General features: G+C 34.6%; 1 long non-coding RNA gene across 1 annotated transcript; it reads left to right on the forward strand.

Moving 5' to 3' along the window:
• Nucleotides 1–2788: 2788 nt before the first annotated feature.
• Nucleotides 2789–39880, forward strand: LOC136040305 (uncharacterized). The gene is made up of 3 exons (XR_010620685.1): nucleotides 2789–2949; nucleotides 25864–26116; nucleotides 37907–39880. It is a non-coding gene; the product is annotated as an uncharacterized LOC136040305 (long non-coding RNA).
• The last annotated feature ends 24221 nt before the right edge of the window (nucleotides 39881–64101 follow it).

The raw sequence follows: 64101 nt of genomic DNA on the forward strand, positions 1-64101 counted from the left end.
CCGGTAATAAGCCGGGTAATAAGCCGGTCAATAATATTCACAATTTTTCAATGAGAATACCAAGGACAAGGTATTTGGGGTATGGGAAATCTTCTAATTAATGTCCGTAGTCAGGGGGGGATATTTTCATTTTGATTTCCTCGGTGCTTTAAAAACAGGGGTCAGACCCATTGGTGAAAAAAGGCATGGTCCTTATTAGGAGTTAAGCCTTTTTCTTTGGGGGTCATAAGTCAGGAACTGCCCTCTTAGGCCATTATTTTTCAGTTTGCTCAGGGCTGGTGACTTCGAATCACTCTCATCGGGGTAGGTATATTTGAGGATGTTTCGCTGGGTTGATGGTGTCTTTAAAAAAAGACCCTCCATTAGCGATGTTTTATAGCTAAATATTACTATTGAACAAGGGCACATCCAGTACTTTTTCAGTGGATGGGAGTGGTAAAGAAAACCCTTCTAAAAACGCATTAAAATCTGTTTATATTCAATTTTGTTACGTTTTTACGAGTCGAACATATTTCGGGGGCTCAAACTCAGGTTTGATCCCTCCCCTAGAAATCTCCTTGCTAGTGGAAGAACCTCTAATTCTGTGCTAATCCAAGTAATCAAACTAAAACACAAAATTAGAAACCACGCAAAGTAGAGCAAAACTAATTACATTCCGCCTCATTTAGAGTCCTTGACAACTAAGCTATAATAGACACATGTGTCTAACCATAATCAAATGTATGGTTAATACTTCCGGCCAAATATTGTACAAAAACAGTTGTCCCGATTTCTTGTTTTAAATTGCGCGTGCAAAAACACATGAACCAATTAACAATAGTGAAACGGAAAATATCACTAGAATCGTGCACTTCAGGCAAAAGGCGCATAGATTAGTGGAGATACAGCACGGGGAATCCAATGGCAACAGAAAGCAAGTGGAGCGGACGCTTAAAAGCACCTTTACGAGCACCAGAAGTGCAAAAAAAGCGCAAGTTTACCAGTCTCTCTACTGACGCATCAAAACTTCTGACAAAACGATTCCATTGGTGGTTAAATAAAAGCAAAGGATTGCTCTGAAGCCTCTAAAGTGCAGATTGGAAGCGCCTATTCTCTGAAATACAAAAACATAGTACTAGAAGTTCGACTATTACACGTTGAATGGTTAGACTATTTCTCTGGCGGTAATCAATCGCTAAACATGTACCATTAATTTAGTCCTTTCTCCTGCCCATATTCACCGCTTAAAGCACGAATGCCTTCAAGCCGTGGCTAGTTACAAATATATTTGCAACTAGCAAATATATTTGCAACTAACAAATATATTTCCTAATTTGCTCCCCTAGCTTGAATGAGCCGGCTATAACCTCAACAGCTTGACTCTAGTTCGGCGTTCTGGAGTGACATGCATGAGAGGAAAATTTTCAAGTATAGTCGAAAATTTTCAAGTATACTACTGTCAACCAGCGTGTATTCCCCGGGGAGACCCTCCAACACAGGTTTACTCGAGTTCGGCATTGTAGAGTGACAGGCTTGAGAGGTGTAGCATAAGTGGGAGATGGTAACGATGGCAATGAAGGGGAGAAAATTAGCCATGACTTGATGCCCACTTAATTGGACTATCTGTCTTGGCTTCTTCTACAATTAGCCATGACTTGACTTGCCCACAACTATTCCATTTTTAATTCAATCCGTTTTAGGTAACTTGCATTACCTTCATTATGTTGGAAGCGTAATTAACGTATCAGTTATGTGCTTTTAACAGAGATCTTTTTGACGTATCTGTACATTGGCCTGTACCTTATAGAAGAAAAGGCTTAGAAAACGTAAACAAAAATGCAATAGCTTTGGCAGCTATTCTCGATAAAAAGTTTCAGACATTCCCCGACATTAGGAAGTTAGTAACATAGTCAGATGCATGTGTTCCGAAAAATAAAAACGCCATCATGAGTTACAATATGGAGAATATCCTGTTTAAGAATCCACAAGTTGAGAGAACGACTATAAAATATTGTGAGCCAGGACACTCCCATATTCAAGAAATAGATGCAAAAACCACCGTTATTGAGAGGGCACTTAAGAACCAGGAAGTGCACTTGCCTTTAGACTTAGTCAAAGAAATTGGTCAAAGTAAAGTGTCAAAATCCATACGCAATCATTCAGTTGCAACCATCACATTTTTTTTTTAATTTCCAGGCATGCTCGAAAACCTATAAGACATATTCAGCTGCGATAAAGGTCAAAGGTGAAATGACTCGAATTCCCCCAAAGTTTCTGTAAAAGAGTATGGTACAAAAAGTGTTTTGCAGATAATAATTGTAAAGTTGTCCAAATTTTACCAGAGAAAACCTTTCAGGGAGTGAAGGGGAAAGCCATCCCAGAGGTAAGGGAAGATGAGAACCTCGAGGTTCCAAAAGGTGTCACAGATCAAGACAGGGGAAAAAACGAAAGGCATAATTATGACATTTAACTGTACCCATTTCTTACACATTCTTTTTTATCCAATTGTTACTATATTATATCTTTCTTTAAAGGTTTTACTCAATTTGTACTCACACCTTACAGGTCAGTTCTATCTTAAGTCACATGTCTGGTGTTTAACACGCTTGAACCAGATTTGACGTATCTGACAAGTTGACCAATTGTTAAAACATAATTGACGTAATAGTATTTTGGCAATTTATTGTACCGAAACTATTTGATATTTTGCTTGGAAATCCTCGCCATTCTTTTATAATACCATGCGTTTTAGCGTGTAATTTTTTCACGTTTTTACTCTAACAATTTCCATTCTGCAAGGTTGCAAACATTCAACCGCGTATTTTTTTCGAAATTTTGTGTTCTTCACTTATGCCAGTTCCATTTCCAGGTGACATTCTGTTAACAAAAAAAGAATCATCCATGGACAGACTTACGCTAACTCAGGATGCACTAAACCAGCACATTCGGCGCTCTTTAATTAAAGCCCAGGTATGGTCCAGTTCTCATCTTGCCAATATTCCCGAAAGGAAACCCAACGATTACGGATGGGAAAAGACTAGCAATGGGCTTTGGGCTCCCCGATGGACAACCCTGCCCCTAGCTTCTGTTCTCCATACTTTGTACTAAATTAACACTATTTCCGGAGTTTCTTTAACTTTTCATCAGTTTTGCGATTTTTGTGCGCATTTTGGCGCGCAAATTTGGGCTTTGACGCGCAGAATCGAGCTGCTGCTTGTAATCTTCGGACTTCTAGTACTGTAAACTATGTTTTTGCCTGTTTTGTTCTTACATGGGATAGCTGCTCCTATTTTGCGCTTTTCGGCGCTATTTTGCGCTATTGCGTGCTTCAGAGCGATCCCTAACTTTTTATAAAGCTACCATTGGAATCACTATGTCTTAAAATGTATATTCAGAGGTTTTGATGCTTCTGTGGGGATGCTGGTAAACCTGTACATTTTTTGTAGCACTTTGGGCGTTCGTAAAGATGCTTCAGAGCTCCCGCTCGATTTGATTCCAGTCGCCATTTGATATCCTGTGCTTTAACTTATATTTTCACCAATTTTGGTGCTTTTTGCCAGAAGTGCACGAATATTTTGCTTAAAGGCCACACTACAAGAGTAATTCATCGATTCAAACATGCTTCCAGAATACTAGCCTGAAGGGGAAAGAGACAAATTTCGTGACTCACTTTCAGGCAGGACATGACTAAGACCCAGGAAATGTTTACTTTCAGTGCCTAACTTTACATTCGCAAAAAAAGAGGGTTCAGAGTAGACACGTACGCATGGATTTTCTTGGGGACTGATGTGCACGGCATTTTGAGGGGAAATTTGAAAATGCTAAAAAGAAGATGAAATTTACTACAAATATAGGACACAGAGATTATTGAATTACTTGAAGGATTCTGAATTACCTTGAAATTTTCTTAAAGATTATTGAACAATTTACTGAAAACACAAAACCGATGTAACAAAACAGGATTTGAAGCAGAAAATCCTAAAGTGACTTGAAGATAATACAATAGCAATTCGTAAGGTTTTCAGTACTCTTTTACCGGCCATGACACCAATATTTGGCACTTCACAATTTTAACTGTCTAAAAAAAACTCAAGAAAGCTTAGTTTTAAGGTTTCACTAGTTTTCAAAATTCTATCAATATAGGGCAGTATCAAGAACTAGTTTATTTGACACAGTTTGTCAAAAATATGTCACATAAACTGGGAAGCAGTAATTGTCGTTCTTTTAAGTTTCAACTTCGCTCTTCACTTTCATCAGAAAAACTTCGTTTTTTTACATCAATTATTTGGATAATTCTGGATTACTGTGAAAGATTCTGAGGAATTATTGAATCCAAATTTCGCCCCTTCCAGTGCTTTTTCTCGGCCTGCATCTATTTTTCAGCTTCCCCTTCTCTCCCGTACTTCAAGATTGAAAAATTATATTTTCCCCATTGCTACTGAAAAAAATTATAAACTGTTCCCACAATTCTTCCCCGCGTTGTTGTTTATACCGCTTTCCTTGTTTACCTCATATATGAAATTTTATTAGACCTTTCTATCATCCAATAAATTATGCTAGCCTTTTTCTGCTTTTAGTGTTCTTGACGTATAAGTCAGCCAAATAGTCAACCAAATGGGCAAAGATTTGAGTTCGGCAACTCCATCTTTTCTTAAAAAACAAAAAACTTCATTTTTGCCTGCTTCTCCTTGAAAAGATTATCTTCACTGTGTTCAAAGAAAAACCCCGTCTTCAATACAGCCTTTACAGTTGATTGCACAGCTTAGATATACAATACAGTTATGAAAACTCCTATCTTGCCCATGAGAAGCTTTTGGTACAGAGCTCTGGACTTGACGCCTCCTAAATCGTACTACAACACCATAGGTGGGAACTTAATTCTGTTTTGTCTGTCCAATTGTCTCGATCTTTTAGATTTAGACTGCCAGTTTCCTGTCTCCAGCTGCTAGTATCGCTAATGCGCACTGTGTCCCAAAAATAAATCGAGTTTTCATAACTGCATTGTGTATCTAAGCTGTGGTCGAGTGAAAGCAGCTTTACGATAACTAGATTTATTATTTCTTGAAAAAAAATTTATAGCCTTTTAATTCCCAGACTGTTAGCAAGTAACTCTAACTAATGATAATGGAAGTGAGTCTTCAATATGGCTTTTTCAGATCGAGTTGGTCAAACAAGAACCGATTTTATTCACCAAACGTGCCTATTTCTGAAAGCAAAAACAGCTCCAAATATGCTTGATTTGCCTTTTGCGTCTTAACTAACATCACAGTAAACGTAATATAAAGTAGTAAAAAGTTCTATACTCTCCATTGAAGATTTTAGGAACACATCTAAAACCAAGCAAGCTAAATTACTCTTCATGACCTCGCCTTCGCACACGCACAATGACAAATGTTTAGCGTTAATCTGATTGAATGCCAAGTAGCAACTGAACCTATCGCACTAATGGTCCGGAAACTTTCCGAATTACGCACTATGGAATGTGTGTCTTATTTGGAGAAACATTTCGCTACTGTGTATTACCTCTACTATGACTAGCATCAATAGAGACTGGAACTGTCAGAAAAAGGAAAAAAATATGGCCAAAACCGCGTCCAGGGGGGTACCTTGTTTGAAACCCCCCACCCCCGAAATTTTTGGCTGACTCGTGAAAGAGTAACAGAAAAAAATCGGTAGAATAATTGGATAAAGACTCCTCCCCAAGAATGGACCCCCTCCCCCATGCAAAAAAGAAGGGCAACGAGGGAATTTAAAGTACTTTTTGATTAAAATCCAGAACCTTCTTATACATGATTTAAGCAAAGGTGAAATCTACTTTTCCGCGATTTGTGTATTTGAATCTGTGTATTTGTGTATTCACGATTTGTGGATTTGTAGCTTCGTAAAGTGTGGAGCCCTTATGACAAATTTTCAAAAAACGTAAATGATGCATGAAATATGTGTATATAATTTTGCCTTTTACCTAATGCAAACTAGCTAATACTTGCTATACAATATGTTTTGTATTTTTCTGAGTTTCCCAAACCTGGAAAAAAAGCTCTTCCCCCGAAATTAATTCCTGCTTGTGTCATCCTAGGTTGTTTCTGGTATTAAAACCTTCAAGTTTTTTCTTTCTGGATCCAAATGCCAGAAGATACGTCATTAAAAAGTGAACTTTGTTACTCGAAGCAAATGAGCCGAGTGCTTGAGAACCGGGACACATTCAACGATCATTTTCAAGAGATATCCCACATTTTGGCAAATCATTAAAGGGCTGGAAATTATTCTATGTTATTGAGTTCTTCAATGTTCTTCTTTGCATCTTACAGCAGAAGCGTTTTTAGGGGGACAGAGGGAGCACTTGACCTAGGCACAGAAATTTTAGGGGCGCAAGATTTTAAATAAATAATCTAACTGTTATAATCATTTTGTAATTTTTGAACATTAATTTTTAATAACATGAAGTAGAGGGTGCAGTTAATAAATAAAAACGATAAATAGATTATTCATTAATTAATAAGATAAAAAAATTAAATAATAACAATCATAGTAATTGAAAATGTATTAAAAATAATAAGTAATTAATTGATAAACAGAGAATAATTTCATGGAAAAATAAAAATGTCGCCTTAAAACTTTGTTGGAGACAAGGCAATAATTAAGGTTTTACCCTGGACGCAAGAGAGACCAGAGCCACCAAATATCTTACAGTAAAGCAATAAAAGAAGCAATTCTTTTCTATGTTATTAAGCATAAAGAAACGGTCGTTATGTGAATGATTGATTAAATAAAAACGGTCAGCAAAAATGACCAGAACGTTAATATAATTTACTGTCTTCATCCCCAAAGGTTTTTGCTCGTTTCACATTGCATAGTACCAACTGGCTGTTACCAGCTGTTACCAGCTGGCATGTTGCCAACACAGTGCCTACAGTGGTGATGATTTTCTTACCCTCTATGTCCCCCTCCCCCTCGAATGACAGTACTCTAACAACACTAACACTAACTAACACTATCCAAGGTAATAACGTCACAGTCATCAACAAGCACGTCTACTTTTGGTCCCCAGAGGAGCCAGTTGGGGGAAGCATGGGCTCGCCTACATTTTGAATGATACTTTTCTTATTTTCTATTTTCAATTAAAAGTGCCTATTTCGCATATCCAATGAAAAATTTTTTAACAAAAGAAATTGTCCGCCCTTGAAATTTGAAAAACTGCATTTTGCCCCATTCCAAAGTTTCCATGAATTGACACCACGTCTGGTCTCCAGTAAAAATAGTTCCTATTACCTTGGAAATACTCACTTAAACTTTTCCTAAAGACGTAGATAACAAAAAACCTACAGCTTGTAACGTATTAGCGACATCGTAGAAGAAGTTGCGCTAATATTGAGAAAATTCGCACATTTGGGATTAGGAGGGGGGCTTAAAGCTCATTTTTGACTTAAATTAATGTTAAATTTAGATTCTAGATGAAATTCTGATTCTAAAGGTATGTCTTTTTCTCAACTATCTCAATTTGCGGCAAATCAGAAATTTACTGGTAGTTCTAAGTCCTAGGCTGTATTCAGGGGGGGGGGGTTACCGTTTTGAAATCCCTCTCCCTCTTTTTTACATACTTTTGGATTTTAAATCTCTTTTTCATTTAAATTATATCTATTTCTCAACCAGGCACGTACGCAGGAATTTATTTCGGGGGGGGGGTAGCAAAACCTTCGAAACAGCAGATATAAAGTAGTACTTGTTTATAGTAACTGAATAAATGCAAAAAGCACGTATATTGGAAAATACAGATTAACTTTAATCAATAGTATAGTAGCGGATGGGGGAAGGAGACTGAGGCCTCAAAAGTACGTTTTAGACTCAGGTTATGTTCATAGCGATTTAGAATCAGTGATTAATCTATTATATCCCACTGAAAGGGAAATTTTAGGGTTAATAGTGCAATATAGGTGCTGTGGGGGTAGTTCTTCTATTGCAAAAACGTCGATTTTAATGAAAAATGATAGTTTCCAAAATTGATCCATTAAAAGCTGTACTTTATCCTGAAAACGCCATAATATCAAGGATAATTCTATTTTCCTGTGGAAAGCAAACTCTTTTTACAAAACAAAATAACAGTACAATCGCTAATTACTTCAAAGAGGGTAAAAAGTTAGACAGAAAATGGGCTAATAATTGGGCAGTGACTTGATCAGATAATTGCATGCTGTAAAATCCCCAAAAAAAGCTTCATACATGTATCTAGATTCTTAAAAAATGTCCTACTTTTGCCAGAAATCCCAAGAAACCGTGGGGAAATTTAACATTTCGAAAATTTTTTGGGGGACCGGGTCCGAAGGCCCCCCCCCCTGCGCACCTGCCAGTTCTCACCTATCCCAATATTTGCAAACTTCTCATGCGGTGGCGTTAATGCGTAAGTACTCTAACAAATTCAAGAAGAAAGCAGTCAAATTTACTATTTTTGGATTTTTTGCTCATTTAGTGATTTTTTTCAGAAAATTTTAAGGATTTTACCTTTGGTCTGGTGGCAACCCTGTGAGTGTGTCAAGCTTGTAGTGCATACAAAATATAATATAAATAAAGCATGGTATATCATGATTTATTGAAGTTACTTACTGCGCCCCCTTATAGATACCGTTGGTAATACAGCTAAAAAAAAACTTTTTTGAATATTTAATTACTTTATAGGTTGGGGAAAATTACTTAAATGGCCGAGACAATCCTGTCATCATTTTCACTCTTGCAAAAGAAATACGATCCTTATCTTCTGAGCTTAGACAATATCAAATTACAGATTACTTTTGACTAAGCCGAGCGTTCCGGAAATGAACAATTAACATATTTTGTTGAAATAACTTTCAAAGACTCTATTTGCTGATGCTTGAAACTGAATTGATTGCGTTACATTCTTTCAACTTTCATATTCATCGGGGATTCGTGTTTCGAAGAGTCAGAGGTTAAAACAAAAAAGATAAATCTAAGAATATCAAACTCAAAAGAGGTCATAAACAAAATTGAAGATCGTTGCTGCTACACATGAATTCCGGCATGAAGAAAATAATTGAGGGGGGGGGCGTCCCTTGAATGCAAAATTGCCGTAATAGCCAGATCCGTAATTAATTAGGAACATCCCCTGCTTTCAAATTGAAAGTTAAGCTTTGGATGCTTTCAAATTTCATATTCATGTCCTCTGTTAAAAACAGAAAAGGCCCTTTTAAAAAGTTTAGACTCAAAATAAGCACAAAAGAATTAAACATCTTTGCTGATATATGCCTTGTATATCCCGTATAACCAAATGGGAATGATTGTCCTTGTAACTATTAGCCTTTTTTACTTTTAATTTTTCCCGTTACCAGAGACCCCCTTCCCTAAAGACAAAATTCCTTGTATGTGGTTAAGAGCCCCTCTTTTATTCTGTCCCACATAGAATCCCTATTTATTATGAATCTTGTTTAGAATACCGGAAACACAATATCTCTTAAATTTCCTTTCTAATAAACTTATCAAAAGCACTTGGCTGGGAATAACTAATCCAATCTCGGAATTAACGATAATGACAGTTTCTAAGTCTTCCCATTCTGTCCCCCTTGTATCCTATTTACTCCCTGGGAAATTAATTGTTTAATCTGTCATCTTTTTTTCGAAGGACCCTTCAATTGACAAGTGGGAATTTTAGAGAAATTTAATTACGTGCACGGTGTGATTTTCCCACGGGATTGAGTGATGTAAAATGTAAACGTAATTTGCAGTGATTTATTATCAAATATCTGGTAGGTATTTCTAACTAACCAAAAACCCTGTTAGCCAACAGGTAAAAAACCTTTCTTATAAGTTTCAAGTCGATCTTTGAACCGTTAGACAAAAATGGGTATATACTTACCGAAATCTTGTAGGGTGGAATGCAGTGATCTCGGCTTGGGGAGGGGGGATTCCAGAAGAATCTTAAACAAGAGGAGGGAATTCTTGGAATGATTTAAGAAATGGCAATTAACTAATTAAAAAAACACATTTTTTCTACTGAAAGTAAGGAGCAACCTTAAACTTAAGACAAACAGAAATTATTTCTCATATGAGAGGGACTCCCCCTTCCTCAGCCCTTGTTCTTTACGCTAAAGTTTGAGTCTTTGTCCCGGTTTTTTAAGGAAGACTTTTCTAACACAAGGGTAGGAGTGGTTTTTGGCCACATAATCGAGGGGGGACAAGGTATACCACAGGAGTCTATTTAAAAATATAAAATAGAAGGAATTTAATATTGGATGTCAGAAAATATGGGGGGGGGAGCACCCGCCACTGTTCAGACCTAGAGCCACCTCTTCAAAAGGGCTGGTGAATTTGAATGAGAGGTAATCTTAAAGAACCTTAAAATTTTAGCGTAAAGAGCAAGGGTTGAGGAACAAGTAGCCCCATTAATATTGGGAATCATTTCTTGTCACTTTAATTTCTAATTTTGCTCCTTACTTTTAGTTGAAAAAGCTTGTTATTGTTCAATTATTAAGTCGGTAAAAACCAACAGTTAGTCTGTAAGAGTCTGAGTCAGTTAGAGTAAGTGTAAGAGTAAGAGTCAGTTAGTCTGTAAATACTTATTCCCGACGTTTATCCATGCTATTTATCCAAACACTTAAAAAACTATAGGTTTCATCGTTCACTTGCGAGTCCCGAGGACTTGTTGGCTATGTGTCAATCCTATGACAGGGTATTCCACCTTTAGAATACAAGCGTCCAAGCCTATTAGGCTTAGGTTTCACTTGTTTGCCTGTGAGTCCAGGCAAATTCAGTCCCAGATTTTGCATACAAGTCCAGTGGACATTGTCCGTCACGTATCAAATCAAAATCAATCCAATCTTTAATGCCTTTGTTTTATGACTATCTACCTTAGTTCTACCCTAGGAATGACGTATGGACGGATGATAGATAGACTTATCTATCAACAAATGAAATGAAATCATTTCTATACATTCCTAAAAAAAAAGGCTTATCCCAGATTTGCCTTTTACATATCTCCTTCTAAAGAGCTTTTTCCACAAAACAAGTTTTTAAAAGAAAAGTAAAGAGCTCCATTATGTCGAGAATGAGCAGAAATAAAGTCAAATAATTTTCCAAGTGTAAAACTACCACAAACCATTATCAGTAAACAAATGAAACTCAAAACGAACAGAAATTACAGTAAATTCCCGAGTCAGACTCGAAACGAGCAAAAAATAACATGAGTAGGACTGATCACCAACATGCCTTCTCAAAACCAGAACATAATTTGCGCTTTACTAAAAAAATACGTTTTAAATGTTTTCACTTTTCTTACTTTCTTAAATAGAAAAGATCAAAACTTTAAGGAATAAATATCAGTATATCTCAATTAAGCTCACAATCCACAGTCATTTGTTTTTTTCGTTTTTGTTTCGTTTTGAGTTTCATTTTTTCGTTGATAATGATTTGTGGTAATTTTGCGCTTGGAAGATTATTTGACTTTATTTATGCTCATTCGTGGCTTAATGGAGCTCTATTTTTCCTTAAAAAACTTGTTTCGTGGGAATTTTTTTATATTAATTTCTGTTCGTTTTTGATGGTCTTTTTCATGGAAAAAAAACTTTTTGCATCTTTTCTTTTTTTTTCATCAGAATCCAGAGTATGGGTTGCTATTTGTATCTTGGAGAAACTTTTTCAAAAATTTTAATCCTGACTGAAACAGTATTTTTATTTTAATTTTATAGCCTTTGAAGTCACTCGTCCTGGCCGAGTGGATTGGTGCGCTGGATTCAGGATCCTTTGTCTGAGAGGGCGAGGGCTCGAACCCAGTGTACCCAATTATTTAGTTTGGGACGGGGGTCAGTGGCGTGACTCTATAAGCTTAGCCAGAGTCGACCCATCTCTAAATGGGTACCTGGAGAAATCTGGGGAAGGTAAATAGGAAGGGTGTGCGAAAGCACAGGATGATTGGCCCCCAATCCCCCATTGCACTTCCTGGATGAAGGGCCAAGAAGTCTAATGCCATATTCTTTACCTTACCTTCTGAAGTTGACCTGATAAATAAGACTTTATATCATTTCCAAAAGATTCTATTTATGCTCTCTGACAAGCTGGATACATTTACACTTTTTTGTTTATTTAAATTGTAAGAGCCGAAGTAGTAATAGTAGTGTCCCCAAAAGTTTCAATTTAATACTCCCAGTCGTTCTTGAGATGTTGCTGAAGTGTCTTATTGGCAACCATAAACACAATGCCTTTTGATTTATTTTAAAGCAACATTTAGTTTTAAAGCATAATGGGCCAATTGCATAATTGTGGGGGATTGACATGCCTTATATACCTAAAGACATAGTTGCTGGACCTTTTTACTATGCTGAACAAAACGGCTGTCTCAAAATTTTGACTAGATGTGTTGGGAAAACGAATTCCTTCCAATCTCTTTTTAATGTTAAAAAGGGCACTTTCAATTTTGAATCGAAGTAGCTCCTAATAAGTTTCAATGATGTTTCTATATTTACAGAAGGGAGAATAATGAGGTCTTTTTTTCCAAGACAGTGAATGAACAAAACCTATTTGAATATTTTGGCCCTATATCTAAGGGTCGTCTTCAGCAAAGAAAATAATAAAAATAACACAAAAACACTTACAATAAAAGCTCTTGGTTAAAAATCCATTTTTAAAAAAATACCAAATATTCAAATAGGTTTTGTTCATTCAATGTCTTGGAAAAAAAGTCCTCATTGTTCTCTCTTCTGTATATGTATTATGGTAAGGCAGTGTGGTCTTCGTCATTATTTAATGATGTTTCTAGCTATTATAGGGTGGTCCTGCCTATGATATTGCTTATATGCCCCTTTGAAAACATGCAAGCATATAATTTTTTCGTTTAATTGAAACTTCCAAAAGGTCCCTATAAATTTCATCTTAATACCCTTAGCGTCAATAGTTACTGTAACTGTAGTGGTAGCATTAAAAGTGTACATATAGTTCCTTCTGGCTAGTTCGAAGTCCCCCCACAACTTACCCTTAAAGGATAAAAAATAATAGTGTAGGTTACTGTTCAGATATTGCTTTGCTACCTTTTTGAAAGTACACATGCAGATAGTTTGTTTTGATTTAGTTCAACATCTACCTAAATATTCCTTATAATATTCACCTTAATGCCCTTAGCTTGCGCAGTAGCAATAGCTGCGGCATTAATAGCAGTATACGCATCAGAACTTTGGTTTCTTCATCACACGCTGAAAGTTTCAGCTTAATACATACCATTAACCGTTTCTGAAGCATTTCCGATGCATCCGCTTAACAACCTGTGCGGATACCCCGCTCCAAAAAAAAAAACTCGTATTTTACTCAAATGGATCTGACAGAAATTATAAGTAGTGATAATAATAATAGTAGCAGTAGTATGAGTAGAGGCAGTAGCAATAGGATGCAAATATTTTCTTTTGGCTAGTTCAAGATCCCCACAACAAGCATTGTTAGTTTCAACTTCACTAACCAGACTGTTCCTAAATATTGCTGTTACACCCTTTTGACAACCTGTATATAGATGGTGTGTTCTAATTCAGCTCATCTTCCCTCTCCCTCAAATTTTCTTGAAAATTTCTACTTCATGCCCTTAGGCATTGTTGTAATAGTAGTCAAAGTAGTAGTATTGATATTACTAGAAATAGTATGAATAGCGGTAGGACTACTTGCAGCAATAGTATTAACCTATTGCCTTTTGTTCAGTAGAACATTTCTCTCATTAAGTCCTGGAAGTCTCAACTTAATACAATTAGCCATCGCTATGACATAGTTAATATGTCTTTTTGATAACCCGTATGTTTATACGCTTCTTTGAATTTTCATCTCAATGCTCTTAGAACTAAAATTAGTTGCAATGCAATAGAAGTAGTAGAAGTAGAAGTAAATTTAGTAGTAAATAGTAGTATTAGCATCTGTGTGCAAATATTGCCTTTTGGCGAGATGATCCTCCCCTTTAATTATTCTTTGAAAGTTCCAGTTTATTGCCCAAATCAGTTTTGAGATACGCTATTTAGACAATGTGCATACACATAACGTCTTTTGATTTAGTTCAAGTTTCCCTTAACACTGTAAATGGAGTAGTGTGATAGTAGTAGCGGCAGTAGTTCTGGTGGTAATGGTAGAATGCAACTATTTCCATTTTCGAACATATCCATTATTATTTCCAGAATTTTCCAAATTAACATACTCAACTATTCCTTTGTTGCACCCTTTTGACAATGCGTATACCCATTAAGTGTTTTGATTTAGTTCAATGCTCCCCACAACATTTTCTGAAAGTCTCAACTGAATACCCTTCGTCTTTCTTAGAAAGTAAAGTTCAAATATACATACCTTTTTAAAGAAAATATACTAGGTGTAAACAATGAACGAATTGCCTAACTTAGAGCCCTTGTCCTGAGAACTGTAGGTAGGCTGACATCCCCAAAGACGTAACTACCGGACCTTTCAACAAGACTGAACAAAATGGCTCTCTTAAAATTTCGATGGATATATTTTGGAAAACGATAGGCTTAGGGGAGGGGGCTGATTACCCTCAATTTACTTTTGACTCTTAAAACGGGCACTAAAACTTCTAACTTCAAATCAAATGAGCTCCCTCCGATCCAAAGTTTATGCGCTGTTCCATAAAATCCTTATACGCCCCAGGCATAACTTACAACCTAAGCCAATGGGCTCTGAGGGATTGTGTCCACCCTAAAGACATTGTTATATGATTTTTTGACTATTGGTAACAAAATGGCTATCTCAAAATTTCAATTGAATATGTTTTGGGAAAAGAGGATGTCAGGGAGGGGGGCTATTTGCTTTCCATCATGTTTGACTCTTAAGATGGAGCTAGAACCATACATTTCAAACCAAATGATTCTTTTCGAAAGCTCACACGACCACCCCTTCAATAAAAACCTTAGATGCCCCTCGGACATAACTTAAAAAGCGCACCCCAGATTCTAGAGGATTCTGTCCACCTCAAAGGTCTTATTATATGAACTTTTGACTATTTTTGAACAAGTGGCTATCTCAAAACTTTTGTCAGATGTATTTGTGGAAAATACAACGGGGAGGGGGCGGGAAGTGAATGTGCCAAATCACTCTCACTCTTAAAAAAAGAACTACTACATCTTTTCAATGCAATAAGCCCCCCTTGGAGTTTATGCGACCATTATTTCCATAAGAAACTTACATACCCTCGGGCTTAACTTAATACCCTTGTGCTGAGGGCTGGGGGGTTGCCATCATCAAAGACATAATTTCCAGATCCTCTCACTACGCTGAATAAATGGCTATTTAAAATTTTTATTAGATGTATTTTAAGAATTGATAGGAGAAGGGGGAGGGGGTGGCAGGTTGTTGCCCTCCAACTGCTTTTCACTATCAAAAAAGGTCCTTTAGATTTCCACTCAAACGAGCCTTTTTTGAAGTTTCTACGACAACAAATAGCCATTAAAAATTTCTGTCAGATCCATTTCAGTAAAATACGAGTTTTTTTTTGGGGGGGGGGTATCCGCCACCCGGCCCTTTGAAAGGGTACTAGAACTTCTGATTACCGATCCAATGAGCCCCTCCCAAAATTTATGCGACCACCCTTTCTATAAATATTTATGTACCCCAGGGCATAACTTACAACAGTGGCGCCATTTGGGGGGGGCAGGGGGGCCATGGCCCCCCCCCCCCCTGATTTCTGGAGGGGCCCAATTTCAGCCACGTAATTCTTTGTTTATTCGTCCTTGTTCTACTTTTTTTTCTTTTTTTTTACCGTATTTCTACTGTGAATTATTACTAAATAGCAAATTCAAGATACTCGACGATTATTGCATTTCAAGAAAGTATCCTGTTTTTGCCGTTCTCCCTAATTAATTTATGGTCACCCTTTTGGCAGGGGTTTGTAAAGTCCTTTCTGGGCTCGGAGTACATATGTGACATTGGAATCTCTCCAGTGATTAATGAATCCCGTCAGTCGGCACATTTATGTGTAGGCTAACATCTGGAAAAGAGGGTATCCAGACCAGGGTGTCATTCCAGTTTTGTATTTAGTTTCTCGTTACCCTTCATCAAATAAAGAACCGTGAAACAGTGTTGAGTTGTGTTCAAGTTCAAATCGGATTATTGAAACATGAGTTCATCCGGTGCGAGTGGTGCAAAAAAAAGGAAAATAAAAGCCCAAAGGAAAGAAGAAGAAATAAAGATGCAACGACGATTGGCTTCGTTTTTCAAACCGACTGTAAGTAAATCTACCACATTTTAAATTTTGTTTCGTCGACTAATCTTACTGAACGAACCAGAACAAGAGCTACGAGCTCATATGGCACTTGTTACGAGTAGGCAGTACAACAAAGGAGATGAGCCCTTCACAAACCACACCCGCCACCCCAAAAATGCGGTTCGGAGCTAGAAATAGAATATGCAGTTTCACTCAAGTCGGTGCATTTCTGGCATCGCCTCGGATCATCTGGAGCAGATGACTGTTGTAACTTCCAAGTTTCAGCACAATAAACCTATTCGTTTAATCCCTAGACGTGCAACACGGTTTCCGGTACCTCCTTCCAGCTGCCCCTTTCGCGGCCGAATCTGGCTCGGACACTCGTGAACGGATCATCTAGAGCATCTTGTCTCACCACCTATCAAGTTTCACTCGAATCTCAGCATTTTTCAATAAATCCCCCCCCCTCCCCGACCGTGGTCGGATCTGGTTCGGACAGTAAAATATGTCATCTAGGGCATATGCTTACTTTACATTCCAAGTCTCATTTAAATCGCTGCACTCATTTGACCCATATGCGAGCCACACAATTTCCCGGCCCCCTACTGTGGCCGAACACGACTTGAAAAAATAAAAGTCACATCTTTGACATCTTCGGTTCCCGTCCATCAAGTTCGACTGGAATCGGAGCGTACCCTATCCAATCCCTCGACTACAAGTATTTCACGAGTTTCCCAGTGGGCGCCTCCACCCCCCCACAAATATCGGATCAGATCCAGACTTGACATGGAACATCTGAGACGATATTTCTTTCCACTTGCCAAGTTTCATTGAAATCCGATCACCCATTTAAAAGTTATGCATGCCACTAGTTTCCGGATTCCCATCCCTCCACTCCCCCCACGATGGTCGGATCGGGGAAACGACTAATCTCAAGTTAGTCTGTTCGAGTCCCTGATATGCCTGCCAAGTTTCATCGTCCTATTGCATCAGGAAGTACCGATCTCGCGGAATTGCCAGAAATCCGGACCCCCCCCCCCAAGTCCCCCACAGTGCCCCCATAGAGGAGGGGGTATTCCCCCTCCTCTACACCCCGCTCTTCATGCTAAAGTTTTTCAGCATTTGTAAAAAAGTTACTTACTGTTTTAATAAAACGCCCTTTGTGTTTGAGGAGTCGTTTTTAAAGAATTGGGACAAAATTTAAACTTTAGGATAAAGAGCGCAGTGTTGAGGAGGAGGCAACCCCCCTCGTATATGTAATAATTCTTGTTATTTTTAAGTTTTAATAATCCTCCTTAATTTCAGTTGAAAAAACTTGTTTTTCTATTTAATTTCTGATCATTTTTTAAATAAAGCCAGGAAATCTGGCTTCACCTCCACGGAGAAATCCCCCTTGGAAACATCCTCTGAACATCCTCTATTGTCATTGGCGATTGTATGCAGAAAATACAAAGAATTTCATCAGTATTTTCAGTTTTGCAAACAGTTTACAGTTTCGTCTCCAACAGCAACACTCGATACCAGTTGTTCGTCGAAGCCCAGAAAACTGCCAATGTGCCTGTGCTAACGCTTGAAAGGACAGTAGTGACACGTTGGTCTTACTGGTATAGATCAGTGGCTAAGATCCTGGTTAGATATGACTGCATACTCGCAGTTCTGTCAGTAGTTCAAGAATCTTCTGACAGGGAGGCAGCAGCAGAAGCTACGGGCCTTAAGAACCAGCTAGAGTCGTTTCCCTTCATATTCAGTTTGCATGTCATTCACGAAGTTCTTGCAGTGATAAACCCTCTTTCTGAACAACTACAGGCAGCAGATCTGGTCATCTCAGAAGCTTGCACTTTAATCAGTGCAACAAAGAACTAACTGAGGAAAATGCGTGATGACGAGTATTTTCGTGTCCTATACGGCAAGTCTAAAGAGATGGCCATTAATGTCGGAGCCTATCTGTCGGAAACAAGTGCTCTCTCTTCAGCCATACCTGTTAAATCAAAACGAGTTCAGAAGATATCCGGAAGACTAAGAGACTATTTGACGACAACAACAATTGGAAAGCACAACATTGACTCCGAAAGCACAACAACGGAAGACAAAATGCGGAGAGAGTTCTACGAGGTTTTGGACAGAGTGTTAAATGAGTTTGAAGAGCGTTTTTCTGTCCAGCTGCCAGTGCTAGAAGCCACACGTTGCCTTAACCCCAAATCCAAAGATTTTATGGACTTAGATTTACTTCTTGTGATCGCGACATACTTCGATCAGGCGGGAATCGATACTATGCAGCTGAAGTGTCAAGCTTTAATAGCTCGTGCATTTTTGTCGCAGCTTCCACAGAAACCGGCAAAAGCTTTAGATGTCTTCGAGCGCCTCGGAGGATTGAAAGAAGCTTATTCTGAGCTTCTTAAGGTCGTCAGGGTAGTCCTCACACTCCCGCTCACAACGTGCTCAAATGAACGTTTTTTCTCTGTGTTGACGTTTGTGAAGGACTACCTCCGGACAACGATGGAAAACGAGCGACTTTCGCATTTGCTGCTTATATTCTCTGAGAAAGCTGCAGTGAAGGAGCTCAATTTTGAGAAGCTTGTCGACGACTTCGCAAAAGTGAAGCAAAGGAGATATCCATTGCTGATGTAACTGTACGTAAGTTTCTGATTTATACAGTAAATGTTCTATTTTGGTACTGTTTTTGGTCCCTAAATAAGCTGCAAAATGCGAACCCCAAAGGTAGTACGGTACCTAAAGGCATGTTCGAAAATTTAAAAATTTTTAAGGCTGGATGGGGGCCCAAAATCGATTTTTGGCCCCCCCCTAAGGTTTTCTGAAATGGCGCCACTGACTTACAAGCCTTATCCTGAGGGTTGTAGGGAGTTCTCATCCTCAAAGACATAATTTCTCGACCTTTTAACTACGCTGAACAAAATGAATATTTAAAAGTTTTTGATTGGATGCCTGGGAGAGGGGTTAGTTGCAATCAATTTTGACTATTAAATGAGGCCCTAGACCCTTCAATTTCTAATCGAATTGCCTTATAAGAAGTTTCTACGACAACAAGAGGCCATCTCAAAATTTCAATCAGATGCATTTCAGGAAAATACGAGTTGTGTGGGGGGTATCCACCCTCCGATTTGAATCTTAAAAAACATACTAGAACTTCTGATTACCAATCTAATGAGCCCCCTCTGAAGTTAATACAACCACCACTTCTATAAAAACTTTATATGCCCCCAGGGCATAACTTAAAACCCTTGCTCTGAGGGCTGCGGGGGATGTCATGCTCAAAGACATAATTTCTAAACCTTCTACCTACGCTAAACGAAATGGCTATCTCAAAATCTTGATTGGATGCGTTTGGGTAAATGGTGGGCATGGGAGGGGGCTAGTTGCCCTCTAATCACTTTTGACTAAAAAACGGCACTAGCCTCTTCAATTTCCAATTGAATGAGCCTTTTTATAAGTTTATATGACAACAAGTGGCCATCTCAAAATTTCAATCAGATGCATTTCAGGAAAATACGAGTTAGGGGGGGGGGGTATTCACCCTCCGACTTGAATCTTAATAAGGTACTAGAACTTCTCATTATCAATTCAATAAACCCACTTCTGAAATTTATAGGACCACTTTTCTGTATAAAAACTGTATATGCCCCCAGGCATAACTTACAACCATCGTGCCAATCTCAATTTTTGATTGGGTGTGTTTGGGGTAATGGTGGGCGTGGGAAGGGGGCTATTTAGCCTCCTGTCACTTTCGACTATTTAAAGAGGTACAAGCCCCTTCAATTCCCAATAGAAAGAGCTCTTTTTGAAGTTTCTACGACAGCTCCTTCGATAGATAGATAGATAGATAAGTGTATTTCAAAAACCCGTGGGCCATATACACACAAAATATAAATAAATAACAGACAAGCAAGGAAATTAACAACAGTACGAACACGCACAAAAAAAAAACAGAATTCAACGCAAAAAGTACCTAATCTAACTACAAAAGAAATTAATCATATAAAACTTTTTCTTCTTATTAAAGATTTTTCTATATATACTCCCACTCGAAATATTGTGGTTGGGTTACTATTTTGTAGAATACCCGGAAGCATCAAATTAATCCCATGCAAATAAATTTCCCGTAAATCCAAGAGCACCGGGCATTTCCGGAGAAAATGATCCAAGTCTTCATCATCATCTTTACAAAGAGGACAAAGATACCGCCTATCAGGACCAACTATCATTTTATTTTTGTCGAACGTTTTTTGCCTGTTCTGGATTGGAAGACAATTTGCCCTAAGCTGAATCCAACGACGTAGAATCATAGCCGGTAAATTAAGTTTAAAATAAACTTCCTCCCCAAAACTAGGTTTTGCCTGATTATAATGTTGTAGGGTTGTAGAATCAAGAACCACCCCTTGCCAATGCTGAATTTCCTGACTCTCTAATATAAATCGTACCTGGCTTTCTAAATTTGCTGGTACATCGCGAGAGCAAAGACCATTATTCCATAAATAAGGCATTCCTACTTTTTCTAGTAATGATTTAATTTGGGATGGCCACGAGGTTTTTAAACCACATTTCAACATCTCTTCATATGCCACTCTTACTAGTCTATCTTCATTACTCTTAGTTAACTTCAACCAGAATCTAAGCATTAATATGAAGTGCCCTGGTCTAAAACCAAAAATATAAATAAATAAATAACAAACTGTGTCCACATCGCTCTTTACTTAGACAGCGCTATTGCGCTGCCTATGAAACACAATAAAACAGATCTGGCTTCACTTCTAAAAAAAAACATAATATGGTTCGCTGTTTTTGGGTGTATTTGCCCATTCTTTTCTATTGGGTTCAGCCACTGCATGCAATGTCTTGGATCCCAAAATCGTTCAGTTTGCCCATGATGTTTACAATTTTGTTGCCTCTAGCCCCAAAAGAGTGCTAGAAATTCGATAAGGGCATTTTTCTTCTTGGACAGACTGGTTGGCAATGGAGTAAGTAGTCAAAAGATTGCTGGAACAGGGGGGAGGGTGCCCTGAAAATTTATTTCCAAAGTACGCCGATTTACTATATTCTCACTACGAGTATTCATGAGGGACTTCAAGTTTTTAAACTTCGCCAGCATCTCTTTTTGGGATAAACATTACGGGTAGTGAACGAGCTAAACGTAGAATTCCAGCAAAATTTGTTAGATATCACTTCATTTTTACGAAAGTGTGTGAAACTCAAAATGAAATTATGCAGGTTTTTGTCAAAAAGGGAGTTGTAAACAAAAATGACCCCTTTAAGAATAATGTATGATCTCATAACAATTTTAGATCGGTTCTAGGTGTTTACCCCCCCCCCCTTCCCGGGGATTACCCCCCAGATACCCCCTAGAAATAGAAAATACCCCCTAGAAAATATCCCCAAAGAAAATACCCCCTGTGGAAAATACCCACCACCAGGGAAGTACTCCCCCGTGCAAAATACCAACCTCCCCCCCACGAGAAACACCCCTTTGTAACCTCCTCCAGAAAATACCCCCCTCCCTCGTGGAAAATAAGGCTTTCAAATTTGAGAATTTAATTTGAGTTTTGCTTTTCTAATTTCCGTAGTAAGAAGGGATTTTGGTACTTGTGTATTATGCGCCACTCACTCAAGCTTACGCTGTGTAAAAGTCGAGAACAAACCGGTTTCTTTGTTAGTTTTTTCAGCTAGGCGAGATACCAGAGAAAGACAAGTGACAGAATAGATGGGAAGTGTATAATATGGGCTATATATTTGTACATAAGGGGAGGGGGGTAAAGTATTTGGACAGTTTGAAGTAAAAAAAAAACAATTACTTCTTTATAACATGCAGAATAATTGTTCCTAACACATTTTACATGCAGAACCGCTATACTTTACTCCCTTCCCCTAATGTGCAAATTTATAGCAAGTTTTACTGAGCGTAAACTCGAGTGAGCGGCGCATCATACATAAGTACCGAAATCCCTTCGCCCTACGGAAATTAAAATACAAAACTCAAATAACATTCTCAAATTGGGAAAGCCTTTTTTTCCAAGGTGGGCATCTTCCGGGTGGTGTTTACCGGGGGTATTTTCCACGGGGGGGGGGGGGTATGCAGGGGTATTTTCAGAGGGGGTTGAATAGGGGTATTTTTCCATGGGGGCCTTTGCAGGAGGAGGGGTAATCACCTGGGGGGGGGTAAACACCACCCAAATCTAGATCATATGAAAACGCTTACTTTTTTTTTATCAGATTGTGCGTAGAAATCAACAGAAGAATCGATTTGGAGACTGTAGTGCGTCGATCCTAAGGTGGCAGTGAGTGGCGGTATTCAGAGTTTGGTGGGATTTTGTGTTATCCTCAATTCATTGGCGACTTGGTGAAAAAAGAACTCGGAGCATTTTTGTTCCAGCTTAGCTGGCACAAAGCTCCAGCCTAGCTGGATGTTGGTGACAAACCTGTGATGAATACATATCCAAGCCTTTAGCAGATTTTCATGTCTCTGTCACATTCCTTTGCAGCAGTGGAAAAATTTCCGCTTCTGAGATTGAATAAAGAACCACTGAGAAACACGTTGGATCCTGTGTAGTCAATCATGGGCGTGAATCAGTGTGTCCCGGCCCAACACATGTTCAGTAGCGGTTCTGACTCTCTTGTTCTCGGAACAAAATTTCGATTAACCCCCTCTCCCGTTTCCCGAAAATTGTCATGTCAAATATTGACAAAATTGTTATTTCAAAAACAATTTTTTTTTATTTAAATCAGACTTGTCTTATTTTAGGTTCTGCAAAATTATTTATTTTCTCTTACCAATCGATTACAAAAAAATGTTTTTTATTTTTTTCTAATTGCTTGTAATTATTTATGTTCTATGATCATTAACGCTAAATCTCTTAGTCGCTTTTAGACCCTAGTCGATATGAGGTACGTTAATATTAATTTAAATTTACTAAACGACCATTCATTATTGGCCACCGACACTGCAATCGCTAATAATATTTGATAGGCATTTTAAATTTGCAGACCACTTCATCTCCCGATTGCACAATTAATTATAACAATATATTAAATCCATTAATTTTGAACTACTCGCTTTATTTTTTGAATGAAAAGTAAAAAAGATATGGAAAAGATTAAAATTTCGGATCAAATTTGCTTATACTTGCTGCCATCTGCATCTTTTAATCTACTTTAACAGAAATTGAATTTCAAAAATTACAAAGCAATTGTAACCATTAGATTATTTATTCAAAATTTTACTCCCCTACAATTTCTGTCTTCGGGGCAAGTGCCCACTTCCCTAATAAAACCATCTCTGCACGAGTTGAATATCCATGATTCGCTGAATTAGGCGTGCTCGATGCTGAAAGTGAACATAAAGGGGGACCGAAAAAGAAATCCTTTTTCGGTTAGACTATGAGGAATTCTAAAGTTTTGTTGTCGTTTTGAGTCTTAAGTCGTTCAGTGTTTAGACTAGTCTATACTAACTAGCGTCTTTTATTGATATTTGCTGTCATTAAAAAAAACTATTCTTCTTGTACTTTGGCATCGAGTAACGACTTTAGAGAATTCAGTTTTCTTTGTTTAACTCAAAATCTCTAGGAGAAACAGAACATAAAAACACATTAATGCGTTTAATTATATATATATATATATATATATATATATATATATATATATATATATATATATATATATATATATATATATAAATATATATATAGACATGACAGACATGACTACCTGTCCATGGATTATTCTTTATATATATATATATATATATATATATATATATATATATATATATATATATATATATATATATATATATATATATATATATATATATATATATATATAGACATGACAGACATGACTACCTGTCCATGGATTATTCTTTATAGTTGATTGTGTATGGCTATGCTGTTTGACCTATGTGACTGTATGGATGAGTAGGGTTAAGGCCTCATTGAAGTGCTGGTCTATATTAATCACTAATTTAGGAAAACATTCTTCCTTTTCTCCTTGTCTCTTCCTTTTTTCTTTTTTTTTTTAATGTGTTTGTGCTGTTGCATTGGTGATTTCTCTTTTCGTTATATATATATATATATATATATATATATATATATATATATATATATATATATATATATATATATATATATATATATATATATATATATATATATATATATATATATATATATATATATATATATATATACACTAGCTGTTGGGGTGGCGCTTCGCGCCACCCCAAAACCTAGTTGGTGGGGCGCTTCGCGCCCCCCCAAGCCCCCCCGCGCGCGTAAGTCGTTACGCGCCATATTAGTTACGCGCCATTGTAGTTGTGTCCCTGTGTCCCACCTGTGAATAGAGATAGATATAAATATATGTTTTTAACTACGTAAAACATGCGAATATACAACATTCTTCGCTGTCCCATTGTCTGTGCATATAAATAGATTGTCAGGTTTACTGACTCTTGAACATGCAACATATAATTGTCCATGGGAAAAACAATCCGTATTCAGATCTATACCTCATTATTCTAATGATGTGTCCCTGTGTCCCGGTCGTTATTTATATTCCCTGTGTCCCGGTCGTCATTTGTGTCCCGGTGTCCCAGTTTGTAATTTCTCTTTGAGTGTCCCGGTCGTCATTTATATTCCCTGTGTCCCGGTGTCCCGGTCGTCATTTGTGTCCCGATGTCCCGGTCTGTAATTTCTATTCGAACAATCCCTGTGTCCCGGTCGTCATTTATATATCCCGCCTGTGCCCCCGGCGTCCCCGTTGTAGTTGTGTCCCTGTGTCCCGGTCGTCATTTATATTCCTTGTGTCCCGGTCGTGATTTGTGTCCGGGTGTCCCAGTCTGTAATTTCTCTTTGAGGTTCCCGGTCGTCACTTATATTCCCTCTGTCTCGGTCGTCATTTGTGTCCCGGTCTGTAATTTCTCTTTGAGTGTTTTTTCTTTTTAGTTTTTTTTTTAGTTTTTTACCTTTTTTCTTTTTTCAGTTTTCTTTTTCTTCTTTATTTTTCAGCGTCACTATGAAGTACATATCGACGAACCTTTGTTTTTTTAACTTAAATCTGGTAGGCATTGATGACCTTATCCAAGTCAAAATCCCAAACCCAATCATCATCGCTATCATTTTCAGTTTTGATATGTTTTGACTCTCGCTGTCCAGGTGGATTTTCATCTAACTGCGCGGTTTTGCGTTCTTTAGCCGCAAGCCTGTTTTCTTGCTGTTCTTGTGATTCCCCGGCACGCTTTCTTTTCTTACTTTCTCTATCAGCTGCAAGCCTGTTTTCTTGCTGTTCTTGTGATTCCTCGGAACGCTTTCTTTTCTTACTTTCTCTATCAGCAGCAAGTTTTTTGGCATAAACTCTTTGAGCAGCTTCCTCGGCTGTTGCCATTGTAGGTTCTTCAGTCATTTTACAATTAAACATTTTTCCGTGAACAAATGTCTTAAATACCGTTAATGACGTCACCGTCATAGCAAAAATGACGACAACTAACTTCATGACGTCAGTCGACACAGAAACATGACGTCACCTGACAGACAGACAACTTATTTTTATATATATAGATATATATATATATATATATATATATATATATATATATATATATATATATATATATATATATATATATATATATATATATATATATATAGCGTTATAATTTAAAATAACGCAATGTAGCGTTTTATTTATAGCGTTTTCTTTTAAAGCGGATTTCCTGTTTCCGATCTGAGAAAAAGTGCTAAAGGGCAAGCGACGAAGTGAAAATGACCGAACTCAGTTTATTGTCCAGCGAAATCCTCCTCAGATTGTGAAGTTAACGAAAAATATAGTGAAACTTCGCATTCTGTATGTTATTGAATCACAGCAAAAGTTGCCACGCAGACAGGGTGAACTTTGTTAGTTTGAAAAATTAAATCAAGGAGAAGCATCTTGCAGCAGTCAGAGAGAAATTAAGATAAGGTAATCTAGTATTATTGTAACTATACACAGAGTCTTTCATAGGGTTGGTGGTGTCTGGAGAAAAATTATTTACAGCGATTCTAACCCAACTCAAATATAAACAAAAGCCGAATCAAAGTTAAAATTTGATCAGAGTAGGCAATCCCTTAGCTGCGACACGCCCTCCCTCAGCTGTGGCGCCCCCTCCCTCAGCTGTGGAGCCCTCTCCCTCACCAACAGCACCCCCTCCCTTAGACGTGGTGCCCCACCCCTTCAGCTGTGGTGTCCAGGGAAGCTAACCCGTTTGCCCATCTCTCTTCCAAAAAAATCCATGTTTCAGAGGTTTAATAATTCGATGTACATGTTTGAGGTAAGCAACGATTCCAGCAACGTTGAAAAAGCGGGAGTTCCGAAAACTTGATGAAATCTTTGAGATATCCTAAGCCCTTTAACATTTTCGAAATTTAGACCCATTTTATCCATGGGTAATAATAAACATTTCTGTATTTGTGGTTTCAGTCTGAGGATTGAATACCCAATTATGCACAATAATTAAGAAACTACGCCTCATAGATAAAATGGACGGATAGGACGAAGTTGAAACTTGAAACGAACTATAATTCCTCCACTTGTGTCGTCATGAAATTGACTAGCACTTTACTAAAAGCCAAAAAATGGAATAAAGGTTTGTATCTCACTGCTAGAAAAAACACTCACTTAAAGGATAGTATCTATCATCAATTATCACCTTTGAGCCTATGGAGCATATTTATCTGGTAAATTGACCAGTGGTATGCAAGCTTGGAACAAAACAGTACAGAGTTGAGTTTTCTGTTTATTACTAGGTATTCTTTTAAGTCTACATAATAGTATTTCTCATAACACCTTTTGTCTTTTATATATTTTTGCTTTCAGTAAGGCACTAGCCAATTTTACGACGGCATGCGTGGAGGGATTGTAATTTTTGTTTGTTTACAGGACTCTTATTTTGCTTTTGACCTGCACTTATGTGTGGGCTATTTGATATGCCAATAGTATTTTTTCCTCGTTTTACCATTAATATCTTACGCTATTTTTGGGCTAGTGATTGCACCGGTTTGGACTATGCGTTCTGCTGAAAGCCACTATAACAACTATGCTTCGCTGAAAAACCGCAAGCGCAAAATTCTGTTCCTTTTGGCAATATCTTTGCCATCGATGTTTTTCTTCACCTGGTGGCAAGCTGCAGATTACAGTAAAAGCCTGTTAATTTCACAACAAACTTGCGACTACTGCAAGAGTACAATAACCTCTTTGTTAGAACACAGAACCAATTTTTGAAAAATTTCAAGAACATCCCCCAACCAGGGCTGCCAAATTTTTTTAAGGAGTGTGTCATATTTTTTCCGAGAATGTGCTTTTTGTGTCATCTCAGATTCCATAATGTGTCACAAAATGTGTCATATTTTTTTGCTACAAGTGGTATCATATTTAATTGTCAAATCTTTATTTAGAGTTTTGAATATGTAATCTTTTCCAAATCAGTTCAAAAAGGAGTAAACTTACCTTATCCTATTATCTTGGAATCATGACCTTTTTGTGACGTCATGAAAGAAATAGAAACATTCGATTAAATTAATGTTACACACTATGAATTTGTGTCTGGGCGGCCAACGAGGCAAGTTTACATTTATAAAAGTTTTAGGGACAATCAATTCCGACAGCAAATTGAAAATAGACTGTTCGTATGACGTCGTAATCGGTTCTATACGTAATCGGCTTTATTGGCTAAGCTTTTTATTGACTCAATATGTAAGCCATTCAACCAGCTTCAATCCAGTATTTTTGTCATATTTTTTGGTGCCTTTTTAGGCCAGATGGATTATTCTGAAGGTAAGACATCTCTGGAAATTTATAATCTTGTCCGAGGTTGGATACCCCTCCTGTACTCCTAAAAATGGGAGTTGCTGCTTATGCACACAGCTCTGGTAAACTGCATTCTGTTTAATTTTTACTATTAAGCACGCACCAGTTGGCTACATCAAATACTCAATTAAGAAGTATTCAGCGTGCATTTTGATTTGAAATTTCCGCCTATGACTGTTTTTTTTCGCGTGGTTTAAATTTTAAATACGGTGATGGCATCTGTCCTGTATTCTGCACTGTTTGTGTACTACTGCCACCGTTAGGCAGCGCTATTCCCTTCCATTAATTTGTAGCTTTTCTGGAGGTAGAAAATTGAAATTTTACTTTTTTTTATTACCATTTAAAAATCAAGACTAGGAGGACAAAAATATGTCATTTTTTTGAAAAATGTGTCATTTTTGTCGATTTTGTCATTTTTTATTGAAAAATGTGTCATTTTCGTCGATTGTGTCATCATTTCGTCTGAATGTGTCACGCAACATCAAATTGTGTCATTTTGACACAAAATATGTCAATCTGGCAGCCATGCCCCCAACCCCCATGCTTCAAAGGATAAGGAAGTACATTTATAATTTTATGTTGATTGACCAAAATGAGGATTTCCATCTACGGTTAATCAACATTTCTAAAATTGTAAAAATTATCTGTGATGAAACTACAATAATTAAAAAACTTTAGAAATATATATAATAATTTTATTAGTAAGGCTACACCTAATAATAACTGTCTAACAGCATATTTTTGTAAATACATCTCCATTTTTATTATTGTGTTTTGTCTTGTTGTATTGTATACAATCTTTTTTACAAAATTATTTTAAAAAACTTTGCAAAAAATCAAATAGGTAGTGCTTTTGCTAACTTTATCTTCTAAAACATAAGCAAATAAAAAACTACTGACCATCTCTTTTACATTAGTCAATGTGATTGGGAAAACGGCCGAAATTAAAACGTTCCCTTATAAACTAGAGTATGTGTTAGTATTGATTAGGCAAGTACATAGAAATTTATTTTCAAGCTTTGGGTTTTCCTTGAGGGAGAGGGGACCAGGCAAATTATAAAACGTGCTAAACAGTATAATTCTATGAATAATATGGATACTACTGTTGAATGACTCAAATTTTAAGATCTTATATAAATTTTAAATTTGTGATAAATTTTAAGGTTGTCGACTTTTTGGTCCACGAATTGGTCACTTGAATGACCAAAAATGTATTATCTTTAGCCAAAATGAGTTCATCTTGAACATAAAACGCTTCTTAAACCTCTTTCAAAGCGGCAAGTCCACATCAAATATAATGAAAATGAAAAAGTTCTACAGAAAAAACTTCTTCAAATTGACTACATTTCTCTTAAAGTTGGATGCTAAAAAAAAAAAAAAAAAAAAAAAAAAAAAAAAAAAAAAAACAACTGCAACTTTAGTGAAAAGCGGCATTTTTTATCAAAATATGTATCCAGTTGGTAAGTTTTCGTTTAAAGTCATAAATTTACAAATGTGTATCTCTTTTACCCTGTTATCTCCCCAATTTCCAAAATGGATCGCGTTTTTACACTTTTATGTCATTTTGTTCCGGTGCATGGGAATATGTTCATTTGATATAGAATTTGTCGACTTGGCAACCCTGAATAGAATCCAAAGTTTTAAATTACCATCATTAATTAAATAAAACCCTAAAACGAACAGAAACTATAATAAATAATCGAGTCAAACTCAAAACTAGCAGAAACTAAGATGATTGGGGCCATGGTCCCACTTGCCTTCTAAAGCCCAGCGCACAATTTACGCTTTACTGAAAACAGTCATTGCTTCGAGCTATATAAACATGTATGTTGATTTTCCTTAATAACTTCAGATTTGTAGAGGTTAAAAAAAGAAAACATTTAAAATATATTTTGTTTTCAGTAAAGTGCAAAATATGTGTGGTCTTTAGAATGCATGGAGGGAGTCCGCCCTACTCATCTTAGTCTCTACTCGTTTCGTTTTGACTCGGTTATTTATTGTAATTTCTGTTTGTCTTGAATTTTATCTATTTATTGATGGTAATTTTATCTATTTATTGATGGTAAAAAATAAATTACCATAAATGGTAATTTACGGTAGCTTGACGCTTGAAAATTACTTGACTTTATTTCTTATCATTTTGATTTCATGAAGTTCTTCACTTTTCTTAGAAAAACATCTGTTGTGTATTTTTTTTTCTTTTCGTTCTTGATTGACATTAAATAAAAAAAGCAATTATTTTTTAACTGAAAGTAAGGAGCAACATCAAAACTCAAAACAAACAGAAATTATTTCGTGTATGAAGCACAAATTTTGTTCCCTTTGGTAATATGTTTGCCATCGATTTTTTCTTCATCTGGTGGTAACCCTGCATCAGGGATAGGACTGTAATTTTTGAATTTTTGCCATCGATTTTTTCTTTATCTGGTGGCAACCCTGCATCAGGGATAAGACTATAATTTTTGAATTTTTGCCATGGGTTTTTTCGTTATCTGGTGGCAACCCTGCATCAGGGATAGGACTGTAATTTTTGAATCTTTGCCATCGGTTTTTTCTTTATCTGGTGGCAACCCGGCATCAGGGATAAGACTGTAATTTTTGAATTTTTGCCATCGATTTTTTCTTTATCTGGTGGAAACCCTGCATCAGGGATAAAACTGTAATTTTTGAAGTTTGCCCATTGTTTGCACATAATATTTCTCGTTAGGAAGTATTTGTTTCCGAATATCATTAATCCTTAACTGACCGCATTTTTTTAATTTGTTCTCCAAAATTAACTGAGGAGGAAATACTGTTGTTAAAAGAAATTTGAATAAGTAACCATAATCCAGGCTGGTTAATTGACCAGACTTTTTCAAAAAGAAGGGAAAAATTTCTAGAATTTTCTAACGATATTCTGGAAACAACAAGGAAGATGTTTTTTGTTCTTTACCGTATGTTCCAGGGCTGAGTGAAAAACTTAAACGAATTTTACAAAATAATGGTCTAAAGGTAGCTTTAAGAGGTAGAAATACTTTGGCTAATTTTTGAAATTCTGGAAAGGATCGAACTTCCGTAGAGCAACAAAGTGGGGTTTATAAAACCCATGTACTTGTGGAAGCTCTTATGTGGGACGTACTAACCAGAATTTAAAAATAAGATTACTACTACATCATAATTCTATTTCAATGTCTTTAAAGCAAAATTCCAAACTGAAAGTTTCACGTCGGCTCTATCAAATCATATTTATAATTAACCAAATCATTTTATATTGTTTGAAAATGTTTCTTTGGTTTCTAGGGACCAAGGTTTAAAACAAATTTTCAGGAAAACAATCGAAATTAAAAAAGATTTATTCAAAAATAATTCCATAAACAGAGATACAGGTGAATTTGAATTGAATTCAATTTATGATAATTTACTGAGGTCAAATAAAGTAAATATCACTTAGATAAGATAAGATATTTATTTCAAAAAGATCACTATCACAAGCCCTCAAAGGGCCGAATTCGGACTTCGGAGTCGACTGACAAAGCAAACAAAGCAAAAAACACTAATAATAATGAATAATCAAATTATCAGTCAAACAAAAAAAAAAGAAAAAAAAATCCGTCAAACTAAACTTGAACAAATACAAGTCAGAAAAAAAGGGAATGGGACAAAAAAAATCTAATAATACAGAAAAGAACAAGAAATAAACATATATATCTACAAATTAAAAGGGACACTAAAAAAGTCCAAAAACTCACAAAAAAAAGAACGAAGCATAAAACACACGAAAAACACATATGAATTAAAAGGGAAACTAGACCAAAACAGTGGGGGGTAAGCAAATTAGTGCAACGACCTAAAGCACCTCACATGAAAAAAAAGGGAGGGGGGAGAAACTAGTTGGTTATTTTATTTATTTTTTCTGTGGTGAAGGGGACAAAGGTTTTTTCATATCTGGAAGTAACGCAGCGAATGGGGGACAAAACTGGGATAGGCTTAGAAACAGCTCGAGGCTGTCGTAATCTGGATGGTGAGTGACGTTTGGGGAAAATACTTGCCGTCCGAGGGTTCGTTATTGCATTTTTTGAAAAACGGAGGCACAACGACGACCTCCTTCGCTCAAGGGTTTCCAACATAGCTTTTTTTAGGAGCAGAAGGTAAGGCACCTTGCCTTCTTTGAAAATTATTCGCAAGGCTCTTTTTTGGATTAATTCAATTTTGTCTGATTCTTCACGGGAGCTGCCAGGGTGCCAAACTGGACAAGCATATTCAAGATGCGGGCGGACAAAAGACGTGTACAACCTTAAGGAGTGAGAAGGGGGGAAGCTATATTTATTTAGGAGCTTAAGCAGGGCGATAGACGCATTAGCTTACTGGATGATATCTTTAACGTGGATTTCCCACTTTAAATTTGAAGAAATTGTGACTCCAAGTAATTTAACATAGAACGCATAAATTTCAGGAGGGATAGGATTAAGAAAATAGGGAGAGGATTCGAGGAAACAAATCGGTATTATCATGGACTTAGAGGGGTTTACTGTCATATCTAGGTCCAAAGCCTCACTTCCAATTTCATTGAGGATACTCATAGGGTCGCTTATTAAATTTCTGAAGCAACTTTCAACAATCGTTAGGTCATCAACAAATTCCCAACGGTCAGGAACTTCCTTCGCGAGGCTGTTAATCATGACTGAAAAAAGGAGGGGGTCTAGGAGAGTTCCTTGGAGTATGCCATTGTAGATAGGGGGAGGATTTGAGCAATGGTTCTGGTATTTAACCACCTGCGATCTATTTGTTAAAAAGGAGGCAACCAACTTTACCAGTAAGGGATCGATATTGAACTCGCTTTCTAGTTTCTCAATTAAAATATTGTGGTTAACAAGGTCAAAGTTTAGCCAGGAATTAGGCTTTTCGAGGATTTTCCCGATGTGGTCAATAAGAGAAACGAGGTAGTGGGAAGTAGAAGTTGAATTTAGGTTTCCGAATTGCTTCAGGTCAGTAAGAGGTAGGATTTTTTCCTTTAGAAAATCTGCAAGGAATCCTTCATACAATTTTAAAAAAATAGGAGTAAGCGTAATAGGTCGAACGCCTTCAAAGCCAGGCTTTCCGTTTTTCTTTTTCAAAGGGGTACTGAAACCCTGTTTCCAAATGGTTGGAATTTGCCCAGACTTAGTAATTTCGTTAAACAGGACAGACAAGGGCTTAGACAGGAAGTCACCAAAGTTTCTAATAAGAGGAAACGGGATATCCAAAGGACAAACACTTGTCTTTCTTAGTTTATCAATTCTTCTTTCAATCTCAGACGGGGAAACAGTCGGGAAAAGGAGGGATGGGGCTCCTGTTGATAATTGGATTGGCAATGCTGGAAGGCTCTGGACAATGGAAGCGAGAAATTTATTTCGCGCTATGAACCGGAAAATAAATCTAATGAACCGGAACCGAAAAGGTCAAGGCGATTTGCTTCTGCTGTTGCAGTGAAGAGCAATAAATTATATATAATTAGTTCATTCGGTATAAATTTTGTTTCTTTTTATTGATGTCTTTTAGTTTTACTGCTGATGATGAACACTGTATATGTGTTCGAAATATCCAGTTAAAAGTTTTATATCTGTTTACTTTCGATTAAAAGATTTCATCTCTATTTTGAACTGTTATACTTTCAATAAGCTTGTAAAAGTAAAAAGGAAAGGGAAAGATAATAAAAAGGAAAGTAATGGAGCCATTTGGTTCTAGGCAAGCCATCATCCACAAAACGTGTCGTAGCCATTAACCTTTTTCTCATTATAGTCGTAGAAAGTGAGTAGAATGTAGAAAGTGGAAATTTATGGAGCCATTTGGTTCTAGGCAAGCCATCATCCACAAATCGTGTCGTAGCCATTAAGCTTTTTCTCATTATAGTCGTAGAAAGTGAGACAGATTGTTCGGTCATGGAAGCAAAATGATTAACTACAAAATAATAGAAGTTTTTCAAATCTGATATTTCTCCTGGCAGTAAACAAAAACACAAGGTTAAACCATTAGATTAGAAATAACCAATCAAACTTAGGTTCACCAAACGAAAATTAGAGAAGCGTTTTGTTCACTGAATGAAAATGAGTTCCTTTAGAGAATTTATTGCATTAAAAACTAAACATTGTGTTTATTTAAGTCACGGATACTACATTCAGACTGTGTATATAGCGTTCGGAAATATATTTTGAACCTCAGGCCTTTGTGGCCCTACCCTAGACTCAGTATGGTACGCTAGGTCATGGAATCATAGAAGCAAAAATGATTTGGTAAAAATAATAGACAAAGGACCATTAGATTGGAAATAATCCATCAAACCTAGGTTCAACAAACGAAAGTTAGAGGAGTATTTTGTTCACTAAACAAAAATAAGTTCTTATAGGGAATTTTTGCATTAAAAATAAACTTTGTGTTTATTTAAGTGAAAAATACTATATCTAGACTATGTATATTGCGTTCGGAAATATATATTGAATTTCTTGTAAAAAATAGGTTTCAAACCATTAGAAATTCAATTTATGAAACCACCAAGACTACCAAATAAATAAACAATTGTCCTCTAAACTAATTTAGCTTTAATAATGCCTGAAAACCAAAATTATATAAAAAAAAAAAATTCCTTTAAGGTTGTTTCAGAGTTTTAGAGTTTGTAGGGTAGCAATGTATTATGTCAGTGTTGCTAAGCTGAAACGTAGATAAATCAGAGAGATTGATTGGTTAGAGTAGCAACACTTTTCGTCTTTCAATATTCGAGCATGTTCAGTTTCGAGCAAACAGTCTGTTAAAACAGTTCGTGGTAAGGAACTGCAAAAAGGAGCGACTTGGCTCAATAGTCATCAAAACTCTAAAAAACAGAATTTTCACATCAATAGATAGATATATCAAAGAATTGGCTTTTTATTTTCATTCTTGTTACTGTTACCCATAAGAAGTTAATTTTTAGTGTTCCCATAAGAAGCTACGAGCCTTACAGTTTTTGCCTGGTTTTCAAAAAGGTGGGAAACACGCCAAATAGTCAAAGAATATTATTGAAAAAGGCACAGCCGTAGTTTCACAGCCCAGCTTAGAATGATGCCATTTAGGATGAAGTGTGTATTTTAGAAGTTATTCGATAGTTAGTTACTTTTGTCTACACCATGATTCAATAAATACAGTATCTCAAAGCTAAAGTTCTTGACTATCCTAAAGCACTTAAGCAAGTCAGTAGATCAGCCCATATAAGAAGACATATAAACGATCGGCAATATATAAAACTTATAACACCCAGGGGCTCTGGAGGCTACGTCTTCCCTGAAGGCATAGTTCTTTGAGTTTTCGACTATTTAAACATGATGACTATTCCAAATTTTGCATCAATCATCAAAGGAGATGTCGCTAAAAAGACAATGGAGGAGGGTCTGGTTACCCTCCGATTACTTTTTAAAATCTTACTTTAAACTTAAAATCCTTAGCCATTCATGGAATATTGCATATACGACTTTATGTAAAACTGGATGGAAACAGTATCTTTAGAATTAGTTCAATATACCCCTCGAAATTTTTCTAAATTATACCCTAGTACCCTCAGTTTATTCAAATACGCCCAGGATCAAACGTATACCCATTTCAAAAGGAAATTCTGCATTTAAAAAGGGCAAATTCTTTGATTTATAATCTTTGTCCTGGGGGTGTAGGGGCTATTCCACCCCCAGAGGCAAAGTTACTAGACCTTGTAACTGTTTTGAAGAAAATCGCTTTTTCAAAATTTTTATCAATGATTTTTGTCAGTGAATTTTAACCAGTGATAATTTTTGTCAGCCTCTAATAATGGTATGGGGAGGGGCTGGTTGCCCTGTGATAACTCTTCAACATCTGGCTCTATGTCCTGTGAAATATTCAACTCAAGACCCTCGGCTATTTTTTAGGTATTCTGAAAAGCCCTTCTGGCGGCCATCATAGGAGCAGTGCTTTATATAGTGTTTAGCATTCCTCTGAAAAGCTATGGAGTCTATTTCATTGCCATAAACATAATTATTTCACCTTTAGACAATTTCGAACAAAATAGCTATTCCAAAATTTTAATCAAATGTTTTGAAGGAAAGTCAACTAAAACAAACATTGGAGTAGGTTGGCAACCCTTCACCCACTTTTCAACACCCCCCTTGATGTGCTCTGAAAGTTTCAACTTTATACCCTCAGTCATTCATAAAATATTGCAGATCCTTCTTTTTGACGAGCTGGATGCACACAGTGGCTTTTGCTTTAGCATAATATAACCCTCAATAATTTCCGAAGCTTCACCTCTAGGGTTGGTTACACCCAGAATCAAACATTTCTCTTTTTCCAAAAGATAAATTCTGCTCGTGCCAATGCCTATAACAATGGGCCAATTGCCTATTTTACAATCTTTGTCCTGGGTCTCCAGGGAAAATGGTACCCCTAGAGGCATAGTTGTTAAACATTTCTCCTAACAGATTAAAACTTCTCCTCAGCATTTCCTGAAAATCTAAAATTAATGCCCTCAGCCGTTCCTTGGGCATTGCTTATATTCCTTTTTCACAACCAGCAAGCACAGAGGGGGTTATTTTCTATTCGGCATCCCTCTCAACATTTCATTAAAGTTTCACCTTGTTAACAAAAACTTTTTTGGAGATCCAGGATCAAACAAGCTCTCTTTTCCGAAAAAAAAACCTTTTATGTTAACGACGGGCAACTTGCATAATCTATAGACCTTGCGCCGTCAGCTTGGAAGGTAGGGGGCTGGCAAGCCCAGAGTCAGAGTTAGTTGACTTTTGAAATATTTTCAACAAAATGGCTGTCTTGAAATTATGATTGGACGCATTTGGGAAAAATGGTTCGTGTGGGGATAAGTGGCCCTCTGATCACTTTTCAGGGCACTTTTGACCTTACGAAAGAGCACTAGAACTTCTGATTTCCAATCGAATGGGCCCCTTCCAAAATTTATGCGACCACTCCTTCCATAAGAACTGCCTCTACGAAAAAAAAAGATAATGCATTGAAGCCTTGTGTCTGAAGAATTGAGTAGTAGTAGCGTAGCATATCTCAAAATCTTTGCACTTTCAACCTTTTTATTTTTGATCTTCCAACCTTTTAATTTTTACTAATAATTTTAAAGCTATTGACGTTATTTTTTATGAGACTAGAATCAGATACTTTCGAACGCAATATTTCACTCCTTGTTTCCGCTTTTAAATTTCGATTATATGCGTTTCAGACTTCACGAGTCTTTTTATGTGCTAAAATTTCTATTATGGTAATTTTAAAATATTCTGTACATTTTTTTTGTAGAATTTACATGTCGACTATTTGTTTGCGTCAATATTTTAAAACACGATGTGTAGTTTGAAATTTATTTTTATCATGAATGATTATATAGTTCTTACGAAAACGTTTTTACAAACGATCGGTCCAGGGTTGCCACCCCTCGTGATTTATTACTATTTCTAGTTTCTAGTGATTTTGTATGTGGCTATTGCTTATAATGATTCTTTTCTAAAACTAGGGATTTTTTCCTAGTGGTTTTTCACGATATAGCACGTAGATTCATGGTTCAATTGAATAAATCATACAAGAAGCTAATTAATAAAAAAAAAATAAAAACACCTGCAAAATAGTGATTCACTATAGTTTCTCTTATATTCCAGATTAGCATTTATGCAAATATACCACCTTTGAAACTTCTGATTTCCCACCGTATGCCTATATCAGATATAGACCCCACAGTGTTATCATTAAGGTAATAGGTGAACCTAGTTAATCGCAAAATTACAAAAATGTTTTATACTTCCTATTTTACAACATTTGCTCAAGTCAAGTTTTAGTCTTCATATTTAGGGGGTTTTTTCTCTATAAGCTGTCAGTTCTAAATTAGATTTTATTCTATTATAACCTTTGAAAGTGGAGAGAATGATAGAAAATGATTTCAAGTTTCAGATAGTAATACCTACCCCTATCTGCTTGGAAGATCGAAGTGTTGGGTGATAATTTGTTGCTCAAAAGCCCAGATTCGAAGTTACTTGTGTGATGGTAAAAGAAAGAAAACATACTGACTACTAAAAAAAGCAACATGTCAATTAGAATTGCCACTCCAATGAAATTAGTGATACTACTCAGTGTCTCTAAAAAGTACTACCAGTGCACCAAAAGTACTTTTATTGGATACAACTACAAGTAAGCTCATTTTAAATCTCGATGGCCACTTGACGTAAAACTAAAAGCGGTCAAGATAAGCTATTTTTTTGAAATATATATGTACAAGTTTGTCAGTTATTCTTACCAAAGGCGTTTTTTCCTGACCCAAAAAAGAAATAAAAAAAACATGCGTCATTTAGACAATTCACCCTTTTTCTGCTTAAACCATACTAAAAAGCTATTTTAATTTTTTTTTTACTGGTTGCTTTCGAAAAAGAGGGAAAAACCTCCAAAAATCCAAGGAATCTGTATGAAAATTTCACCATCAGATTCATCGTAGAAAACCTTGCTGTAAAGATTTCAAGCTCCCATCTGCAAAAATGTGGATATTTTTTGGCCAGAAGAAAGGTCTAAGATAGAAATAGAATATAGAATATTAAATAGAGAAGATAGAGAAATGACTCTTTTGAACAGAAATTGAAAATTCTGGTGCCTTATTTAAGTCACCAAAAAGATTGGAGGGCAACGACCCTCCCTTTCACGTCTTTTTTTCAAAATTTATCTGACCAAAATTTTGAGACAGCTGTTTGTTCAATATTGTTGAAAAAGTTCAATGATTAAGTTTTTTTGTATGACAGAACCCCTCATAGACCTTAGGGAAAGGGTTGTAATTCATAAAAATTACCGAGGGGGCGAACTCCCGAATACACGGAATAATTTCTGTTCGTTTTAAGTTTTAATGTTTCTCCTTACTTATAGTTGAAAAAACTTGTTTTTTATTTAATGTCTGACCGTTTTTTCAATAATAGTGTGAAATCCAGGGGTCGCTTCAATACAATGTCCCTTCCCCTAAGAAAACTTCCTCCATGGAAAGATTCTCCCATGTAACCCTCTCCCTCCAGAAGAAAAAGCCTCCTGAAAACATCTGTATGCTTGCCAATAACCAATGCTGTATGTAAACAATGGGCAAATTCCATAACTTGCAGCCCTTCCCCGGGGATTGTGGGGATTAGATCATCCTCAAAGACATAGGTATCAGGATTATCGACTATGCTGAACAAAATGGCTATTTCAAAGTTTAGTTTGGATGACTTTGGAAAAAATGAGTGTGGGAGAGGGCCTACATACACTCCAATTTTTTCAGTCATTTAAAAAGGGTAACAGAACTTTTAATTTCCGTTCGAATGAGCCCTCTTGTGATATTCTAGGACCACTGAGTCAATATGTTTACCCCTTGGGAAAAAAAAACAAAACAAATAAACACACATCCTTGATCTTTCTTCTGGCAAAAACTGAAAAATTCCACATTTTTCAGGGTCTCCACTCCGACAAAATTAATGGGACTACTCTGGGTCTCTAAAAAGCACAACTATGGCACAATCTTAAGGAGCAAATCTTCTTCGTTTCCCATAGTTTATCTTAGGCTAATCTTATAAGCCAGATTTTTTTCTATAGCTATTTTTCTTCAAATAATTTCTGATATCATAGGCAGCGCAAAAGCACTGCCTAAGCAGAGCGTTGTGGGCACATTTTTTTTTTGTCCTAGACCGGGGTACTTCGTATTGAAGGACTTGTCGTAGAGACTTCGGAAAGGGCTCATTCAATTGAAGATAGAAACGGCTAGTGCCCTCTTAAACGTAAGTGATTGGGGGAAAACTAATCCCCCTCCCACGCCCACCATTTCCATTCAAACACATCCAATCAAAATTTTGAGACATCCATTTTGTTCAACGTAATCGAAAGGTCTGGAAAATATGTTTCTGAGGTTAACAGCCCCCAAGAGCCCTCACGGTAATGATTGTAAGTTATGCCCTTGGGTAATATAAGGTATATATATATATATATATATATATATATATATATATATATATATATATATATATATATATATATATATATATATATATATATATATATATATATATATATATATATATATATATATATATATAGAAAAGGTGATCGTATGAACTTCAGAGGGGGCTCATTGAATTAAAAAGGTAAAAGGTAAAGGATACGGCATTAGACTTTACAGTCCGTACCGGCGATGCTGATCTCCGTTTCTTGGCCCTTCAGCCAGGAAGTGCAATGGGGGGTTGAGGGCCAGCCATCCTGTGCTTTCGCACACCCTTCCTGTTTACCTTCCCCAGATTTCTCCAGTTACCCATTTAGAGCTAGGTTGACTCTGGCTAAGCTTACAGAGTCACGCCACTGACCCCCGTCCCAAACTGAAGAATTGGGTACACCGGGATTCGAACCCGCGTCCTCTCAGACAAGGGATCCCGAATCCAGCGCACCAATCCATTCGGCCAGGGCTAATGAGAAGTTTTAGTGTCCTTTTTGAGGCTCTGAGTGATATAAGGGTGGATATACCCCCACACGCTTCGTGTTTTCCCGAAATGGAAATGATAGAAATTTTGAGATTTCCATTTGTTGTCTTAGAAACTTCAAAAAGATCTCATCTGATTTTACATTGAAAGGGCCAGTGCCCTTTTAACTAACCCCCTTCTGAAGCCCACCATTTCCCCAAACACATTCAATCAAAATTTTTAAATGACCACTTTGTTCAACGTAGTTAAAAGGTATGGAAACTATGTCTTTGAGAATGATAACCCTCCCCCCACAGCCCTCAATGCTATGATTTTAATGTATGCCCTGGGGCCTATAAGTTATATATGGAAAAGATGATCGTAAAAATTCTGGAATGGGCTCATTCGATTGTAAATCAGATGTTCTAGTGCCCTTTTTAAGATTAAGAGAGACTGGAGGGTGGATAACCCCCCCCCCCCTACGCCCTGTATTTTCTCGAAATTCATCTGATAGAAAATTTTGTGATGGATGTTTGTTGTAGCAAATTCTGAAAAGCTCATTCGATTGAATGTTGAAAGGGGTAGGGCTCTTTTGAACAATTAAAAGCTGTTGGAGGGCAACTAATGACTCTCTAACGTCCACCATATCCCCAAAAACATCCATAAAAAGTTTCAGATAGCCCTGTTTCTCGAAGTATTCGAAAAATACAGGAATTATGTATTTGAGGACGACAAAACAACCCTTACGGCAAGGGTTGTAGGTTGTGCCCTAAGGACTTATAAGGTACAAGCCCCCCCGCGCGCGTAAGTCGTTACGCGCCATAATAGTTACGCGCCATTGTAGTTGTGTCCCTATGTCCCACCTGTGAATATAGATATATATATATATATATATATATATATATATATATATATATATATATATATATATATATATATATATATATATATATATATATATATATATGGTTTTAACTACGTAAAACTTGCGAATATACAACATTCTTTGCTGTCCCATTGTCTTTGCATATAAATAGATTGTCAGGTTTACCGACTCTTGAACATGCAACATATAATGGTCCATGGGAAAACAATCTGTATTCAGATCTATACCTCATGATTCTAATGATTGCCCTTGAGCTTTGTTGATGTTGATTGCTAATCGACCATTCCCTGTCCCGGTGTCCCGGTCGTCATTTATATCCCCCTGTTTCCCCCGGTGTCCCCGTTGTAGTTGTGTCCCTGTGTCCCGGTCGTCATTTATATTCCCTGTGTCCCGGTCGTCATTTGTATCCCGGTGTCCCGGTCTGTATATACATTCGTTTTTTAGTTTTGTTTTTCTCCTTTATTTTTTTCCTTTTTTTTTCTTTTTTAGTTTATTTAGATTTTTAGATTTTTTAGTTTTTTTATTAGTTTTTAGTTTTTTTTTCTTTTTAGTTTTTTTGTAGTTTTTACCTTCTTTTTAGTTTTGTTAGTTTTTTTTTTACTTATGTCCTGGTCGTCATTTATACTCCCTGTGTCCCGGTGCTTTGTTGATTGCTAATCGAACATTCCTTTTGTCCTGGTCGCTTTCTCTTTGAGTGTCGTCATTTATTTTTTTCTTTTTTAGTTCTTTTAGTTTTTACCTTTTTTAGTTTTTTTAGTTTTTTAGATGAAATTTTTTTTTAGTTTTTTCCTTTTTTTCTTTTTAGTTTTTTATTGGTTTTTACCTTTATTTTAGCTTATTTTTCAGTTTTTTCCTTTTTTTTAGTTTTTTTTTATTTTTTATTTTTTTTAGTTTTTTACCTTTTTTTAGTTTTTTTTATTTTTTTAGTTTTTTAGCTTTTTTACTTTTTTTATTAGTTTTTAGTTTTTTTTGTAGTTTTTGCCTTTTTTTAGTTTTTTCAGTTTTTTTTTAGTTTTTTTTTGGTTTTTACCTTTATTTTAGCTTATTTTTCAGTTTTTTCCTTTTTTTAGTTTTTTTTAGTTTTTAGTTTTTTACCTTTTTTTAGTTTTTTTAGTTTTTTAGCTTTTTTATTTTTTTATTAGTTTTTAGTTTTTTTTGTAGTTTTTGCCTTTTTTTAGTTTTTTTAGTTTTTTAGCTTTTTTATTAGTTTTTAGTTTTTTTTGTAGTTTTTGCCTTTTTTTAGTTTTTTTAGTTTTTTAGCTTTTTTATTTTTTTTATTAGTTTTTAGTTTTTTTTGTAGTTTTTGCCTTTTTTTAGTTTTTTCAGTTTTGACGTCACCTGATCCAGTTTTTTCAGGTGACGTCACCTGATCCACAGATCCACACACAGACAACTTATTTTTATATATATAGATATATAGAAAGGGTGGTTGTATAAATTTTTGAGGGACTCATTGGATTGATAATCGGAAGTTCTTACACCATTTTTCAGACTCAGAGTGACTGGAGGATGGATACCCCCCCCCCATCCCACACACCTCGTATTGTCCCGAAATGCATCCGACAGAAATCTTGAAATTGGACATTTGTTATCCTAAAATCTTCGAAAAGAGCTCATTCGATTGGGAATTGAAGGCCTAGTGCCCTAATCAATAGTCAAAAGTGATTGGAGGTCAACTAATCCGCCTCTCACAACCACCATGTCTCCAAAACATCCAATCCAAATTTGAAGATAGCCATTTTGTTAAACGTAATTAAAAGGTCCGATATCCTGGGGGCATATAAGGTACATATAGAAAGGGTGGTCGTGTAAATTTTGGAGGGGGTTCAGTGGGCAGTAATCAGAAGTTCTAGTGCATTTTTTGGACTCAGTGCAATCGGAAGGTGGATACCCACCTCGTGTTTTCCCGAAATGCATCTGATGGATATTTTGGAATGACCATTTGTTGTCGTAGAAACCTCGAGAACAGCTCATTCGATAGGAAATTTCAAGTCGGAAATGAAAAGAGTTAATGCTTTTTCAATAGTTGAAAGTGACTGTAGGGCAACTAGCCCCCCTCCCTCACCTACCATTTCCCCAAACACATCAAATCAAAATTTTGCGATAGCCTTTCTGCTCAATGTTATTGAAAGGTGCAGATATCATGTCTTTGAGGATGACAACTCCCCTCACACAGGGTTGGCAACTGATGACGTAAAAAAGAGTGCAAATCAAGGCCAAAAAAGAGTGCATGTTGTTAAAAAAGAGTGCAAGTCAAACAATTTGTGCGTGCGGCTGCCACCGCACAGCCCCTTTCACTGTTCTGAACACTCTTGTGTCATTTAAAAATAATACACAGTTATCCTTCGATCAATAAGCATTTATATAAAAGCATTTATTTAATTTATCAAATGTATTTAAAATAAAAATAGGAGGACTCCCTTCTTAAATAAACCTCCAAATAATGGGTTAGATAATGATTATCATTCTTAGATGTGAAAATCTAAGATTTTAAATTTTTAGGTGAAAACATTTTTAGGCACACAAAATAATTCTTCTTCTTCCTCTACTGGATTTTCTCCTTCTTTCCTTTTCTTGTAAATTTAAGTCCAATTTTTATATGAAATGAATATTTTCCCGGGACATTCCAAGATATTGGATAGCTCATTGTTTGGCCAATGTACTGCTTTGCTTTGAGTAGGCTAAATTTAAGTCCAATTTTTATATGAAATGAATATTTTCCCGGGACATTCCCAGCAATTGGATAGCTCATTGTTTGGCCAATGTACTGCTTTGCTTTGAGTTGGCTAAATTAAGTTTGTGAACATAAATGCATACAAATAAATGTGAATGAGACAAGAGTTCTGCGAAAGCGGTATTTATCTAATTTTGAGAAGAAGGTCTTTCTGGGTAGCTTATCCCAACAACACAGAACTGCAAATTTAAATTTAAATATAATGCTCTTCTTGAAATTTGCAATTTCAAGAAGTGCAAAATTGCAATTGCAATTTGCAATTTAATTGCTTGGATCTTTAACAGGACTATGGTTGACTTCATCAAATGTTTAGATAAAGTTTTCCTTCATTTTATCCAAATGCTTTGAAAGGAATATAAGAGTTCCAAGTAACTAGTCGTGGACTATGGCTGACTTCACTGAAGTCAAGTCAAGTACTGTACCCTAGCAGGAAAGTCAAAAATGGTAATTGAAACGTTTTTGAGGTTAACCCCCCCCCCCCCCATTGCACAGAGTGCGTTCCACCTTTAGACCATTTCGAATAAGATGTCTAGTTTATAAGTTTGATAGATTTTTCTCCCCTAATCATTCTCCAAAGTTTTCTCTTAATACCCTCAGCCTTTTCGGGTGAGGGTATTCTCAGCCCAGAATTTTCTGTTGTTTATTTTTCAGTGTTATTTGTTTAATAATACTGATTAATCATATTCTTCCCTAGCTTGGCTAAATTTTGTTATTTTCTGTCGTTTTCAGCATGTTTTTTGTGCTATTTTGTTTAATTACACTGATTAATCATTTTCATCTCTAGTTTGGCTAAGATTTCTTTCTTTGTCGCTTCCTTTTTCAGTTTTATTTTGTTTAATAACATAGATCAATCAAGTTCTTCCCTAGCTTGGCTAAATTTTGACCCGGCTCAATAGTAAACGAAACTCTAAAAAACGGAATTTCGATGCTGAAAGATATATCAAAATAATCAGATTTTTATGCTGATTTCAAATATATAAGTTTTATCAAATTTAGTCTTTGTCATCAAAAGTTACGAGCCTGAGAAAATTTGCCTTATCTTGGAAAATAGGAGGAAACACCCCCTAAAAGTCATAGGATCGTAACGAAAATCACACCATCGCATTCAGCGTATCAGAGAACCCTATAGAAAACATTTCAAGGTCCAATCTACAAAAACGTGGGATTTCGTATTTTTTGCCAGAAGACTAATCACGGGTGCGTGTTTATTTGTTTGTTTGTTTTTGTTTTTTTTTCTTTTCCCCAGGGGTCATCATATCGACCAAGTGGTCCTAGAGTGTTACAAGAGGGCTCATTCTAACGGAAATGAAAAGTTCTAGTGCCTTTTTTAAGTGACCGAAAAAATTGGAGGGCACCTAGGCCCCCTCCCACGCTCATTTTTTCCCAAAGTCAACGGATCAAAATTTTGAGATAGCCATTTTGTTCCGCATGGTCGAAAACCATAATAACTATGTCTTTGGGGATGGCTTACCCCCCACAGTCCCTGGAGGAGGGGCTGCAAGTTACTAACTTTGACCAATGTTTACTTACAGTAATGGTTATTGGGAAGTGTACCGACGTTTTCAGGGGGATTTTTTTGTTCGGGTTTGGGGTTCAGGAGATGGGGCTATATGGGAGGATCTTTCCTTGGAGGAATATTTCATAGGGAAAAGTAATTCAATGAAAAGGGCGCAGGATTTTCTAGCATTACTATTAAAAAAAAACAATGAAAATATAAACATGAAAAAGTTTTTTCAATTGAAAGTAAGGAGAAGCATTAAAACTTAAAACGAACAGCGATTATTACGCATATGATGGGTTCTAAAAATACTTTAGCATAAAGAGCGAGGTATTTGGAAGGAGATAAATACTTCGCTCTTTATGCTAAATTATTTTTAGTAATTTCAACTATTTATTCTACGGCCTTTCTGATTCAGGGGTCATTCTTAAAGAATTGGGACAAAACTTAAGATTTAGTGTGAAGAGCGAGGTATTAACGAGGGGACAAACTCCCTCATATATATAATCAAAAATATAAGAATATAAAAGTTTGTTACGTAAGTTAATTCTTAAGTTAAGTATATTTTTTACTAATAAAAACGTTCGTTAAAAATTAAAAGTTCTAGTTGCCTTTATAAGTAACCGAAAAAATTGGAGGGCAACTAGGCCTCCTTCCCCACCCCTTATTTCTCAAAATCGTCTGATCAAAACTAAGAGAAAGCCATTTAGCCAAAAAAAGAATTAATAGCAAATTTTATTTTAATAATTTATGTACGGAGAGCCAAAATCAGACATGCATTAATTCAAAAACTTTCAGAAATTAAATAAAAAAACAAGTTTTTTGAAATGAAAGTAAGGAGCGACATTAAAACTTAAAACGAACAGAAATTACTCCTTATATGAAAGGGACTTTTCCTCCTCGACACCCCGCTCCTTGCGCTAAAGTTTGACTCTTTCTCGCAACTCTACTTTTTAAAACAATAAAAAACTTTAGCGTAAAGAGCAGGGTGTCGAGGAGGAAAAGCCCCTTTCATGTAAGGAGTAATTTCTGTTCGTTTTAAGTTTTAATGTCGCTCCTTACTTTCATTTCAAAAAACTTGTTTTTTTATTTAATAGCCCTAGAAAGCGGGATTGAACCACACTTTTTGCAGAGCAGACTGTTTGAAATCGGTCAATCAGTCGGGTATAAAAAACAAACTGTAAGAAATTTCTCTGGAAAATGTCTAGCAAATCTTCCTTCGTTTTTCGGAACGCTCATACTTCAGAAACAAATTTGGCCACTTTCATCACTGTAGCTTCGAATATTCTAAGTTTGGTTTGCAGTCTTATCTTCCTATTTTTTCAAACTTTTTTCAACTGTGAAAAACACGCTGAACATTGCCTATTCTACATTTAACATCTTCTCTGATCCCACCGTCATTTCCAATAATACTACCAAGGTAAGTGAAGCTGTCCACTTGATCGATCTTTTTGTTTCCCATTGTCACTTTCTCATCTTGGTTTACTCCTAGCCTTGGCGACTTAATCTTCTTAACATTAATTTTCAAACTTATCCTAGCACCCTGAGCTCACAAAACCTCCAATAGTTCATTCAATTTTCTCACACTTTCATCTAGGATGCTTAAATCATTAGCAGAGTCTAATTCCATGAAAGTTTTCTTCCCCCTATTGATACCGTGTTCTCCCATTGACATTTCTGTGCTCCTTAAAACAATGTTCATGGGTGAAAAATCTACGAAAAATGGTGACAAACAGCTTACCCATGGGCTTCCACATACATTGCAGACAATTTATTTATGTCCAATTTTAAGCGGCAAAGAACAGCATTTAATTTGTTTTAATTGCCTAGGGCAAGGGCCTATGTCATGTCATGTTACGGTATGGGACTGGGATCTATAAAAAATGTCAAAACTATGCCAAGCATGCCGGAACTGTGGGGCACACATGGCGTTCCAAGATGTACACCAGGTGGCGGGAAGTTGACAACCCGTCTAATGGGTTTGGATTTTCGGTGATTCTGGAACTGTCTTTGGTTCATTTCACGAAAAGCACCAAATATACAAAAAAGCCCTATAATTTCAGTAAGATGGCAGGAATTGAAAAACTCTTTATCCAACATTTTCATCAAGACCAAATTTACAATCCTTTTTATACTGAGAAAGACAGTTGAGAAATTCAAGTTGTTACTTTAAATATTGCTTGACGTATCCTAAATATCTGAAAAAAGGTCCTTGGAGCAAACGAAAGATCCTTGACAACAATCAGAAGCCTCTAATGCATATTTCAGGTGTTCTTACTGCATCAATTCAACTTCATTTACTTATAACATATCTACAGCAACAAAAACACGAAATTAAAAATTCTATCCCAGTGGGTTCCATGACCCAAAAAAGGTAAAAAGAAAAAAAGTGAGGAAAAACGAAAAAACAACCTGGGGCCAGTTATCACTGTTAATCAGATCAAATCAGCAACCCAGAGGTCGTGCCCTTCCGCACTACGCGAAAAGAGAAGGCCCTCGAATTTTTTCATGATGGACAGACATACCTAAGCCTAATCCTAGTGGAAGAACCCGTGAGCTCGGCAAGCAATATTTGCGACCAGCTTGAAAGCTTACCGTATTTGGTATCAATAAATAAATAAAAAAAATAAGTCAACCTGAAGGTACCTGGTCTCATCGTTCTCTCAGCTGAACCCCCTGGCAAGAGAGTAGTATAGAAAATGGGGTCTCTACCTCACCTAGATCACCCCATTCAGTTTGCATCATTTTCAGTTCATTTTAAATCATTTTAACATCACATATTGCACATTTTGAACATCTTCCATCCCTACATTGAAATTTAAACAAGTCTTTGGACATCAAATTTGGTCTAGTTTGTATACTTTTTCGCAATTTGAACGCGGGCTCTACGCCCGAAATAGATCACCCTATCAACTTATCCCAATATTAATCGAGTTTACACAATTTTAAATGAAAATATTTTTACAATTTCCTATCCTGAGCTTTAAGATCAAAACAGGTCCTTTGAAATAAGAATTCGATGAATTTGTGAAACAAGAATCTAATTATATTCCATTTATACTGCACAACTGATAATATACAATAATTTAATTTGATTTAATATTCACTGGTTAGCTCGAAATCAGTTTTTAAATATTTTTATTATCTCTATTTTTTCTTTCAATAGCCTTTAAATCAAGTCTTTATCTAATTTTTTAAATTTGTTTTCAAGATCAGGTGCTTTAGAATTAAAACAGCAGATTGAAAAGATCAACCATTTCACCTTTAAAATCAATGCTGATACCGAGTTTATTTCCATATTTAGGTGTAACACATTTCATTCCATTCATCGTGTATTCCATTCCAATGACTAAATGTTCTTTCCTAATAGTTCGATTACGTTTATCTTTTATTTTGGTTTCACTTAGAAGTTTTTCCATTTATTAGTAAATAATTTTATTAAACAAATTTTTGAATTGGAAATAATTTTATTTTTTAAAAGCCTTTGCTTTCTTCCCAAGAATCTTTCACTTGGTGAAAGTATTCTGGGCAGAAATCCAAACAAGTGTATGAAGACTGTACGCAATCGTGTCTAATTTGTTTAATAGATTTCTATAACAGAAGCTGCTTTCACAAGTGTCTGTTTGAAAAAAATTTCAGCTGTCGAGATCGAACCTTTTGGTAATCACGGGTTATTTGGTTAGATGGCATATGAGTAATGCGTCGCGTGTATAGTCTTTAGAAAAAGATGGTTTGTATTTTTAAAGTTCTGGAGCATATAGTGCGGAAAGTAAAAAGGGTTTTATTTATGTATTAAACTTTACAGACTTCAGGTAATATTTATATTCATAGATAGCTTCGAAGACCACGCTGCCTCTCCATGACGAAAGTAAAACAGTTCAAAATAGGGATGAAACCTTTTTATTGACAGTGAATAGATATAAAATTATTTAACTAGATATTTCGAACACATATACAGTGTTCATCATCAGCAGTAAAAGTTTTACTAACACTACTAACACTTTACTAACACAGTTGATAACACTATTTCACTTATTTTATTTATTTCACTTAGTAAGTTATCTCGAGAAAATACATTTAAAACAAGGAGTATAACCTAATTCATTCAATATATCAATATTAGTCGGCGGTATCATGTGATTTTTTATTCTTTCTTACATTCCCCATCTTTTTGAAGCGTTGATTCTTTTAATTGCAAAATCTCAGTTTCGGCAGCTTTTATAGGTCTTTCACGCTGTTTAGGTACTTTAATCACTTCTATTGTAATTTCTTTGGTCTACCACGGTTTTTGGGAACTCTCTCAGCCACTTCCGATCCAGATTAAGCAATTTTGTATGAATCTGGTAATTTTAAACCTTCACCTCTCGGTAAAGTCACCGGTAATGTTAAACCTTCACCTTTAAAGTTGGAAGAATCTGTAATTTTATCAATAATTTTCTTTCCAGTATAGGTACCTAATGAAGCAGCACCACCTGTTAGAGCAATTTTACCCATTGCAGCTGCTAATGTTAATAAAAATATAAGTCAGCCAACATTTTTGAATCAGTTGATAATGTGATAAAATTATAAAGACATCTTTATTCTTTATTTTTCCTTGCTCAATTTCTTCAATTTGTGCATTTTTAAGCAATAGTTTAACAGGATCCTTACCAAAAACAATATTTTCTATTTGACTTCTACATTTTTCTTTTTTCTTACTTTTTGAAGAGGAGATAAATGAATTTATATTCAATAAAGTCAGTTATTTTACTGATTCCAGATTTATCTCGAAGAAATAAGAACGGTAATTTCGGATGAGCTTAAAGTAGTTGTTTGTAGGACAAATCAATATCACATCCTTTATTTTCATTTTTGTATTTTTTAGTCTTAGTCACCTGTATTTAATGCAGTAATAGTTTAACAAGTTCTCTTTCATTCACTTTTGTATGCGTTACTTGCACTTCAAATTCTCTTGTTTTCCTTCGAAACAAGTTTCAATTTTTTGTTTTTGAAATTCATATAAGTAAATTGTCTACTCTTCCGTTTATTAGAGAATTATTTTTGTATTTACAATGCCGAGGTAAAGATTTTCGTAACACTCTTTTCGAAATATTTCATAAGCTTGATGTTTACTTCAACCTTCCATTCATTCTGTTTTAAAAAAAAACATCCTCGGGGTCTTTTTCAAATTTATTTGTTATAACATTTTCGTTTTTCTCTAAACTTTACATAACTACATAAAGCCCTTCGAGTATACTAATAGCGATGAAAATTCAAATACATCTGCACCGTTTTTTGGGTTTGCAACATTTCTAATTCTGTTATTTTCTGCATCAATATCTTATTTTGTTACTTTTAAGGTAGCTTTTACTAATAGTCCTGACATTAACTCTAGTTAATATTTTTTCAGGTGGTTGATACATTCGTCATCATGTTAGTATAATTGCTAATATCTCCGATTAATTTCAGATTGTTTAGCATTGGGTTTTTAATAATTTCTTGCTTGAAATTTTATAATGTTGAAATATTAACTGCATCTGCACCATTTTCTTGGTTAGCAACATTTTCAATTGTTCTATTTTCCATACGTACATCTTCTTTTGTCATATTAAAAGTAATTTTTACGAATAGTCCTTCACCATCGACTCTAGTTAACATATGAATGATAAATTTCAGTTAATTTATCAATATCCTCACTTTAATTCTGATTTGCAAGAATGTTTTGGTTAACAACTTCATCCTTGAAATTGTTTTAAAATAATTTTCAAATTTTGTAAATCCATAGCATCAGTCTTTGATTTTGGATCACCTAAATTAGTTAATCATTTCAATCGTAAATCGAGATTACCATCATCATCCAATAATCTGCTTTCGTTACTTGTATACTTACCATATTTACTTCTCAAGCTTCAATTTTATTTATCTAGTATACACAAATTCTATTAAGTGAATATCAAAGCTTTTCTGTATTTGTGAGATACATCATTTGTTTTCAAAGCAATTAGTAAAAATCTATGATTTTTTTTTGCTTGATCAAAGTGGTTGATAAATTTTTCTTCGTTCAAGTCAAATGCACGGTTTTGTCTGATTTTATTACTTTTGGATTACAACAATTGAAAAGTGCAAAATTGTTACAGCTTAATCATGTAATTTTAGGTGTATCAAAATAGCTCTGAGAAATATATATTCTTGATGTATTTCGTTTCCTACCTCTCAAGAATAAATCTTCGATTATTTCTGATCTGTTTCTGTTACAAAATAGTCAAAGATAACTAAATTTTGAAACTTGAGATCTAGCTCATGTATATCAATGATATCGATTTTATCATTACTCGCAACCAAAAGATCCATGTCAGTTTTTCTTCCAACAAATTCATGTTAATAATTAAATCTTTATATTTATCTTCTTCAAGATCCTAGCATACAGATAAATTTTTTGAAAGTATAAGTAATCATAAATATTTAGCACAAGAGTAAATTGATTTTACCGACATCCAGAGTTACCACAAATCAATAGTCGAAAAGGTCATTGAGGCGCTAGCAAATGTTTATTTTGAAAACGATCTTTATTTTCCGCATTAATAACTTTAAAAAGTGATTTTCCATCCATTTACTTGGTAATTTTTATAAAGCTTATAAGCTATAAGCTTCAAAGCTAGACGCTTTAAAACTTATAGGTTATAGCTTTGAGGCTTATGGTTATTAGGGTCTAAAACTTTTTGTTTTTGTTTTTTTCTAAGAACATTCTATGTTTGTGTGCTCATAAAGTATACTGAGTTTCTGACAAGCTTTCCAGTTTTCCAAATAATATTTTTTTATAATTCGGTAATTTATTTTTTCTTTAACGATATTTGTTTTGATACGTTTAATTTTTCTTTGCTTGTGTTTCATCGTCCCCCCTTTTTTAAATAAGCATATACTTTTGATCTTAAACCCACAAACTAGGATATTATTATTCAAGATAATTCATCCTTCATCATACCTATCACTTTTTTATTGACTTCAGGGAAGTTATAAGGATTGTATTTCTTATACAATCCTTTTACAGTCTTATTCCATTTCATAATCCTTTATTACAGTCTTTTACAATCTTATACAATCCTTTTATCCTTTTTCTTATACAATCCTTTTTATATTTTCCTTTTATCCTTTTAATCATTTTTTCAGAAATAATGAACTTAATATTTATTAAAAAGTTGCAAAATATAATCGCCAAGTTGAAAGTTGTCAAAATTATTGGGTGCGAGGATTAAAGGTATGACGGATTTATATGTAAGCTATGACGGGTTTTCAAATATTTAATTAAATAACAAATGATTAGGTCATTTGTGTTTAATATTTTGCGGGGAATTATTTTTTGTTTATTTTTTATATTTATGCTGATGCTGTAGGCTTGTATTTACTTTGGCTTGATTTTTTTTTTATTTTGTCAGTGCTAATGTATGTAACATTGTCAGTGCTAAAGTGCTGCCACCATGCATGTGCACTGGTTTGTCATATTTATTTATTTAATTGTTGCAAATAAAAAATTATGTATCTATCTATCTATATTCTAAGTTAGCGAATTTTTCTTGGAAGTCAGCTGTAATGTCTTCATAAAAATCCTCAGTTCAAACATCTCAAATAAAGCTATCCGTGTCCATAGTCATGTCCGTGTCATCCGTGTCATGGATTCATATATTCAGTATGACATCCATACTTCAGTAACTGACACAAATCTAATACAGCAAATCCAATATAAATATGTTCATTTAGATTTATTTTTGATTTAACCATTCGAGCTACTGAGAAACTCTCACTAAATATTCTTTCCTATCTAAAGCTATGTTTTTAATTTTTTGTCTTTGTTCATCACTTGTGATTATTTCCGTACTTACTATTTTTCCAAGGTTATCCCAAAACAAGCCTTATTCATGAGTTTAAAACAAATCTTTCTTGAAATCTTTTGTTCTCTTCCGTCTTAATTTAGTATTATGAATTATATATTCTTTTAAATAGGGTGACTCAGTAGCATTTTATGTACTTTTACTTTATTACTTAAACTTTAAATTCTTATTATGCACAACATAATCTATTTTATTATTTAAAGTTGTACTTAGTTTTATATTGAAAATGTTCAGGATTTAGCGTTAAATCTTCATGTAAATTGTGTAACTTTCTTGGATATTCGAAATCAACTTCGTAAATGGCTCTCGTGTTATCCTTATTCAATTATTATTGGACTTCCTTTTTAAATTGTTGGCAATAGTCTGAGATGTTTGTTTAATGGTCAGGTATATTAAAAAAGGTAAAGTCTATTTCAGATAAATTTTGTGACACTTCACAATGATATAAATCATCAGCATCTCAATACATTAAATGATTTGAAAGTAGTATTTTATTAGAGTTTTTCTTATGTTTATTATTTGCTTTAGCATACCTTTTCATGCTTTTATATACACTTCCTCTCATTCCTTTTTCAATAAAAATATACATATCTTTGTCAGAAAATAATGGAATTTCAGCTTTACGGTATATGAAAAAAGCTTCCCATGCTAGTCCAATTGCTGCAATGAAGTGAAGTGGATCTAGTTTAGAATTATTTCAATATAAATTTCTAAAATCTTCAACGACATCTGGTAAAATTAAAACATCACTTCTGAGGTATAGTTTAGTGTAGTCTAATAGTGTTGACACTTAAATAATTTACAAATATATTTCGCTCTTAAATATTCTTCTTCAGAAATATTTTTCCTGTTAATCTAAAATAAAACTTGACTATTGAAGCCAATTTTGTATCATTTATTTTTTCATAGCTATCTATATATTCATTGGGATAAATTCCTTTCTTCATTTTTTCTTTGAATTCTTCAGTATTCTGAGATACATCAGGACTATTCTTAAAATTATTTCTTAAACAATTGCAATTCACTTTATATTCACTCTTTGCTAAATTTTTTTAAATCAAATCTAACTATGAAGCCATAAAATGGAGTGGATGTATGAAAAGCTTGTCGTATTGGATTTCATTAATAGTTTCTATTTGATAAAACAATATAAAACTGTCGGCTGAATAAAAAATTCCGTTATCAAGTACTTATTCTCTAAGAACTAAGCGGGAGTCATATTTTGAGAGATTATGCATTGTAATAGCGATAAGCTTAGGGATTTAAAAGCTATTATTACATTCAGCATGAGTAAATCTACGCATTTTACCAGTCATATAGTCGTGATCAAAATGAAAATATTTATCTACTATTTCTTTTTCACATATATGACAGCTTTTAATAGTTGTATTGTTCCATTTTTCTCTTACTTATTCTTGTGTATGACCATAATCTCTCTGTCTTTTTTCTTACTTATTGGCTATTTCGGTACACACTTCTGTTATGGTTGTTAAGAATCCCCACTAGCATCTTTACCAAAGTGGTCGTAATATTTATTTTGTGCTGTATCAAAAGAACAACATACTTGGAATCAATAAGGAAATGACTTTTTCTGCTACTATAGTTGGCTTTTTACCTTTCTTTTGATTAAATTCTTCATTGTCCGAATCAAAATCCGCTATAATACAATAGGGTTCTTTCATTTGTTTAGTTATATTTTTAAATTCAGTTTTAGATCTTGGTTTTGCCATAATGATGTAAGGATCTTCATAGCTATCCTTTTTAGAATGTTTCTTGAGCTTTTGCTCTTCTGTGAAATGCTTGTGAAATTCTTCTGTGAAATTTTTGATTTATGTCTAGCAATTTGAGTTCTCAATAATCTACTTAAATCTTTAAGTAAAATATAATGATTATAAAAATAGAGTCAATAAATCACATGTTTAACAGTGTTTCTCTTGATCTTAGTTTTAGTAATATGAGCGCTAACCACTTTATTTTCACTCATTTCAAATAAGCAAATTTTAATATTATATTTATTTTCAAGTTTTTAAATATCTTGAATATCCATAGGAAAATTATTAATTCCTTTAAATTTCAATTCATTTTCATGGGGCTTATATTTTGACAGTCAATCAATATTTCAATCTCTCTCTGGGTTAATATAAGCGAGTATTGACCAAAGAAAGCATTTACTATAATTATTTTTTATATTAATGCAAGCTTTTCTATATTTAAAAAACTCACGTAGTTCTTTATAAATACCACCCATATAATTTGGTAATCTTGTCATTCGATAGTCAATCCCATCGACTCTTTTAATTTCTAAACCTGATCTGGGTGCATTTCCTATGACTACTGTGTGTATATTTCTGTGATTACCGTTTAAATGGCTCTGTTCAATATCACTATTTTCATCAAAATCCAGGAACAGCTATCATAATGGGTAGATTAGAGTCCATCCTTCTGGGAATTCAATATTACAAGTGTCTTAAATTGAACTATTTGACTCTATAATTCATTCTTAATTTTTAATCTTTTGCAACAGACTCAAAAGTGGTCCAAATCAGCTCCAATTGGATTCATTGAAACATTAACTGTAATGGATTATTCTCTATTCCATCAAATACTCGGATTATTACCGTGCTCTTCTTCTTTAAACATATACTCTGGGTTATCTGGAACTTCTCTTTTTGTTTAATTGTAAATCAGTCCGAAATATCAATATTCCTTTCTTTCTTAACACTCTATCTACTTGTTACATCTCGAATCAATTGTCAATTATTATCAACATCGTTTTTAATGATTTCTATTTGATTTTTGAAATAACTTATTACTTTATTCGTCCCTTCATAATAATTTCCAGCATTTGAAATGTCTTTTATTTTTAGATTTTTAAGTTCAGGAATATCTTTCTTTCGTATACTATTAAATTGAAGTTTTAAATCTGGGACAATTTTATTTTTTTATTTGATTTCATTTCTAATTTACCTTTAATTCAGATTCAATATTGTAGTGATACTGCTTTTTGTCGTTTTCTCTTTTTATATTTCATGACCTTTGAATATAGCGATCTCACATTGATATTTTATTATTAAGAAGGTCATTGACGATAATTAATAATTTAAATATTTGGCCAATAATCTTTAAATGATGGTTTTTGACAAATGACCGCAAATCATTAATTGTAAAATGTGGTAACTGATTTTTTATTTTGTAGAGTCCAGATTTGCGTTGTAAACAACTTATAATCACTTCTGCAATGCCAGCCATTTATTAGGAGCTGAAATATTGAACAAAATTCTAAATCTTAAAAAATAGTCAGGGCTGAGGAATTTTATTGCTTGTTAATTACTATTTTTGAGACAGTAGATATCTCTTATTGTTTAAATTTCTTATGGTTAAAAGTTGTTGCAACCAAGTCTTTAACCCAGTGTAATTTTTTAAAAAGGAAGCAATAAGCAGAAATCCTAAATAAAAGAAGTTGCATTTTTACTGGCAGGTGTAGCGTAGAATAAAAACTTTCAGAACTATGCTATTCAAAATTTTTAAGGATTTATGGTTTATATAGAAAATTAAAAGAAAACAGCTTTACTGTATCACAAACTAAAATCAAAGAAGTGTTGCAAAATCAATATCCAGCTTATGATACATTTCAAATAAGACGCGTTTACATTCATAGCGTCGATGACCAAAGGCAAGCAGATTTTGTTAATATGCAACAGCATAAAAGTGAAAGTAAGAATTTAAATTATATTCTTACAGTCTTCGATTGTTTTAGTAAATAAGTTTGGTGTATTCCTTTAAAGGATAAAACGGGTAAGAAAATTATGAAACATTTTACCGATTTATTTAAAAATACAAAACCTAAGAAATTGCAAGCAGATGAAGGAAACGAATTTATTATGAAAACTTTGCGGTATTTTTGAAGAGTCATAAAATTCACTTTTTCTCATTTTAAAGCTTTCTCATTGAAAGCTCAAATTGCTGATCCATCTATCCGTTAAAATGAAACCAAGAGAAGCGAGTAAAAAAGGAAAAAAAATAAAGACTATACTAATTTATTTCCTGATGTCAAATTTTAAAACTATCCGTAAAAAAAATTTTGTGACGGGGATTTTATTTGATTTAATCAAACTGATGATGTTTTTGATAAAGGTTACCTACCAATTTACATATCTGACGTGTTTCAAATAGCTGCAGTGACACATACAACCCCTATATAGCATGAGTTGTCGGATAAAACTACTGAACTCACTATTGGTGGTTTTTCTGAAAAAGAACATTCGAAAGTTATTCAATAAAAACGTTCATTCTGTAAATGGATCCTATACAGTTGAATAAAATATTAGCCAGTATATTTAAAAGTAGAGAAATACAAAGAAACATAGTTCAAGAGCGTTCCTTAGAGCAATCTGGATTTTTTTTTTTTACTTCGCTGAAAAGCTATGTGCTCCAATGGTTTAAGCAGAAGATAAAAAATACAAATATGATTACTGATAAATTACAAAAAAAGGACACTAATTTCAGATTTCAGGGACTGGATCAACAGTTAAGCAACGCAGCAAGTCTTAAAGCAAGCAATCACGCTCACTCAAGTCAAGCTAATTTACCCCTGAATAAACCATATAAACATGACTAGTGTCCATTCTGGGATAGATGATAAGCTTTTGAGAGAAATCAATAAGGACTATGATTCTAAGGGATTCTATTTTGAAATACATAGTTTGTTATTTGGACAATTATCAATACTTAAAAGAGGCTATAGATGAATCAGGAACACATAGTCAAAAATATGGAGGATTGATGAAAGGCGTGAAATGTAGTGAATTGGAAAATAGTATAAGTTCGTAAAATTCAAAAGAAGAAGGCTAAAAGCTATTAAAGATTACTTTGATGTCATACAAACTCATCAAGGAACCGGAATTTACTTAAATGCGAATGATATGATTGAAAAATTATATAGTATGCTAGGTAACAGAGCTGCTGGAAATATATCTTATGAAGTGAGAAATAAATCTAATGGCCTGCTCGATTCATTATTCAAAATCAATTTTTTAAGAAAAATGACTATAATACTATTTACAACAATAATCTCAGAATTTAAATTTTATGAAAAAAATACTCTTCTAATAAACAGTTTTGAATATTGTTAGTGGTAATAAAAGTGAAATCGAAGAGTGTTATACAAGTAATCATGTCACGTTAGATTGAAACATAGATTATGAAGTAGCCTTATCTCTGTGTAAACTGTGGTACTCATGATATATATTAGTGATAGATTTAAAAACAATACGTTCGAATACAGAAAAAAACCAACGATAAATGGTTTAACGTTGTTATACCCAAGGGGTTGTGTGATGAAGAGGGTTTAAATTATTTCTTAGTTCGTTATTTCAATTCATGTCTAGATCGAAATCCAATCAGTATATCTTTCAATCTAGCAACGATGAAATTTGTATTACTTTGAAAGGGAATTTTAATTTTCAGTTTAATAATGATTTATGCTCTATTTTAGGATTGGAAAATGAAGTTTAATTAAGTAGAAAATTTAATGAATTTACTAAAGTTCTTAATATTTACAATAAATTTTTATATATTACGAGTTCATTGCTCATTATTGGATAGTTCCATTGCGAATGGGAGCATAACCTCTGATGTGATGTAGAGTTTTGTTCCAAAAACAGAACCTGGAACGCTACACTGTAATATTCCTATAGGCAATATCTTACAATGGATGAAACAAATATATCAACGGGCTAAAGAACACCATAACCGATCAATCAGGTAAATTAATTGATCTCTATGGAGATAATATTCAATATGTTTTGGATTTGAAAAAAGTTTAAGGAAATTATTCAGTAGAATTTATCTATAATAAATGCTCATCGATAAGAAGCAATTATTATGTACAAGATAGCATGGTAGTGACATTGGTAATTTCTTTTAGAATATCGTCAATTCTCAATTATTCAAGACTTTCATAAAAAATATAAAAGACGAAGCTCGTTTCATATATACCGCTATAATTAAACCTCTACTTGAGTTGTTTAAAAACAGAGCGACTGAATATCGAAAAGATTGGGTCGATTATAATCAAAGAGGGTTAAATGATGCGAGATCTCTAAAAGATATAGTGTCAAATGATAAGAAATATTTCAATAAAAATCTTAATGAACAGACGAAAGGCTTATTGTATTCAATGATTCAGGGAAGGACCCTAAAATACATCCCGGTGAGGCTCTTGTTGACACCTTCAGCAACAATTGAAGAGCCACCTCTTGAAATTCCACTGTTTGAAATTTTTTTAAAGTTTATTTAATACTTGTTACCGTATATAAATAGCAGTAAGTTAAGTGATTGCCCCTTATTAAGAAATACTAGATAAGCCTATTATTGATGATTCTAACCAAATATAAATATACAGAAATTGGAGAGAACATTGTGAATGTATCCCAACAATTAAATTATAATATCTTTTTAAAAGATGCGGATGAAGCTTTAACAAACAATTAATTTTATTTGTTCAAAACTATTGAATATATTATCAATGGAAAATATATTGAGAATATTGATTATGTAAGTTAATGACTACTGTAAAAAAAAAATATTAGAATATTTGGATTATTATGATCGAAACAAAGCTACTAATATGTTTGGTATAAAGATAAAACCCAATCCGTTGATTCCTTTAAAGCAGAGAACGAGTTTGAAAGCACTTTTACACCTGTTGCAGTAGGTGGTGGAACCATTAAAACAAAAAGAAATAGCGCTTTTAATAGTGATTTATTTAAAACAATTTTTCAAATATGATTATAAAATCTGCAGCTCAAAATTTTAAAGTAGATTTAACGTATTTATCTTGGATTTTACCAGTGTTACATCCCATTTTACCCATAGCGACTTAATTAGAAGCTGTATTAGAAGCTGAAAAAGGCAGAACAATTAAAAGATGGTTTAGGAAAGGGATGCTCATTTTAATTAAAATGGGATGCGAGTAATGCTTATGAAAGTAAAAATAAAACTGATAAAGAATTAATATGGAAGGTAGTCAGTGAACACTATAGCACAACTAAAATTTTTGTTGGATTGCAAAAATCTAGAAGAGATTACAGTGATACGCAAAACAACATTTTATTTGACCATATCAACACTGATAGAATTGAAGTGAGATTAAATGGATATAAATATACACTAAAAGATTTTAATGTGGTTACAAATAGAATATAAACATAAAAAGGTTGATAGTGGAACAGTTGTAAGTTACAATGATTTTACAATGCTTCAAAGAATGAATCAAATATTTATCAAAGTGGATCAACTGTTGATATAGAAATTAAACTTTTATTAGTTCAAGTGCCTTCTAATCCATATAACATTTACTGCGTTATGCTTTCAGAAAGCAAAGCAATCATTAAGCCATTGACAGTAAATTATATGCTAATTTATGAATTATTTTCGATTTAGAAATTTGTTTAATAAAAATATTTACTAATAAATGGAGAAAGCTTTAAGCGAAATGAAAAATACAAACCTATTAAAAATACAAACGATCTTTCCGTAGAATACTTAGGCACGCAACTAACCAAGTAATTTGTCATTACTCAAATTGTTTCTGACGCGTGTTTTGATTTATTCCCAGAATTCTTTCACCGAGCGAAAGATTTTTGGGAAGAAAGCTTAAGGCTGTTAAAGAAATGAAAATTATCTCCTATTCGGAAAATCTGTTTAATAGAATCATTTACTAATAAATGGAGAAACTTTTAAGCGAAATGAACATGGAAAAGCAAATATAATTAGGACTATTAGGAAAGAAGATTTGGACATTGGAATGGAATACACAATTAAAGGAAAGAAACGTGTTATAACTAAATATAGAAATATACTTGTTATCATTATTTATTTTAAAGGTGAAATGGTTGATATACATATATATATATATATATATATATATATATATATATATATATATATATATATATATATATATATACTCATAAGCATTTTGATTCCAAGTCAGCTAATCTTGAAAAGAAATTTAACAACTTAGATAAAGATATGATTTTAAAAGTTATTGAAAGAAAATATAGAGATAATAAAAGTTATTTGGATATTAATATCAAAATATCTACTAACTATTAAATATTATTGAATTATTATATATTTTCAGTAGTGCAGGAAAAATAAAATAAAATTTAACTGTTATTTCACAAATTCAACAAATTCACATTTCACAAGGCCTGTTTTGATCTTAACGCTCAGGATGGGAAAGAGGGAGAGAGATTAACTTACCTCAAGCCCAATAGAATCTGAATTAAGGATTTCTTCTCTAATCTTTGGATATGATTGTCTGAGATACCATTTTTGACTGATAGCGATTTCAGTCTTGATATCCATCAAGGTAATAGTCCGAAGTTCTCGATGGGTTGCTTTCAAGAATGGGAAATTGCATGGGAACTTGTAAAAAATTTGCAAATCTTCAATTAAATCCGTTCGAACTCAATTAGAAATGGGGTAAATGAATGGGGTAATCTAGGTGAGGTCTAAAACCTGTGTTCACATTGTGAAAAAGTGTAAAAATGAGACCAAATTTGATTTAGAAAGACCTGTTTTAATATTTTATGTCGGGGTAGTAGACACTCCAAATGTGACATATTTGATGTTAAAATGATGTAAAGGAACTGAAAATTATGTAATTTGAATGGGAGGATCTAGGTGAGGCAGGATCCCATTTTCTAAACTACTCAAGAGTTTTAAGTAAAGTCAATCAGAGGCGTAATTTGGTATGGGACCAATTCTAGATCTCAGTTTACCCAATCCCAGACCCCAGTTCGTCCCCCCCCCTCTTAATAGAATTTTAGTTTCTCCCAAAGTCTCGTCAAAACTAAGATAAGCCTGAATAATTAAATCATCCACAGAAACGAATCAGTTTATTTTAATAGATCTTTACCTTTTTGTTGCTATACGGCGCATTTTTCAGCTTTCACTGTTATTTTCAATTGATTTTGGACTGTTAGTTCCAACTTTTCCCCTTCCCCCCAGAATTTTTACGAAATTACGCTACTAAAGTCAGTCTCCCTACAAATGATTCTAAATAGTAAAAGTATATTTTTGGTCAATACTCTGGTCAAATAATTCAAAATTATTTGCGTTATCTTAGTGGATACTCTATTGAAAGAAGAAAACTTAAAATTAAATTTAAATCCGTGCTGCCTTCATCTATATTTAGCTATACAATTCGACATGGAAGTGAAATAATAATAATACAAAACAGTGCCATCATGCTGACTTGATTTGTGTTGTGGTTTTCTCGTGTGGTTTAAACAAAGGCACATTGCTCTATCTGAATCTGACTCTACACCAAAACGATATTGTCAGGAATGCTTGTGGATGATTTCCAAGGATACATTGACAAGCTCTGTTAGGATTAAATCAGGGATATAAGCCAAGGGGACTCGAAGGTCCCGTTCCCAAAACCCAAAATTTCTATGCAATTACTAAAATTATCACTTTTTATGTTATTGGAAATTTGAAAAAAAAATTGAATTATTAACTAGTTTATATTATTTGACATTTGAAAAATACACAAGCTGCGTTCATGCCTGAGCGGGATATGTATAATTTTTTTTACAAAGGGAATAAAGTTTTAAATTTCAACTAAAGCTAATTAAATTAAATTTTAAATCAATTTTCCTGTTGAGATTTTTTATTGAATTTTAAGTAAACTCAATTTCTTGATTCTGTTTTATTAAATTTCATAAATTAAAACTTTATTTAGAAGTTTGAAGCTATAACTTAAGTTTTAATTTAAAGTTTTAAACTTTAAATATTTTTACTCGAAAGGTTCGAAATTTTAGATAGAATTTTAGCCAAGTTTCTATTACCAGACAAGCGTCACATCTTTTTTCAAATGTTACAAACTGTCGCTCTGATCGTGTTCCTGGCTTCCAGAGGTGATAGCCACCCTTTTCCCGTTGTCTGTGGTTGCCATTGACCGTGATGATCCTATATCAGGGAATCCTGTAAAATATCGGAAAGGAATCTCTTATAAAGTGTGAGAAAAGCCTACCACTTGGTAATCTTTGACAATTTTTGGAAATATAAAATGTTACAGCAGGGCTTACTAGAGTCGGTTGGGTAGAGTCCGTAAAGAAGGTTTTAAAGGAGCTTCATGTGAGAGAATAAAATGGTAAGTTCTGAACAGTTTGGGATGGAGGAGAATTGTGAGCAGCTATGTTGGTCTCAAGGAGAGTGTTGCAGCTGTGATCTGCGAGTAGCAACGAAGAAGATAGATTCCATACCTCTTATGCTAAGTGCTCTGATATTTAACTTTAGATTTAGAACCTGATTTAGAATCTACGATTTTTTAGAAATATATAACGCTAGACTTTATTACTTTCACCGTAAACCTGAAAATATTCTTGCTCTCCATAAAATTTCCCCGTTTTTTCAGAATCAAATAAGAGCTGAAAATTTTTATTTAACTCTTTCCGTTTATACATTTTTCTGGTGATGATTTTTTTTCAAATCTTTTTTTTATGTGATTCTTTGTATGAAAAAAAAGAAAAAAAGAAGGAAGCAGGAAAACACAACGGATTTGGAAATATTTTATCCAGTGAATTTCTTTGTACTGTTGACAATATACCGGAGGTCCTTACCGCACTAAATGCTTTGTTATTGTTCTTCATTGGCTAAGAATTATCCTTGTTTAGTTTGTTTTGTT

This window comes from Artemia franciscana, chromosome 20 (genome assembly GCF_032884065.1).
Source record: "Artemia franciscana chromosome 20, ASM3288406v1, whole genome shotgun sequence".
Classification (NCBI taxonomy): Eukaryota; Metazoa; Arthropoda; class Branchiopoda; order Anostraca; family Artemiidae; genus Artemia; species Artemia franciscana.